Raw genomic sequence first — 66,465 nt, 5'->3', positions numbered from 1 at the left:
CCAGCTAGAGGGCCTCATAGAGGGCCTCATAGCGGGCCTCAGGCAGTCCTGTCCGGGGTCAGTACCCACCTCTGGGCCCTGCAACCTTTTGTTCCAGCTGAACTTGTCATATAAGAGCCTCCAGGAGGAAGCAGAGGCCCTCCAGGAGGAGGTGAAGGCCGTCCACGAGGGAGCCCAGGCCATCCAGGAGGGAGCCCAGGCCGATCCGGAGGAGGCCCAGGCTGTCCCGGAGGATGCCCGGGCCGTCCAGGGGGTGGCGCTGTCCCCGCTGCCCTGACAGCACCCCTGTGGCACGTGGGGAGCAAGGGCAGGCCTTCCCAGCCGCTCACTCAGCTCCCCTTGCCTGTAGCAACCCAGCTCCCAGGAGACAGCACTCGTCCTGCAACCTGGTGCTCCCGCCACCCACAGACACCAGCGTCAGCCCTGGCCAGGCCCGAGGCTGGAAACTGGTTGTCTCCTCGGGAAGATGTTCCAGCAGCTCCTCTGCAGGTCCCAGCAATAAACTTCTCCGAAGTTGAGCAGCCACTCCCCGCGTGTTTGTGGGCCCTGGGAATCAGGTAGGGTGGGAGGTCACCAGCTCCAAAATGAGCTTGGTCCCTGGGCCCCCTCTGAGACACCCCCCCCCGCCCTGGGGGCCCGGGGGCGGACTCCCATCACCCCGGAAAAGGTTCCAGGCCTGGTGGTGTCAGCCTCAAGGGCAATGTCCCCGTGATAAGCACTGGGGTGGGACTAGAAGCACCCCCCCCCCCCAAGGATGGAGGCCACAGGTCTAACTCCAAAGGGCAGAAAGAGACTAGGGAAGGGCTGGAAGAGCCACTACCCACCTTGCGACCTCGGATAAGTCTCTTCTCCTTTATAAGTCCAATCATGGGCAGGGGTGGGGGCTGGTAGTGGGAGCTCCACAGGGGTCCAACACCTGACACTCGTGAGACCTCTTGCCCTACACCCATGGGACTCTTCCTGCCCTGGCTGCGGCTGGCTGCCTTCCTGTATGACAGGAGCATGGTCCATTTGGTTTGGTGTTCAGACTCCTTAAAGAGGGGCGCCTGGGTGGCTCAGTCGGTTGATTTCAGCTCAAGTTCCTGGGATCGAGCCCGGAAGTCGGGCTCTGCGCTGGAAGTGCGGAGCCTGCCTGGGATGCTCTCTCCCTCTCTCTGCCCCTCCAGCGTGCTGTCAGTCTCTCTCAAAAATAAATAAACTTATTTAAAAAAAAGAGAAAAACAACTCCTTAAGGAGGAAGAGGACAGAGCCAGCAAGATTGATGAGGTTTTTGGGGTGACTGTGGGGCTCGTGGGGTCCGGAGCCGACGACCAAGAAAGACAGGACCCGTGGGCAGGAAGAGCTGCCCCGGGACCCTGAAGAGAGACTGGTTAAAGTCCAGGGGAAGTTTCCAGTGAGATTTTCATATGCTAAAGACTCAAAGGTTACCGGAGGCCTAGCTATTGTCAAGCTAAGGCGGTTTTCTCTCCAGCAAATCGTTAGCATTAAGACTGTAAGGAGTTTCTGGAGAAACGTTTTACTCTGCCTGCCTCAAGTATTTATTTGTCGATGGGCTGCTGGTTAGAAGGAAATTGAGTTCTAGCTGCCATTTCTTTCTGCCTTTGTTCCCCACCTCACTATGGAGGGGTGATGGAGACTTTTAGGTCCTTCGGGACTATGATCTCTATCAGTTAACCATCTGTTTTTCCCTTTCCTTTGTTCTCGGGCAGCCAGGAGTGCCCAAGGAATGTCACACAAGTCCCACCTTGGTGGGGGAGGGGGGTGTTTGCGGCCTGTCAGCTTGCCTCGTGCTCCCTGATCAAGATGATGAAACCAGTTTAAAGGAGGATACAAGAAATCGACACGTGTGTGTGTGTGTGTGTGTGGTCAATGGGAGAAACAGGAGGAATCCTGAAATAAGATTGCTATTGCTAAATTAGATCAATATTGGTCAATATCCTATAGAACAGTGTTTTTCAGGGGCACCCAGGGGGGTTCAGTCAGTTAGGCATCTGACTTCGGCTCAGGTCATGATCTCACAGTTTGTGAGTTCGAGCCCCGTGTCGGGCTCTGTGCCGACAGCCTGGAGCCTGCTTCTCATTCTGTGTGTGTCTCTCTCTCCCAAAAATAAATATTAAAAAAAAAAAAAAGAGCAATGTTTTTCAAAGCCCCATGAACCCTAAGGGTGATAAAACGTACTGGGCAGAAATTCTCTAGTATGACACGAAAGGACTGGGGCCGTCTTTCTGCCTCATACCCACTGCAGGGAACACTAACCAAGAGGATGGAAATTCAGGTTTGCGGCCCCTCTACAGACCTAGTTTGACTTACAGCAGCCCCGGTGGGATCACCCCCAGGCCAGTAACTCCCGACAGATTTGATTAGTGAAGGTTTGATTTGATCACAGCTGCAGGCAGAGCTGAGCTGAGCTCTGACCTAGCAGCCGCCTCCCCCAGGACTCCACCCTCAGGGCCTGGATGGTTCTAGGAGTCCCCGGCGCCCCCCGCCCCCCCCCCCTTCCTGACCTGTTCTTGAAGGCGGCCCAGCTGTTACAAAACAGCAATCCTGCCGTTTTCCTGAAGGGAATCATCTGATGCTCAGAGGGCTGTTGGACCGGAAGCATGGTCCCCTTTGAGCCTGCTTCCCCGAAAGCCTCCAGCATCTCAGCCTGGGAAAGCAAAGGTATGCGGCTACATGAACACTGCAGGAAATGGAGTCGGTCACAGAGCCCTCTGCCCATTTGTCTCCAAACCACAGAAGAGCTGACAGGTGCCCCGGAGGCCCCAGCATTGTCCTGCCCTGAGCTCCGTCCCTACAGCCGCTCCTGTTGACACAGCAAGGCAGCAAGGCAGGGAGGCCTTCCCAAGGAGGGGGTCCCACAGCACAGCCATGTGGGCCCCGGGACATTCCCAGGTCTTTTAACACACACACACACACACACACACACACACTACTGTGCCATTCACAAGCTGTGCCCCCCAATCGTCCAGCCCTCTCTGTCTTCAAGGCACTGAGGCTGAGTTGGCAAACCAGCCTCCTGCGTCCCCGTGATTCCGCCTTGTGAGGAGCAGAATGGGATGCCCCTCTCCGCCTGGAGCCTGAGAGGTGGTGTAGCTTTGGAGAGAAGAGGTCCTGCTCCGGGGTTCTAATCTCAGCTCCGCCACGTGCCAGCCCGTGTGGCCTCGACCGAGTAACCACACGTGCTTCTTTTATCTGCAACATGCCCACTTCAGAGGCCCCCGCGAGGACCGGTGACCCAGTGCGGGCTCGGGGAGTTGTTAGCATGCAGCAAGGGTTGGCAAGTACCCTACTTCCGGTGCATCTACCCACGCCTCCGACGTGGCTTCAGGGGCCCCGTGGAAGCAGGGTGGAGTGGGGTACCCCAGCAGGCTCCCAACTCCCACCCCACCTGAAGGGGCTGCTATTCCTGCCTGTGAGGGTGGCTCGATCCCGCGGCCCAGCAGCAGCACCCTCTGGAAACATCCCTCCCTGGAGGACTGTTAGATCCCACATCCCCGTCTCACGAGGGCACTTGTGTCATGCAGGCCCCCACCCGTGGCCACCTCAGCGATCCCACTGGGGCTCATTCAGATGGGGTCTGTTTCCCAGGGGTTCTGAGCCCACCTTTTGTATCCCTTGGGGTTGCCCCGGGCCCCCTGCGTTCTGCTCCTTAAATCCCAGATAGCTGGGCCATGAATGCCCAACGCCGAGGAGGTGCGCTGGTCCAAGGCGGCTTTCCATCCATTCGACAGGCATGTGCTGAGTGCCTCCTATGTACCAGGCTCTGTTCTGGGCTCCGGAGATTCAGCGAGGGTGATTCAGTGAGATTCAGTGAGGGCGAAGCTTCCATCCGGGAGCGGGGAAGGGTGAGCAGGCCAGGACCAGGAAAAGACCACGGGACTGCTGGGCAGTGCTGAGAGCCTGCCTGAGGTTTGGGCTCGTAAAGGTAAAGCAAGACCAGTGAGGTCACGTGATTCTGCAGGCCCATTCAGGGTCAAGGGTACAGGTGCAGAGCGGGCAGAGCGCCAGGTTTTTTTCCCCAGCGAATGTGACGAAAGCAGAAGAGGAGGCCAGTGGAGAGGCTTTGTAAGGGGCTGGGCGAGGCCAGGAGGGAGGAGAGGGAAAGTGGGAAGAGCTGGCACCAATTGATCGGGGCTCCTGGAGGGACAGGAGAACTCCTGCAGGCAGCAGGATCAACAAGTGAAGTGGGAAAATAAAAGAGAACGCAGTAGCTACCTTAAGTGGTTCCATCAACACCACAATCCAAAATGTTCAGGGAGGGGCCACACCAGCCACCGAGCCAAGATGGGGAAAGGAAAATTGGCCAGGTTTACATCCGGTGCAGAATGCGGCGTAGACACCAGCTGACTCCAACAGCCTGAGCTGGGGTTCTCAGATGGCACACAGAGATGTCACGCGCCCTTGTCCACGTGTCGCATCTGTAATTTCACAGGTTCAAGCGGCTAAATCCCTCCAGGAGGGGGTGGTGTGGGACCATGGGGCTGTTCCTCATGCCGTCGTCACCGTGTCTGTTCCTCAACTTATCAGCCGATCTTGACGTCCCTCCCACTGCCTGCCAGGTGGTGACAGTCCTCCTGGTCCTCAGGAATGTGTACGCTCCCCACACTAACAGGCTTCTGATAAGATCCAAGGTCATATCTGGCGTGCTGATAACCACCTTGCAAAAACTGTGGCTTCCTGGTGTGCCTCCCTGAACCACTGATCACACTAAACCCCCCCATAGCCCGCCCATGCTGTCCTCCTGACCAGTAGCACCAGGGGGGATGGACACAGGAGGGTGGGGGGCAGCTGGTGCCCACAAAACAGGGTTGTGAGCAGGAAGGGGGCTGCTCCGGGAGCGGGCTGTGAAATCACACACACACCAAGTCTACCCTGCCCGGCTCGCCCAGCTCTTGGGGCATCTGTGGGACAATCAATGGGCTGCAGCCTGGCTGGGGAGAGGCCCAAGGCAAGATAGGTCATGGGGGTAGGAGGAGTCACAGCTTGAGCCCCAGGGATCTTCCCACCCTGCCTAGCTCTCTGAGGCCCAGAAGGGGCCCAATCAACATTTGTAGTGAGAACTTGGTGTCTTCCTCTCCTTCTCAGCCTTTGCGCACGCTGGGCCATTTGCACGGATGGCCTGCACCTGCCTTCTCTGCCTGCTGAATGTCTTCTCATCCTTGGAAGATCCCCTCAAATGTTCCCTCTTAGAATTCCTCATTCTCCCCACTGGGAACACACTGGTCCTCCCTCTATAGGGGCACTTACAACATGGTTGAGCCCAAAGCCTGCCTGTCTCCCCTCTGGACCTGAAGTCTTGGGCACCTCTTCCTCCTCAGGCCCTAACACGGGTCTTGCACAGAGCTGGATGAATAGATACTTGCCGGTATAAGAGAAGGAGTGAATAAAGGAATGGATGGATGGGAGGGTGGGTGGATGCGTGGATAGAAAAATGGCTGGGTAAATGGGTTAGTGGGTAGATGGATGGATGGGTGGATGGATGGATGGGTGGATGGGTGGATGGGTGGATAGATGGATGGATGGATGGATGGATGGACGGATGGATGGAAGGATAGAAGGATAGAAGGATGGATGGATGGATGGTTGGATGGATGGATGGGTAGTTGGGTGGGTAGATGGATGGATGGATGGATGGATGGGTGGCTGGATGGGAGAATAGATGGGTGGGGGAATAGGAGGGCGGGTGGATAAATAGTGGATAGATGGATGGATGAACGGGTGAATGGATTCCAGAGAGGGCAGATACGGTTAGAGGATGGAGGAGGAAGTCACCTTGCAAAGGAAGAAATGGCTTCCCTTTCTAAGGGTTCCACTTCCTCACAGAAGCTGGGACCCCTGCAGGATACACACAGAGAATTCTTCTGGATCCCCTTTCTTCCTTTAGCCCCAGGTTTTGCATTTTACGGAGTCAGATGAGGCAGGAGTGGCTAAAATGTACTGAGCTCCCATGATGTCCCAGGCACTGGGCTAGATTTTTCTGCAGATGTGGTCTCGTTTAATGAAAACAGCACCAGTTTTGTGAAACAGATCTATTATCCCCGTTTGACGGCTTTAAAAAAACAAAACAAAACAAAACAGAGTCAGAGAAGCTAAACGAATTGCTCAGGGTCACACAGCTTACATCCGGCAAGGACGACATCTGAACTCAAAACCTGCTCAAGCAGGGGGGGCTGAATGCGCTGGAAATCAAAGGGCGCTGAGGAGACAGAGGTAGGGGTGGCTGGGGGCAGGCCCAGCCTTGCTCTGAACAGTGGCTCTGAGTTCCAGTTCTGGCTGAGACCTGGTCCCTCTCTGGGCCTCAGTGTGCCCATATGGACTTGACACCCTGGGGGTCGCTTCGGTGAATGAGGCAGATATGGAGGTGGATGGGAACAGCTCGCGGCCCTCCCTGCAGGATGCTCCCTGACTCTCCCCGCCAGCGGAGGGCCAAAGGGCAGGGCCACCCATGGGGTAATGGTTAACTAGACCTGACACCCATCTACAAGGAGTGACCCCAGCTGGCCAAGACTCCACAGGATGCAGTGGGTGAAGGTGCTTGGGGGGCTGGTGGGGGCCTCTGCCCTCTTGGGCCTGGGGATCATCCTGGGCCACTTCGCCATTCCCAAAGGGGCCGACGCACCAGCTCCCGGCGTCTCGGTCTCCCAGGACCTGGATCTGGAGATCCTTGAGACCGTCATGAAGCAGCTGGATGCCAGCAAGATCCGAGAGAACCTTAGGTGAGAGGGCTGTCTACCCTCCCCTCCTGTTCACCAGAGGCGCCTCCCTGACCCTGGGCCTGGCCCTTTGTCTCCCCGCAGAGAACTCTCCAGGGAGCCTCACCTGGCCTCCAGCCCCCGGGATGAGGCGCTGGCACAGCTCCTGCTGCAGCGCTGGCGGGACCCGGAGTCAGGCCTGGACGCGGCGGAGGCCCCCACGTACGAAGTGTTGCTGTCCTTCCCCAGCCGGGAGCGGCCCAACCGGGTGGCTGTCGGTGAGGTCCCTCCCACTCAGGTCTGGGGATGCCCGTGGGGCAGGACCTGCCGGGCCCAGCTCTGATGCTGCCCCTCCTCCACAGTGGGTCCCACTGGGACCATCCTCTTCTCCTGCCGCCAGAGTGAACAGAACCTGACTGGGGAGCAGGGGGGCCCCGATGTGGTGCCACCTTATGCCGCCTACGCTCCCCCCGGAACCCCGCAGGTGGGCCTGGGACACTCCCTCCCCTCTGCCGAGGCCCAGTCCCCTCTGGCTCCACCCCAAATTCTCCCTTCCTGACCCAGGGCCCTTCCCTCTAAACTCCACTGCCACACCTTTTGCCCATCGCCTAGCCATTTTACAAACGCTGATGGCCCCATGTTCAAGGTCAGGCCCACTACAGGGCACCTGGACCCAGAGGAAACGAGATGTGACTCCGTTCTTGGGAAGTTTACAAGCTCTGGGTGAGGCGGGGAAAACAGAATCAAAATCCTTCACTCTGCCACTCGGCCTCCCTCTCTCCTTTCCTCACCCCCTCTTTCCTGGGCCTGGCTCTGAGGATCACCTCCCCTTGGGACCAGGGCCTCCTCGTCTACGCCAACCGGGGAACGGAAGAAGACTTTATGGAGCTACAGACTCAGGGCATCAGACTGGAAGGCACCATCGCGCTGACCCGCTATGGGGGTACAGGGCGTGGGGCCAAGGTGAGCAGCAACCCCCAGTGCAGGAAACTGGTGTGTGTGTGTGTGTGTGTGTGTGTGTGTGTGTGTGTGTGTGTGATGGGGTGGTCAGCAGAGGACAGGAAGAAGAGAGGGGAAGAGGAAGGAGCAGGGTTGAGTGGCCTGCGGAGCCCTGGGCTGGGGCACAAGAGGTGAGCTATATTTGTGCTGTTACCACTCATGATGTGCTGTGTGACCCTGGATGCCTCCCCTAACCTCTCTGAGCCTTAGGAAATAAATAGATCAGGTAAACTTTGATATTCTGGGGGTCTAAGTTCTCCTGAATATTCAACTTAAGTCCCTCCTGTTGCCCTCCCTCCCAGCCTGCATCTTTTCAACTAAACATTTTGGCTGAGTAGTTCACATGTGTGTTTTTCAAAAATGCGGGATTTTTTTTTTTTAAACGTATAGAGTGAGAGAAGGGAATAGGGAGTTAGGGTTTAGCGAGCACAGAGTTTCAGATGTGCAAGACGAAGAATTCTGGAAGTGGGTGGGGGTGATGGTAGTGCAATAAAATGTGGATGTCCTCCCTGCCCCTGAACAGCAGGCTATAAAATGGTTAGGGTAGTAAATTTCATGTAGATTTCGGTTGGGGGAGTCAAGGGCTCAGGTCTTGATCTCACAGTTTGGGAGATTGAGCCCCTTGTCGGATAGCTCCCAGCCTGCTTGGGATTCTCTCTCTCTCTCTCTCTCTCTCTCTCTCTCCGCCCCCCCCCCCGCTCGCACACATGCTCTCTCTCAAAATAAATAAATAAACTTAGAAAAAAAAGAGAAGTGCCCGTAATAAGATCTGCAAAAGAGAAAAGAAAAGAGGAAGAGCCATAATGGAATTACACAGATTATAGAGTTTAGAGTGCAAAAGCTTTCCTATCATGCCATCCTCCAAAGAGGAATCTATCCACAGTTTCTTTTGGAAGAAATGCATATGAATATATATTTTTATTTCTCCCTCTTTTTGTATAAAAGCAGCATACTATACCCACCTTTTCAAGGTGTGCTTTTTTTCACCTTAATACATCCTGGAGATGATTCTCCATCGGCACATAAATTGTGTCCTTGTTTCTTTCTTTCTTTCTTTCTTTCTTTCTTTCTTTCTTTCTTTCTTTCTTTTATGTACTATTATGTTTTCATTGTGCTAAAATATACCAGTATAAACTGACCGTGTTAACCATCTCTAACGGTACAATGCAGATGCATTAAGTAGCTTCACAATGCTGTGCAAACCATCACCACCGTCCATTTCTAGGGCTCTCGATCATTCCAAACGAAACTCTGTGCCCATTAAACATAACGTCCCCTCTCTCCCTCCCCAGCTCCTGGTGACCTCTATTCTACCTTCCAGCTGTATGAGTTTGCCTATTCTAGAAACCTCATATAAGAGGAATCACACAATACTGACTTTTTGTGCCTGGCTTCTTCACTTAGCATAACGTTTTCAAGGCCCATCGATGTTGTATCAGAACTTCATTGCCTTTCAAGTCTGAGTAATTGCCTCTTGCATGCTGTATACCACACATTGGCTTATCCATTCATTCTGCCCATGGACACTTGGGCTGCTTCTGCCTTTTGGCTCCTGTGAGCGGTGGCCCTGCTCTCCTACGCGGCTGCCCAGGGTGCCCTTGTGCGATGCCTCCGATCACGTGACAGCCCTGCTGATGAGCATCGACCTATGTCCAGCGGTCTTTTGCTCCCTCGAGCAGGGCTGCAGTAAATGACTTGTGCGAGCATCATCTTGCCTGTGGGAAGACAGATCCATCCTGGCTGCCGCAGTGAGGGAGGGAGCGGAACAGGACATGACATCCCCTCTCCGTTCCCCTAAACACAGCCTCATCCCCCTCCCGCAGGCTGTCAATGCAGCCAAGCACGGGGTAGCTGGGGTGCTGGTGTACACGGACCCCGCAGACATCAACGATGGGCACAGCTCCGCCAGCCAGACCTTTCCGAACTCTTGGCACCTGCCTCCCTCAGGGGTGGAGCGAGGCTCCTACTATGAGTATTTTGGGGATCCTCTGACTCCCTACCTTCCGGCCAATCCTTCTTCCTTCCGCCTGAACCCTGATACTGTCCCTGGATTTCCTCCCATTCCCACTCAGCCCATTGGTTTTGAGGATGCAAAAATCCTTCTCTGGTAAGCTCTGGTGCCCCCCGGGGACCCCTGCCCGCAATCCAGTGGCCCCCAACCTCCAACCCCCACACCCTCCACCTCCTCAGTAACCTCCAGGGAACCTTGGCCCCAGCTGCCTGGCAGGGAGCACTGGGCTGTGACTACAAGTTGGGGCCTGGCTTCCGACCTGATGGAGACTTCCCAGCAGACAGGTGAGGTGGGGCTCCGCTTCCTCAAGGCTCCTCTCCTCTTCCCTTGTTATGCTTCTCTGCCCACGTCAAGGCCTGGCCTTTTCCTTTCTTCTCTCTCCCAACCTTCCCCTGACTCCAAAATATCTGTCTTGTCTTTGGGGAAGCCACAAGGCCCTGTGGGGTTCCACCCGCCCTTCATCTACACTCTCCACTCTCCAGTCACCCTCTCTCTCTCTTGAACTCATTCCCAAACCAAGGCCTCTGCACTTGCTTGCTGCTCCCTCTGCCTGAACACCATTCCCCACGCTCCTGCCACTCCTGGCCTGTCCTCCCCCCATCTGCCACCAGGTGTCCTCTTACAGGTCAACCTGTTAGTGTCCTCGCCACACCCCTTCACCGCCTGCAGGTGCTGTCTTCCTCGTGGTTTGTCTCGCTCAGGGGAGGGAGATCCCCCCCAAGGGCGGGGCTGTGTCTGTCTCAGGCCCTGCCCAGAGCCTAGTAGGGTGCAGGCATACACTAAGTATCCAATAAATACTCTCACCTGAGTAAGTCAGTCCGTGAAAAGAACTGACTCTAAAGAGCGGGGCTCTAGCCTTGCTGCCTCTCCAGGTACTTCTGGGCAAGTGACCTCGTGGTGTCGCTTTCTCGCTCTGGGTCCCAGTTTCCCCTGTATTGGGTTGTGAGGGGGAGTGGGCAGGGCCAAGACTCTGCTCGCCCCCTTGGCTCCCCAAGCCAGGTGAACGTGAGCGTCCACAACCGCCTGGAGCTGCGGAACTCCTCCAACGTCCTGGGGATCATCCGCGGGGCGGTGGAGCCTGGTGAGCGCCCCGTCGGGGCTCCCTGACCACGCCCCCTGCGCTCCGCCCGGCTGGCCCCGCCCGCCCTCCTTCTTCCCTGGTTTCGAGCCTCTGCTCCTCTCTCCAGACCGCTACGTGCTGTACGGAAACCACCGGGACAGCTGGGTACACGGGGCCGTGGACCCCAGCAGTGGCACTGCCGTCCTCCTGGAGCTCTCCCGAGTCCTGGGGACCCTGCTAAAGAAGGGTGAGGCAACCCCCGGTCCCGGTCTAGGGACTCTCCCAGCAGGAGGTCACCCGCAGCCCACTCCTCCCCCCACCGTTCCCCCCCCCCCCCCAGTCCTCTCCCACCTCCTCTCTCTGACTCTCCAGTGCCCACTTGTGCCAAGCCTGAGGGCCCTGTGGGACGACCTGCACGGACACCAGCCCTGGCCTTGCTCCGGTCGCCCAGTGGGACATGGGGAGCTCGTGCGGTGGCTGCTGAGAGCCTCCTGTGTCCCTCCAGTGGAGGGAAACCGGGTGCCACCATAAGGAAGCCAGTGCCCGGGCTCTGCCTTCAGCCTAGTTGAGGCAGGGATGACAGGCAGTCGTTAACTCAACAAACATGTCCCGTATGCCTACTATGTGCCAAGCCAGTTCTAGGCACAGCAGACCCCACAGTGAACACCTGAGTGGCTGTGTGTAAAGACAACCGTGGTCACAGTTTCTCCTGCTCCAAATGGGGAGGTTATGGGGAGTGAAGACCCTACATGGAGGGACCCGTCAGAGGCCTTGGCATCCTCAGGGCCAGGAGGGATAGTGGGCTTGGGCCAAGGTGGGGGCAATGGGAAGGAGGTCTGTGGGTTGTCACAGGTGCAGGAGAGGACGAGTGGAGGACTCCTGGCTCCCTGATTGCTGGTTTGAGCAACCTATATATGCAGTGCCATTTATGAAAAACAAATTGGGGTCAGAGGGCAGATCGAGGGGGAAGAACGTGAGGTTAGTTCTTTACATGTTGATTTTTTTTTTTTTTTAGCTTTTGTGTGTGTGTGGTAAAATATACGTGCCATACAATTTGCGCTTCTAACCAGTTTTAAGTGTACAACTATGCATTAAGTATATTCTGTGTTGTACACCCATCACCCCCATCCATCTCTGGAACTTTTTCATCTTCCATTACCTATAACATCCTAAAGTTATCACTCCATAATTTGAATGGATACCAAGTTAATCTCATAGGAAACTCTACTGCTATAAAGCGCTGTCTTTCCTCTTTACGTTACTGATGTCACAAATCACATCGTTATACATGCGTGCCCATTCACACATGGATTTTGAGGGGCCTAGGAGACATTCCCCCCGGGGAGAGGGCAAGCAGGCAGTTGAAAGTGCTGATCTCCAGGTCAGAATAGAGACTCCAGAGATAAACTGGGGAGTTGGTGGCATAAATGGCATGTGAAATCACAGGCGTGGTAGAGATCAACTGATAAGTGGAGGGGGGGCTGAGCTTGTGGCTTTATCCCCTTCGTTACAAGGGCAGGAATTTCTGTCTCTGTCGTTGCTGTTCAAGTGTTTTATTTTGAAATAATTTCTGGGGTGCCTGGGTGGCTCAGTCGGTTGAACATCCGACTTCGGGTCAGGTCATGATCTCTTGGTCTGTGAGTTCGAGCCCCGTGTCGGGCTCTGGGCTGATGGCTCAGATGCTGGAGCCTGCTTCGGATTCTGGGTCTCCTTCTCTCTCTGCCCCTCCCCTGCTCATGCTCTGTCTCTCTCTGTCTCAAAAATAAATAAAAACATTAAAAAATTAAAAAAAATAATAATTTCAAGCTTACGCAAAGACTTGCCAACATAGTACAAAGAAGCCGTAGACACCCTTCATCCAGATACTCCTGATATTAGGATTTTTACCTTGTTTTCTCTTTCTCTTTTTGTTTTCTGGAGTGTTTGAAAGTTGCAGAAATGCTGGACTTTTACCCATAAGCTGTGTATTTCCTAAAAACAAGAACATTTCCCTTCATGACCACCATACAATGACCAGAATCAGGAAATTAACAATGGTCCCAGTTGTTCTCATAATGACCTTTAGAGCAAAAGAAATTTCTGGTTCAAGGCCCAATCCAGGATCACACATTGCACGTGTGGTAGTGGTATGTGTCATCTGTGGAGGGTTAGGGGGTGTCTGGAGGAGGTAAGGGGCAAGCGAGGGCTGCTAAGGCTTCTGGGAGGCGGCTGGAGACTGCGGCAAGAGCGGTGTGGCATCGAGATTGGAGATGGAAACGCGGTCGCCAGAGGCAGTGAGAGGGAGTGTGGGCAGCTAGTGAAGCCCCTGGACTCTGGAGCCGGGCTGTGGATTTGAACCCTGGCTCTGCTTCCTACCAGCTGTGTAACCCAGAGCAAGTCATTTAACTTCTCTGTGGCTCGGTTTCAATTGCGAAAAGGAGATTGTAACAGTCCCTCCCTCAAGGCATTGAGGACTGGCTTAATATGAATAATGCCCTAAAGAGAACATCAGTGTCTTATTACCAAGTGGAGAAGGTTCCGGAAGAGTTTGGCATAGGATGCTTGAAGGAGACAGTTGGAGGGGCCGAGGGTCAGGATGTCTACCCAAAGCATGCCTATAAGGAAGGGGGAGGGAGGGCATCCTGGCAGAAGGGACCACCTGAGATTGGTATTGGGGGCAATTTTGTGGTGGGGTCATAGCACAGGCCGGGGGCTGGAAAAAGTAGGCCAGAGGGAGCCTGGGCCAGAAGGCTGGGCTGGAGACTAGCTGGGACCTACCTCCTGTCTCTGGCAGCCCCGCCCCGTCCAGCCCTTCCTCCTCTCCACGTTCTCAATATTTCCAAGCGACCCCAAGATCCGGGGACCCTGTCCTCCAGCCCTTTATCCCCCTCCCCAGGAACCTGGCGGCCCCGCAGATCAATAGTGTTTGCGAGCTGGGGGGCAGAGGAGTTTGGCCTCATTGGCTCCACAGAATTCACCGAGGTGAGTGAGCCCTGCAAGGCTGGCGGTCAAGGGGATTCCCGAGGCAGGGCACCGCTGAGCTGACGTCGGTCCTCCCACCCTCAGGAATTCTTCAGCAAGCTGCAAGAGCGCACCGTGGCCTACATCAACGTGGACATCTCCGTGTTTGGTACGGGGGGCAGCTGGGCTGGCTGGGGGAGGCGGGTAATGAGGGGCTGCGGCCTGAAGAGAGGCTTTTCTGATCTTCCCACAGCCAATGCCACCTTGAGGGCTCAGGGAACACCCCCGGTCCAGAGCGTCATCTTCTCCGCGGCCAAACAGGTGAAAGGGGGTGGGGCCGGGAGGAGGGCTGTCCCAGGCGGGGTGGGCGGGGCTGGAGCTGGTACTTATTAGAAGGTCCTGGCGTTGGGACTGAGGCTGGGGGCAGGCTTTGTAGGAGCCCCAGGGCTATGCATAGGAAGGAGACTCTAGTGGGCAGAGCGGAGGACGACGGCCTCTTGGGCCTTGGGGGAGGCCAGCCCCAGACTGGATTCCTCTCCGGGTCAGATCCCCGCACCGGGCCTCGACGGCCTCAGCATCTACGACAACTGGATCCGGTATTTCAACCGTAGCAGCACAGCATACGGCCTGGTTCCCAGGTGAGCCCAGGGCCAGGACAGGGACCCGGGAAGGGCGGGCTGGCCCAGCGGCCTCCAACCCGACCATCTTTCTTTCCACAGCCTGGGCTCTCTGGGTGCTGGCAGCGACTACGCACCCTTCATTCACTTCCTGGGCATCTCCTCCATGGACATCGCCTACACCTATGACCGGGTGAGCAGGCACTCCTGTCTCCCAGCTCCGTACCTTGCTCCACAATCCCCTTCCTCTTTTAGAGCTGCTCTAGTGCAGACTGAATCCGGCTCCACCACTCAGTAGCTGTGCTACCTCAGCCAAGTGTCTTAACCTCTCTGAACATGTTTATGCTCACCTGTCAATTTATCAAATTTAAGATACTACTGATTTTAAGATGCAATATGGTGATGTACACTATTCAGGGGGGAAAAAATGCAACACTGCCAGTTAGTTGTAGGGTGACATTGACTTAAGAAGCATCCTGGGGCAGGGCACCTGGGTGGCTCAGTCGGTTCAGCATCTGACTTCTGCTCAGGTCATGATTTCATGGTTTGTGAGTGCAAGCCCCACATTAGGCTCCCTGACAGCTCAGAGCCTGCTTCGAATCCTCTGTTCCTGACTTGTGCTCTCTCTCTCTCAAAAAAAAAAGCATCCTGGGCTCCTGGCTGGTTCAGTGGAGCATGCAACTCTTGATCTCAGGGTTGTAAGTTTGAGCCCCACATTGGGTGTAGACATTACTTTTAAAAATCAATTTAAGGGGCGCCTGGGTGGCGCAGTCGGTTGACCGTCCGACTTCAGCCAGGTCACGATCTCACGATCTCACGGTCCGTGAGTTCGAGCCCCGCGTCAGGCTCTGGGCTGATGGCTCGGAGCCTGGAGCCTGTTTCCGATTCTGTGTCTCCCTCTCTCTCTGCCCCTCCCCCGTTCATGCTCTGTCTCTCTCTGTCCCAAAAATAAATAAACGTTGAAAAAAAAAATTTTTAAAAACATTTGTTTAAATGTTCATTTATTGTTAAGAGAGAGTGCGAGCAGGGGAGGGGCAGAGAGAGAGGGAGACACAGAATCTGACGCAGGCTCCGGACCCCGAGATGTCAGCACAGATTCGGCTTGAACTCACGAACTGCGAGATCATGGCCTGAGCCAAAGTTGGACGCTTAACTGACTGAGCCACCCAGGCGCCCCAAGAAACAAATCTTACCACCAAAGAGGCATCCTGATTCCAGAGATCTTAAAATATGACAAAAGTGTTTACCCCAGAATAGACTAAGTAACAGTATAAAACAGGGGTGATTCATAGCACTGGTGTGAGGGTAAAATGGGATAAGGGATATGGAGTGCCCAGCTTGTGTCTCCCTGCTTGATGTTCCAAGAAGCCACTTCTCTCATCCACGGGTATACTGCTGCAGGGCAGTAGAGCTGGGATTTGAACCCCCTTGTCTGATTCCCAAGCCCTCTTCTTCACGTGAAATAGGAAACTGGCACCTGACCCGGTTCTGCTACTCTTAGCTGTTTGGAGTCAGGCAGGTGACTTTACTTCTTGAGCCTCAGTTTCCTCCTCTGTAAAGTAGGAATTCTGGAACCTACCTCATACCCGTGGCGATGACTCGAGATAATGTCCCTGTGTTGTAGCTCGCTGTTGATTCGCCTTCTCCCGCTTCTCCTCTCAAGCCTGTCGCTTGGCCTTGTTTCCCTAGAGCAAGACCTCGGCCAGGATCTACCCCACCTACCACACAGCCTTCGACACCTTTGGTTACGTGGACAAATTTGTGGACCCTGGTGAGGAAGGGGGCAGGGGGAATCCTGAGGCTGGAGGGCGGTGGGCTGAAGACTGAGCCGTGGCCTGATGGCATTCCTTGCAGGCTTCAGCAGCCATCAGGCTGTGGCCCGGACAGCAGGGAGCGTGCTGCTTAGGCTCAGTGACAGCCTCTTTCTGCCTCTTAATGTCAGTGACTACGGAGAGACCCTCCGAAATTTTCTGCAGGCTGCCCAGCGCGACCTTGGGGTCCTGTTGGAACAGCACAGCATCAGCCTGGGTATGGAGCCCCCTTAACATGGAGGTGTGGGGAGCCCTGCACCTCCAGGGCTAAGATGCTGGCTGTTGCCCACAGGGCCTCTGGTGACTGCAGTGGAGAAGTTTGAGGGGGCAGCCGCGGCCTTGGGCCAACACGTATCAGCGCTGCAGAAAGACACACCTGAGTGAGAAAGGGCAGCAAGCAGGTGTCTGGGAGGGTGGCCTCCGGGGCGGGATGCAGGCTGGCAGCTGGGCTGTTGGTTCCAGGGTGACAAGGTCCTGCCACTTCCAGCCCCCTGCAGGTCCGGATGCTCAACGACCAGCTGATGCTGCTGGAACGGACCTTCCTAAACCCGCGAGCCTTCCCAGAGGAACGATACTACAGGTGAGCCTGCTCAGGGCTCTTGGGAAGTGCTGTGCGGTGGGGGCCGGGCAAGGGGCACCCATCTGAGGGCGGAGAGATGTCAGAGTTCTGCTGGCCTTTAGAGCACAGCACAGCCCTTTGAAACAGGTGGGGAATCAGCCTCAAAGGAGGGGAGGCAAATCAATCAAGGTCACCTTGGGGCTATAAGGTACATCTCTCACCCCCACTGCGACGAGGGCCGCAGGTTTTAGAGGCGGCGGGGAGGCGCTTTTGTGCCTAGCTGTACAGAGAGGGCCCCCTCCAGGCTGAAGCTCCCTCCTCTCCTGGTCCCTGAGTGACTTTGCGTCTCCCCCATATCTGCTTGCAGCCATGTGCTCTGGGCACCCCGCACGGGCTCCGTAGCCACATTCCCAGGCCTGGCCAATGCCTGCTCCAGGGCCATGAACACGAGCCTAGGATCTGCAGCCTGGGCGGAAGTGCAGAGGCAGCTCAGCATCTTGGTGGTGGCCCTGGAGGGAGCGGCAGCCACCCTGCGGCCTGTGGCTGACCTCTGACCCCAGCCCTCATTCTCCAGCTCCCACCATCCTTTATCCTAACCTTCTCCCACCCGAGTTCTTTTTGGGTGTGCCCCAGTCGTCCTTGATGCCAACCTAAGGCACTATCACTGGACCCTCCAGAGCTTGAGACAACAGCTCAGGGTCCTGCCAGTTGTGGACACCTGAAGGGAGTGACAAGCCTTCCTCGTCCTGGATCTTGGTCGGCAGAGGGTGAAGATCCGGAGACCGGGATGGTGGGGAGTGTCAAAACCACCAGCTGGTGGGGGCGCCTGGGTGGCTCAGTTGGTTAAGCGTCCGACGTCAGCCCGGGTCACAATCTTGCAGTCCGTGAGTTCAAGCCCCGCGTCGGGCTCTGGGCTGATGGCTCAGAGCCTGGAGCCTGCTTCCGATTCTGTCTCCCTCTCTCTCTGCCCCTCCCCCGTTCATGCTCTGTCTCTGTCTCAAAAATAAATAAACGTTAAAAAAAAAAAATTAAAAAAAAAACAAACCACCAGCTGCTCTTGGTGGTACGTGGGCAAGGGAGGGATGCATAATGCCAACCAGCGACCACGAGACCCACCCCTCAGGGACCAGCAGGGAAACTGAGGCCCAAGATGGCTAGGGCCTTGCCCAGGCTCGGTTCCTCTCTCCCTACATACCTATCGTGTCTCAACAACCCCCTGCCCTCATAATCAATTATAAATCAATTATAGTTCTTGTCCCTACAAAACAAATTCCTTTTATTGTGTAGGAATGATGAGAAAAGAAACCTGAGTGCTTGGATCCATTCCTGGGCTCTGGGAGAGCGCACAGCTCCTCACGCAGGGGACTTCCGTCTAGCCACACCCTCATCTTCCTCCTCCGCCATGACCACCTCCTCCAGGGTGCGCCCTCCCAGTTTGCTCGCCACCAACACACTGCAGGTCCCCGCAGGTGGCAGCCCTTTCTCTGTGTAGCGACCCCTGAGAAACACAACTCTCTCCTGTCCGTCCAAGGGCAGTCCGTGGGCCTGGCACAGATCCCGTGCCTCTTCCGGCCCATCCAGGGCCAGCAGGTGGACCATGAAGCCCAGGGGCAAGGTCTGGCCTTTGGGGGTGCTCAGGGCACGAGCGAGGCGGGCCAGGGCTCCCCGGCGGGCACGGCCTATGTGGCACTGCACTGCGCAGCTTTGCAGATAGGGCAGGATCCGGAGCAGGCGGAATAGGCGGGCGGTGTTGCCTTCTCGAAAGGCCGAGTCCACAGCCAGGGCCCTGCGCAGGGCGGGGCAGGAACGCAGGGCGGCAGGTAGCTGCAGAACCTCATGAAGGGCCTCCACGGAGCCTGTGAGGGCGGAAGCCGGGGGACAGCTCAATGTGTTTCTCTGATCAGGTCCACGTTCCGTGGGGCCTCCGGTTAGGCCTCTCCCCCACCCTAGCCTGCCACCTGCTGAGGTCCTCAGCCACGCCCACCCCCTCTGGCCTACCACCAAGCCCTTCTCCGACCTTGGGCCGCCCACCTTCCGCTCTGGCCACGCCCCTCCCCTGGGCCAAGCTTACTTTCCCTCCCCCTTTCTCCATCAGCCCGTTCCTGAGCCTTATTGGAATGAGGTGCAGAGAGAGCCCCTTCAAACAGTCTGGATCCTCTTAGCAGAGTGAAGCATTGTTTTCGGATGAGGGAGACAGGCCCAGATGATTTCACGACTTGGCCTGAGGCTGTCCTTGAGTTCGTACGTAGAATTTGACACACACACACACACACACACACACACACACACACACACACACACACAAATCTGTTTTCTGGCTTCAAACTCAGCTCTTTCTCCACTGCCCTAGCTGTGATACAGACGAGGAAGCTCGTTCTGCCACACCTTCCCTGTCTACCTGGTGAGGCCTTTTCTTCAAAGAGCTTCTGCCCCTGCTTCCCTTCCAGGATAATCACAGACAATGGAACCTCGGGCCTCTTTTGTGAACTAAGGCTTCTGACCCATTAGTGGGTTGTGAAATCAAGAGCATTTTATTACAATTAAATAGGATAGTATTAGAACGCACCATCCACCCACAGGGAGGATCTAATGTCTTGAAACTTCTGTGTCAGAAGTCTCATGGGCATATATTCATGGCTGCTTTGCAACACTGAACTGCAGGTTTAAAAAAGTTTGAAAATCACTTAGGTGAATTTTCCCGTTCCAACCTTGTCCTCTCCACTTTTATTACAAAAACACCCGAGACCCAAATATGGGAATGGACAGTCCGGAAGGCCCACGTCGGGGCTCGGCGGATCTTGCGCATTGACTCGACAGACATCTAGAAGGCAGGGATGGGGAGGGAGCTAATGGTGAGATTGTAGAGCTTCCCGTTCCTTCCCTGGCCTCCACCGTCCGTCTACAGGGAGGCACCCTTCCCACGCCCCGCCCCCGCCCCCTGCCCTTCCGCCGGGACCCGGACTCACCCAGGTTGTAGAGCAGAAAGAGGCCCTGGAAGACGGCCTCGCGGGGATGCGGCCCCGCGCCCTGAGCGTAGCAGCGCCGCAGAGAACCGAAGCCCTCCTGCACCTGGGCCTGCAGCAGCACCGGGTCCGCTGGCCCGCGCACGGCGTCGGGCCCCAGCCGCGCCACCACGGCCAGCAGCACTGCCAGCGCCGCCTCCAGCACCCCCGCCGCCTCGGCGTCGCCCGCGCCCTGCAGGGCCAGGTCCAGCCGCACGGCGCGCAGCCGGTCCGCCACGAAGCTGGCCACCTCGGCGCTGGATGCGTCGGCGCGCTCGGCCACCTCGCCGGCCAGGTAGCGCACGGTGGCCAGCAGCACGGACGGCGGACGCAGCTGGCTCGGCGGGGGCCGGGCCTTGCCGGCGGCCGGCCGCCTGTACTCCTTCACCGCGCGCTGCGGGTCCGCGCGGGGCCGGTCGCCGCGGCACCCCGGCGCCACCTCGAAGCGGTGCAGGCGGCGCTCCTTCTCGCGCTGAGCGCGCTCGGCGGCCGGGCACATGTCCGGGCACGTGCCCACCGGCAGCTTGCAGCCGGACATGGGTGGGCTGAGGGGAAAGGACAGGCTCTCAGCATCCCGGGGACCGCGGCGGCCAACCGCTCCATTCTACGCGAGGGCTGGCGGGGACTCTGGCGGCGGAGCTGGCTGATTGTGGCGGGGCCCCGCCTCCCCGCCCGGGGCCTGGCGTTCCCACCGCCCAACTGGCAAGCGCCGTCCTCTCACCGAATCTTGTCCCCTCCCACAAGGCCTCCAGCAGGACTCCCGAGACGCCCCGCGTTGTAGTTCAGCGCCACCATCTCGGGCTCAGGCGTCCCTGAAGCCTCCATGATGCACCGCGCACAGCCCCGCCCACTCGCATGACACACCAGTTTGTAGTCCCTTCCGCAACCAACCGCTTTGCAGGAGGGGCGGGGAAGCAATAGAGCCACGCCTTCCCAGGTTTCTGCCTGCCAAACCCTCGCTCTTCGCCTCTGGGCACCTCCCAAAATGGCTAACGCTAATTTGGGTTCCTCTTCATCATCCTTTTCACCCAATAACCTGGTTCAGTCGGTCCTGCTATCATTCTCTACTCTTGTTTCCCTGCAGACTATTCTCCCTATTTTCTAGATCAGGGGTCAGCAAACTTTTTCTGCAAAGGGCAGATAGTAAATGCTTTGGGATTTGCGGATTGGAATTAGTCGACTCTGCCACTATTCACCTCAGCTGGTGTAGTGGGAAAGCAGCCACAGACAATATTAAACGAATGAGCCTGATTGTGTTCCACATTTTATTCTTAGATACTTAAATTTCATGTAATTTTCACCTGTCACAGAATACTATTGATTTTTTTTTTTCAACTATTAAAAAATGTAAAAACCTTTCTAGCTCATGGGCCTTACAGAAAAAGGCACTTAGGCAAAATGTGGCTGCTGGCCGTAGTTTGCAGAACCCTGCTCTAGATGGGTAAACAGCTAGTTTAGGACCAGAGATGCTGCTCACACAAGATAGGATCACAAGTAGGAGTCCCTGATTCCAAGGTGGCAGATGTGGTCAAGGAGCTTCAAATTCATTATTTGTCTCATTCTTGGTCCAGTTACATACAGAAATCACCCCTAGAGTTACAAGACCAGGATACAGGGCCAGGCCCCAGGGACAGTAAAAGGGAGTAGCTGGCAGTGCTGGAGCTAGTCCTGGGTAGGGGTTCATGTCCTCTCACGGGGGGAGTTGGGACAGATGCAGGTGCAAAATTTCTTCTGCCCGCTTTAGATATTCAGCTGCCTTCTTCTTCACACCCTCCCGGCGGGCAGGTGATGGGTCACCTATGGACAGAGAATGGTTCAGCTGAGACACCTGGGTTCAGAACCCCTGGTCCAGCCCCTTACAGTTCACAGAGCATCAACGTGCATCTTCCCCCCTCCCCACCTGCCCCGCTGCTCCCCCGCTCCCTGGGAATCAGATCTATTCTCCCCATTTTACAAATAAGAAAATTGAGGCCACAAGCGGTAAAGAAACTGCCCAAGGTTATATACCTGGTCAGGGACAACGCTTCTCCCCCTGGACTTGCTTGTTTTGCACCTTCCCTTCCCTTCGCTGCACCACCTGAGACTCTGGGCCTGACCTTCCACCTTCCAGGCCTACTCACCGGGAACCCCCTGTAGCAGGATGTGCACGCCGTCCCGATAGCCCTGCAGGGCTGCAGGGTAGGCACCTGCCTTCTCATCTCGCAGAGCCTGGGTGATGAGCTCTGTGGCTTGGCTCAGATATGCAGGGACGGGCCGTTCTTCCTCCTCCTCTTCCTCCTCCTGCCCTCCAGGCTCCCAGGGTTCCTGGTCCAGCCTTTCAGACTCCGCCTCCATTGCTGCCAGCTCACCCAGGTGGGTTGGACTGGGGCCCGCACCTTCTACGATCAGATATGGAGGACTCAGGCCAGACTGGCCCTCTTTTCCCAGGGCCTGCTGCCCATCCCCAGAACTCTCTTGCCCATCAAGGTACCAACCTGTTCCACGTGGAGGGAAGCAGTGCCTGAGCAACTCAAGAGCCGTTTGTGCATAGCAAACTAGCCATGACCTATTTAATTGATGCAGTCCTTTGCTTTTGTAAAAACAAAAACAATGACCTTCCTAATTCTTTCCTTGGGTACGCACTCACATTAGTTTGTGAGGTTTGGGTCACTGGGCCTACTCCTCTCCTGACTATAGTTGATCTACAAACGTAAGAATTCTCTCCACAAAGTTTAACGGAAGGATGCCAGAGCAACCATACCAGGCCAAGGATAGAAAGGCTCCAAACCTTGGAACGTCAGAATAACGGATTCAGAGAATCTCAGGTCTTACAACTTCAGTTGAGAACCCCCTCCATGGGGGGCCTTCCCCCTTCCATGGGGGCGGGGGGTCTTGTGGTGCCTCCACCCGCCAGCAGCTGCTGCAGGGCCTCCCGTGCTGCTCTCTGAGCCCAAGCCTCACCCCTCCCCGATCAACAGGCCTCTCCTGCCTTCAAGATCTGCAGCGTGACCCCGAGCCAGCCGGGAAACCCCCACCTTGGGCTTCCAATGGAAGGAACTCAAACCCTCCGAAGACAGGGTGACCCCTGCCTGTTCCAAAGCTTTCTCAGGGAGGAGGAGATCCCACGGTGGGAGGTGGCTCATTTCCTTCCTCTGTGGTTGCCCACTGTCCAGGGGCCTCCAGCTTATGCGCCCTGGCACAGGGCAGGGGGGAGTATGGGGGGTGGGGACCTGCTTCCGATTCTCACTAAGGCTGCGGGCTGCCCGAAGGGGGGCTCCTTTCTAGGATTCACACAGGCACGACACGAGCTAGTTGGTGGCTCTGCCTACTCTCTTGCCCCCACATCAGCCCCCCTCTGCTTGTCCCAGCTTGTTACCTTCCCTGGAGAAGGGGTCGAAGAGGGCAAGCTCAGCCTCTGTGAGGGGGCCTCGGGCAGGGGAACCGGATGCCTCCTCGGTGCTCCCACAGTTAAAGAGGAGATCCAGGGCCTCCTGGGCAGGGCTGGATGGTGGGGGATCCGCTGAGGAATAGATCATTGGTGACATTTCATGCCTGTCCTTATCATTTCCCAGCTTTCAAAATGGAATTGCCTCTCATTAAATCCTTGTGGCACCCAAGGGCACAGATAAGCCCACGTTTAGGGTTTGTACCCCTTTTACAGATTAAGAAACTATAGCCCAGAGAAGGAAAATGGCCTGGCTAGAGCTCCTCAGCAGGTTAATGGTAGAGGGGCTGGAACACACCCCAGAATTTTTACTGGGGAAAATCTTCACTGGGGAGGAAGTGTGTGCCCCCCCCCCCCCCCCCCAGACCCTCCAGCCGGGCCGCCCTCCCCACCCCCCATGTACCTGGCACCTCCAGTTCCTCAAGGCCTCTCCTCTCTGCAGGGAGCGGCTGGGGCAACCAGGGTTCCTCAGGGGGCGGTGTGGGGATCAGAGGGGGTGGCAGGATGTGTAGGTCCCTGGACATGTCAGAGGGCCGGGTTACCTCCCCACCCTGCGGGAGAGAAAGACAGAGATGGGGAAATCTCCAGCGCGGCCTCGAGGGCAGGTAGGTTTCCCAGGTACCCGGGAAGAGGGACAGCAGGTACACGCACCCGGAAGAACTCCTTGAGCTGGGGGCTGTTGTTGAGTGCAGGGATGTGCACCGTGAAGCGAAGCAGGTCCTCGGCCCCCTTCCGCCGCTCCTCAATCACTGAGGCCTCGAACCGGCCTGCAGCCGCCCCAAGGCAAGGGGTGGGGAGAGAGGCAGTGATCCACAGGGGTCACTCTCCTGGTTCAGCCAGAGAGGATCCCAGCAGCCTGCTGCCGTCCTCCCCATAATCTTCCCTGGCTCCTCCCAGGGAGGTGGGGTGAGGGTGCTTGCAAGCAGGGACCGAGCTCCCTAGTCATCCATTTGCCACATGTTTATCGAGCACCTACTAATGCGCTAGATTGGTGTTGAGAAGGCGAAAGAGAGAAAAGCAAGGCCTCCGCTCTCATGGACATCACATCCTAGACAGGCGGGGCAGGCAGCCAGCAAGAAACAAAATAGTTTCAGACGGGTTTGATGTAACGGAGAGGAAAGTAAGGCTCAGAGAGAGAAGTGACTCGGCCAAGGTCACACAGCAGGTAGCTCTGTGTTTACGGTTGCCCTGCTCTGTTCTAGATGTCCTGCGGAGTCACCTAGCTCTGACCTCGTCATCATGCTGCCAGGGGAGCAGCTGGCTGCGCTGCCCACAGCCTGGCATGACCTGCCAGCAGCAAGCCTTCTTCTTGCTGTGAAAGGGCAGCTCATGTGAGTCTACAGACGCAAGTAACAGATCAGTCCCGGCCACCCAGAAATACATCGTGAGTGGCATACGTAATTTGTCATTTTCTAGTCACCATGTTAAAAAAAAAAAAAAAGTAAAAAGAAACAGGTTAACTCGGTGTTAATAATATATTCCATTTGGGGCGCCTGGGTGGGCTCAGTTGGTTAAGCGTCCGACTCTTGGTTTCCGCTCAGGTCACGATCTCAAGGTTCGTGGGTTCGAGCCCTGTGTCAGCCATCAGCGTGGCGCCTGCTTGGGATTCTCTCTCTCCTTCTCTTGCCTCTCCTGTACACACACACACACACACACACTCTCTCTCTCTCTCTCTCTCTCTCTCTCTCTCTCAAAATAAATAAATAAGAGATTCTCTCTACAAAATATATAAATAAATACATAAATATAAATATATAAATAAATATCTTTATATTGAGTTAAGTGAAATGCTTTATATATATGTTTCACTTCACCCAAGCAACCAAAATAATCTCCTTTGGACACGGGATCCATAGATAAGCTATGAGGATAATTTACATTCTATTTCAGTGTGCATTCAACCCACAGGCACACCTCAGCTCAGACTCACCACGTCTGGCTCACAGCTGCCGCTTTTGGACAGCGAGGGTCTGGAGGAAACACCGGCTTGTGGGGAGGCATTCTGGTTCTAGCCATTTACAGGCCAAGCCCCTTCATGACCCTGCGTCCCAGCGGCCTTGTCTTGAAAATGGGGCTAACGAAGACGGAATATTAAAGGGCCTGAGACGCACACTAAAGGCTAGGCTGCTCTGAGCCTCAGTTTCCCCCTGTGTGGAAGGAGGTTGTCTCTAAGGGCCCTTCAGCTCCCCAAAAGTGTCTCTGCTGGTGGTCTGGGTTCCCCTCATCCAGCCCCCGCCAGCAGGGGGTCCCCTTTGCCCACCTGTCCCTCCATCTGCGGCCTGAATGCCAGGATGAACACTCACCAAACACTTGGGCACGGGGGAAGGCCGGGAACTCCTCCAGGCGGCGGAAGAGGTTGCGGTGGGTGTAGGCCAGGTCTCCATGCAGCTTGCGGAAGTCGCTGTACCGCTTCCAGACCACCACCTAAGGGGGACACAAGACTTGACCCAGGCCGGCAACGGTGGAAAGAGGCTTCCCTGCAACCCCCCCCCCCCCCCACCGCCTGGCCCCAGCGTGGGTGTGCAGATTGGGGCGTAGCACCCCCTCTTCCCAGGGCTGCAGAGTGATCAGTTGTTCCTTTACTGCTCCTGCATCTGGAATCGGGGAATGGTCCCCCTTCCTCCCAGGAGCCTCACCTCTTTGACATCCTCTGGGTCCCTCTTTGAGATGAACTGAGGAAGAAAGGCAAGAACCAGGTGAGTCCAGAGACTGACATCTGACACCCCATCACCCAGTAAAATCCAGGGAGGCCCCAGGTACCTCCCAGCCCCCTCTCAAAAGGGCAGTGGCCTTTGGCTGTTGACCACGGCTGTCAAGGTGTCCTGGCTTCGAGGCTTTGTGTGGCTTGGAGCAGTTTTTCGACCATACGCCAGTTTCGTCATCTGCCCAACGCGAGGGTCCCTAAGGACCCATCCACACCCCTTGGTCCTCGGCCCAACTTTTATCTCAGTTCCTTTGTGAATTACATGCCATCCTTCTGCAGCGGCCACACTAACCTTCTCTGCGTCGTTCCAACTGTAGCTTACGTACCACCTAAGTGAGCACAATTTCAGTTCCTTCAAAGGGCCAAGTCCCTGAATTTCATACTGAAACCAAAGAACCTCAAGTTCTCCAAAGAATCAGGTTCCGTCCCAGGAGCTCCTCCTTCCCTAAGTGAGGGAGATGCTGTGGGCAAACACTCCTGAACACAGAAGAACCATCACCGGGGTTGTGACCTCCTGGAAGGGCAGACTGGGGTCTGAGGTGGAAAGAAGACCTTGTATTCTCTATGTTACATTTTTTTTTTTTTTTTTTTTAATTAAAAAAAATTTTTTTTACATTTTTATTTCTTTTTGAGAGACAGAGAGAGACAGAGTGCGAGTGGGGCAGGGGCAGAGAGAGAGGGAGACACAGACTCCGAAGCAGGCTCCAGGCTCCAGGCGGTCAGCACAGAGCCTGACGTGGGGCTCGAACTCACAAATTGTGAGATCATGACCTGAGCCGAAGTCAAACGCTCAACCAACTGAGCCACTCAGGAGCCCCCCCCCCACCTTTTTTTTTTAATTTTTTTAATGTTTATTTATTTTTGAGAGAGACAGACAGAATGCGAGTGGGTTACGGGCAGAAAGAGAGGGAGACCCAGAATCCGGAGCAGGCTCCAGGCTCTAAGCTGTCAGCCCCGACGCAGGGCTTGAACTCATGAGCTGTGAGATCATGACCTGAGCTGAAGTCGGAAGCTCAATCGACTGAGCCACCCAGGCACCCCCACTATATTATATTTCTTTTTTTTTTTTAAATTTTTTTTTTAACATTTATTCATTTTTGAGAGACAGAGGCAGAGTGGGAGTGGGGGAGGGGCAGAGAGAGGGGGAGACACAGAATCTGAAACAGGCTCCAGGCTCCGAGGCATCAGCACAGGGCCCGACGCGGGGCTCGAAGTCACGAACTGCGAGATCATGACCTGAGCTGAAGTCGGACGCTTAACAGACTGAGCCACCCAGGTGCCCCAATACTGCAATAATTTTCTATGGCGACAGATGGTCAACTACACTTATCGTGGTCAACATTTCATAAGCGTCGAATCACTATGTGGTACACCTGAAAATAACATAATACCGTCTGTCAACTAAACTTCAGTTAAAAATAAAAATTCTTTAAAAATCACACAGCAAGCAAGAGGGACAGCTAGGACCAAAACCTTGGCTTTTGCTTTTCACAACAAACTTGCCTGAAATATGTTGGGTAAAAGAAACTAGATTTATTTATTTATTTATTTATTTATTAAAAAAAAATTTTTTTTTAACATTTTATTTATTTTTGAGACAGAGAGAGACAGAGCATGAACGGGGGAGGGGCAGAGAGAGAGGGAGACACAGAATCGGAAGCAGGCTCCAGGCTCTGAGCCATCAGCCCAGAGCCCGACGCGGGGCTCGAACTCACGGACCGCGAGATCGTGACCTGAGCCGAAGTCGGACGCTCAACCGACTGAGCCACCCAGGCGCCCCAAGAAACTAGATTTAAAAACTGTTGAGGAATATACATACCTGACAAAAAAAAAAACCCTCATATCCGGAATATATAAAGAACTCCTACAGATCAATACTAAAAAGATAACTCAACTTTTAAAATTGGGCAAAATAGGGGCGCCTGGGTGGCTCAGTCGGTTAAGCGTCTGATTTTGGCTCGGGTCATGATCTCACAGTCTGTGAGTTCGAGCCCCACGTCAGGCTCTGTGCCACCAGCTCAGAGCCTGGAGCCTGCTTCAGATTCTGTCTCCCTCTCTCTCTGCCCCTCCCCCACTTGTGCTCTGTCTCTCTCTAAACAAAATAAAACAAAACACACACACACTAAAAAAAATTAAAATTGGGCAAAATATTTGAGCAGGCACCTTCCACAAAAGAAGGTGTTTGAATGGCCAATAAGATTATGAAAATATGCTCAACATCATTAGTCATCAGAGAAATGCAAATTATACTGCAATCAGATGTTACACATCCACCAGCCTAGAATGCTGAAAATTAAAGATGCTCATGATATCAAGTGCTGGTGAGAATAGGAGTATAAAACAGTATAACCACTTTTAAAAACCGGTGATTTCTTTCTCTTTTCTCTTCCTTCTCTTCTCTTCAGATTAAAAAAAAATTTTTTTTTAGTGTTTATTTTTGAGACAGAGGCAGAGCACAAGCAAGGGAGGGGCAGACAGAGGGAGACACAGAATCTGAAACAGGCTCCACGCTCTGAGCTGTCAGCACAGAACGCGATGCAGGGCTCGAACCTACGAACCGTGAGATCATGACCTGAGCCCAAGTTGGACGCTCAACCGACTGAGCCACCCAGGCGTCCCTCTTCAGATTTTATTTTTAAGTAATCTCTACACCCAACATGGGGCTCAAACTCACAACCCCAAGCTCTACTGAAAGAGCCAGGCAGGTGCCCGAAAATTGGTAATTTCTAAAGTCTATTTATTTTGAGAGAGAGTGTGGGCGAGCACAAGCCGGGTAGGGGCAGAGAGGGAGAGAGAGAGGGAAGGAGAGACTGAAAAACCCAAGCAGGCTCTGCGTTGGCAGCACGGAGCCCTACTCAGGGCTCGAACTCACCAACCATCGGGAGATAATGACCTGAGCCGAAACCAAGAGTCAGATGCTTAACCGACTGAGCCACCCAGGTGCCCCCCAAACTGGTAATTTCTAGAACAACTACACAGGTACCTATCAAATGACCCACTAATTCCACTCCTAAGTACATACCAAGAAGAAATGGGTGCACATGCCCATAAAAAGACTTGTACATGTGTTCATACAACTCTACTTGTAGCAACTAAAACACTTTTTAGATACAACCCAAATGTCCAGTAACAGCAGAATGAATAAAGAAATGGTGGTGTATTTATACAAGGGACTAATACCACATGGCAATGAAAAAAGAAAACTTATACATGTAACAACACAGATGAATTCCAAAAACACCATATAGACAGTGACGAAGGCCAGACACAAAAGAGTACTTGCTGTGGATGATTCCATTTGTATGAGGTTCAAGAACAGACAAAACTAATCTGTGGCAAGAGAAGTCAGGTCAGTGGTTACCTCTGTGGGAGTAGGACTATAGATTGGGAAGGACAAAAAAAGACTGTCTATATCCTGGTCTGAGCGCTGCCTGCACAGACGTATACATACGTAATGTAAAAATTACTGGGCTATACACTTGAGATTTGGGCATATGTATGTAAATTATGTGTCAGTTTTTAAAAATTTACAAGGGGAAATAACAAAAAAAAAAAAAAAAAAAAAAAAAAAGGAAGAATACCGGCAAGTGACTTGTAGAACGTCACTGTGTGTCAGTAATAAAATGGATACACATATCTGCTTTTTTAAATAATCTTTTTAAAAATTTTTATTATTATTTTTTTAAACGTTTATTTATTTTTGAGACGGAGAGAGACACAGCATGAACGGGGAAGGGGCAGAGAGAGAGGGAAACACAGAATCGGAAGCAGGCTCCAGGGTCCGAGCCATCAGCCCAGAGCCCGACGCGGGGCTTGAACTCGCGGACCGCGAGATTGTGACCTGAGCCGAAGTCAGACGCTCAACCGACTGAGCCACCCAGGCGCCCCGAAAATTTTTTTTTTATTATTTTTTGGTTTGTCAGGTGATTATCTTTTTTTTCTTTTGTAAGTTTTCATTTAAATTCAACATAAAGTTAATATAGAGTGTAATATTAGTTTCAGTAGAATTTTGTGACATACCTAATTTTTTTAAAGTTTGTTTATTTTGAGAGAGAGAATGCAGGGTGGAGGCAGAGAGAGAGAGAGAGAGAACAGGGTAGAGGCAGAGGTGGTCGGGGCAGGGGGGAATCCCAAGGAGGCTCTGAGCTGTCAGTGTAGAGCCTGACTCAGGACTTGATCCCATGAACCTCGGGAGTAGATCCATGGCCTGAGCCTAAATCAAGAGCCGGAGGCTTAACGGATTGAGCCACCCAGGCGCCTCTGACATATTTGCTTTTAAATATAGGGTTTATCTGCAAGGATAAATAAGAAACTAGCTGCATTGGCTCTCACAAAAATGGCAGACAGATGGGGATGGTAAGGGAGGGAAAATTATTTATCTTTAAAAGTTACAAAAAATATATCAAAACAATGCATTTACTTGTTTAAAAGTGCTTCAACAGAAAGACTTCTAGGAAAAGGCTACAGCTCCTTGCCACACCCTTCCCACCCCCCTCCGTCTCATCTTTCTAAGGGCAATCTTTTTGTGTTTTTAGGCCAAAGTTAAGGCATAAAGGATATGGGGAAAGCTCATTTTAAACATCTAGGATTCTGCACTTAAATCACTTTGGAAGTATCTTTGAGTTTCTGCATCCTTTTAACAGTTACTAATGCACCAGTTTAATAGTTGCCTAGTTCAAAATTCTAAAGGTACAAAACAATTTATAGCGAAGTTTTCCCCAACCAATTCTTGTCTGTCATTCTACAGATACTCTTTTATTTTTTTTTTTTTATTTTTTATTTTTTCAACGTTTATTTATTTTTGGGACAGAGAGAGACAGAGCATGAACGGGGGAGGGGCAGAGAGAGAGGGAGACACAGAATCGGAAACAGGCTCCAGGCTCTGAGCCATCAGCCCAGAGCCCGACGCGGGGCTCGAACTCACGGACCCCGAGATGGTGACCTGGCTGAAGTCGGACGCTTAACCGACTGCGCCACCCAGGCGCCCCCAGATACTCTTTTATACTGCTTCCATTTTTTAGTTTTTCTCTTGGTTTCCCCCAAGTAGCTATAAACGGTGCTTATAAACGTTCTTACTGCTACACACGTCCACTTTCGTCTTTATCTACTGACCTCCTGCTAGGACTGTGAAGATAGAGACTTACTCTTCAGATTCTTTTGAAACTGTATGAATTTTTAAAGCCATAGAGCGGTGTTTTCTGAAGAATTAAAAATGAAAGTCTTTTAAAAAGGAACTTTTATGTAAACATCAAACAAACCAGTTAACAAAACTTAACTCCAAGAGACTGGAGAACTGATATTTGGATGGAACAGAGCTTTCCTCTTAATTTAGAGAAATTCACAGCCTGAAGTGAAGACACCACACGTCTGGCGTGGGAACCCACCCCTCCCACTCCGGGAACTGCCGTCCACGCCCTTTTAAAAGGACAGCGCCCTCCCAGGGCCTCGCCCCCTGAAGGCTAAAGAAGTAAACGAAGGCTCTTACCGCAGCCTCCCCTTAAAGGGGAAATCCATTTCTGTCGTCTAAAAAGGGAGCTTCCAGCTGCTCCTTGCCTTAAGGTAAAACCCGGCCCCCCTCTAGTTAAAAGGGTAAAGGTCCCCGCCGGGCCCCACCTCACCTGCGCGGTCACTTTATATTCGGTGTAGCCTTTGGGGTGGGTCCGGGGATCGGAGACGGTGTAGTGCCGCAGAAAGTCGTCCTTCGCCTGGCGGGACATGGCAGCCGAGCTGGAGCGGAGCTGACCGCCGGCCTCTGCCTCCTCCACGCCGCCCCCGCCCCTCCGGGTCAGTCTCCGCCAGCCACCGCCTCAGCCCGGCTTGCGCCCTCCTTCCTTGGGCCTAGGGAGCAGTCGCAAGTGACGGCGCAGTTCTCGGCCCAGGCGGGCGGCCAGGGAGCGTCTAAAAAGTACACGGTTGTTGGTAAAGCGTGAACTGGGGGATTGAAGCTGGGGAGGTTGGATCGTTCAGCTGTGACCGGAGGTCAAACCCGCCCCATCAAGCATCGCCAGCTTCTCCTCTGCTTCCCAATTCCCTGCTTTCATCTATCCATCCAACTTTCACTGTGTCCAAAGTGTGCCAGTTGTAGCCAAATCATTTCCCTGTCTCCCTCCATAGGATTCGATAATTCATGTTTTCAGGAAAGGTAGGGGAAGCAAAAGAGAATTCCAGAGAGGCAGGATGGCTTCACAAGTTCTGAAGTCACACTTTTTTTCTTCTTTTTTCTTTTTTTTTTATAGCATTTTCTTTAATCAATTAATTTGTTTATAGTTTAATTTACATCCAAGTTAGCACGTGGTGCAATAATGATTTCAGGAGTAGATTCCTTAATGCCCCTGACCTATTTAGACCACCCCTCCTCCCGCAACCCCTATCTGGCAATCCTCTGTTTGTTCTCCATATTTGAGAGTCTCTTACGTTTTGTCCCGCTCCCTGTTTTTATATTATTTTTCCTTCCCTTCCCTTCTGTTCATCTGTTTAGTATCTTAAATTCATCATGTGAGCAAAGTCATATGATATTTGTCTTTCTCTGACCAATTTCACTTAGCATAATACCCTCCAGTTCCATCCACATAGTTGCAAATGACTTTTTTTTTTTTTAATGTTTATTTATTTTTGAGAGAAAGAGAGTGTGAGCAGGGGAGGGGCAGAAAGAGAGGGAGACCCAGAATGTAAAGCATGCTGCAGGCTCCGAGCTGTCCGCACAGAGCCTGTTGGGGCTCTTGAGCTCAAGAATGACTGAGCCACCCAGGCACCCCGGAGGTCACACTTCTTACCAGCTGTATGGGTTTCCTTTAATTACTGGAGCCTAAATCTCTCATCTCTAGGTTTATAATAGAGGGTGTTTTATAATAGAATCTCCTGCAGTGGATATTTCTTTTTTTCTCTTCTTGGCCTGTCCAGCATTCACCCCCTTCTCTCCGTTAGCACCGTATCTTTGTTTGAAGATAGTTCTCTATATGTGTAGCCCTTCAGCTCCTGGGTCGGGGTGGGGGACTCTCTCCTGAAGCCTGGGTACTTTGAGTGAGGGACCGAGGGCACAATGTCTGGCAAGGGGACCAATTTGTTCCTGGTGTGCAGTGTTGGCCGCAGATTTAGCCGCCCAGCCCCTGGGCACTCCTGACGTCTGGCATCCTGAGACCTCCGTCGGGGAGACCGTGAGTTCCGGGTATCCTTCCAAGAACCATCCAGTTGGCTGGGGGCAGTTGTGATCAGTATCTGGGGCGGGCTGATGAGAACCCTGACTGATAACCACCGCCGCCAGGGTGTGAAGCTTAAAAGCAGTAGTGTGAGTGAGGCCCTCAAGTGCTCATGGCCACTCCTGGTGCTGGAACTCAGATGTGTGGGCACCGTACTGCCAGTCTCCAGACAGAGGTGAAGGAAACTCCCAAATAAGACTTGTGGAGGCTCAGGCAGAGGGTAGATAACCAGGAGGTGTTGGGGAGGGCGCTGAGATGGGATATCCCCTTGAACGGTACACACCTCTGCAGACCCATTTGCTTTGTTTATTTCTAAGTGTTTATTTATTTATTTTTGAGAGAGAGGAGAGAGAGAGAGCACAGGCGGGGGAGGAGCAGAGAGAGAGGGAGACACAGAATCCGAAGCAGGCTCCAGGCTCTAAGCTGGGCACAGAGCCTCTGCGAGAGGGTAGCGGCCGCCAGGGTCTACACGTAGCCTTTATTTCATGTTCCATTAGATATAAACATCAAAGAGCCTCAAAGTATGAAAGGGAGCACAAAGGGTCTTAAACATTAACGAGACCCACATCTGGTGTTTATGTGCAAGCACGCAGGGAGCGCGTGCAGTTTCACGGACTGCCAGGCAATTACAGTGGGTCTGTTTCTTAACTGCCTTCTGGGGGAGCACGGGGCTCTGTACCTCGTGATGCTGTCGCGTTCGACAGCCTTGAGACCAGAACACTGCGGATGTTTCAGCTGTTGCCCCCTTCACCCTCCGGGGCTTACAATACATTTTCTAGAAATAACTCCACAAAGCCCCGTTCCTATCTAGATCAGTTTCCCCCCGCCCCCGGCCTTCAGACTCCACCTCCACCACTTCCATCGGCGGGAGGAGCACCACCATTTCCATCAGCGGGAGGAGCAGAGGGAGGCAAGTTGCAGATCCCCGCTGCCAGCAGGGCTCCCCACGTTCCCACTGGGCTGAGTGCAGGATGTAGGCTTTCTGCCACAGCTCACACTCCCCATCTGCAAGCCTTGGTAATGAGAATGGCCTTGTTATTTTCTTCTTTTTCTCCACCCATGCATAATTCATGCTTTAACTCAAGGATGCTGCTTACTACTAGGGGCGCCCCGGGAGGACTTGAACGCTGTGATGACTCATCTGGATCAGTGGATGGCTGAATTCACATCCACTGGATCTGCTTGAGCTCTTACTGGTTCAAATAGTGATAATTATAGCTAACACTGTGCAGTGCTTGTGACACACAAGACACCCACCCATTTGGTCCTTGTCCCAAACTTAGCAGGTCGGTGCCATGGATCTCTCCCCCAGACGGGGACACTGTGGCACAGACAGGTTAGGCAACTTGCTCAGCATCATCCGGTGAGTGGCAGAGCTGGGGTTTGGCTCTGGAGCCTGGGTGTGCTCACGCACCATAGGGCTTGGGAGCGCGGGGACCACAGTGTCTCACACAGAGGACAGGGCAGGTCGTTTTAATCTTCTACACGGTAGGACAGGTTATGTTCTGAGTTTGTCTACCTAACGCCAATTTCCCCTCGTCCACCCTAACAGAGCCCGGATTTTGCACATTCCCTCTCCAGGAAGGAATCCTAACACCAGTTTAGGAGCAAATCTCTGTATCTTTCTCGCCTTTAACGTCACTCCCTCTGGGGAGCCTGCCTGGACTCTTCCAAGTGGGATTCGTTGCCGCCCTGTCCTGTGCTCCTCTAATTCTTTGTCTGTCCCTGTGACACTGCCGCGGTTAACCCTCTGATTGAAATGACCCGTTCCTTTCTGTGCCCTGCTGCGCCCTGGGCTCCGGGTGGGGGTCTTAAAGCTGCTGGATCAACGCATGACTCTACCAGGAAGTGGGGCAGGGAACGGTTTATTCTCACAGCTGAGCAAAGGATGAGGCCCACAGCCTTGGTAGCAGCAGAGGCGGCCCCCTCCCAGCCCCAGCCCTCTCCTCCGCAGGCGGGCCGGGTCAGGAGCCAGGGTGACAGCCAGGGAAGCAGCCCTCCGGCCACGGGAGCCGGCCGCCGAGAAGCAGTGGGTAGTGTTAGCAGCAGCAGGTTACGGAGTGGGGTGGGGGGGTGTTAGTCAGCCTGGCCGACTGCCATCCCCCCCCCCCCCGTGGATGGTGCCTGATGAGGGCCGGGGGAGGGGGCTGGACTGTGAGGTGTGGGGGTGAGGGGGGGGGGGAAACGTCTGGAGTGGTTCAGTCGGCCGTGAAGACGCGGCTGGAAATGTCATCCAGGAGCCAGTCGATGCCAGGTAGGAGGTTCTCCCCGGTGACGGCGCTGCAGCCCTGGATGCACCAGTGGTGGCTGTGGATGGAGTCCAGCTCCAGGGCCTGGGAGGGGGGAAGATGACGGTGGGCCCTGGGGACCACAGGCCCTGCCCACTCACCGCCTCTTCCCTCTCCTGGCCCACGGGAAATTCATGCCTCCCTTTAGGGCCTGCTCTCAGGAGCCTCTCCTGGCCCCTGGGGAAGATCTGTCAGCCCCTCAGCGCACCTGGGCTCTCGGCACCCAACCCCACCGGTGCTACCCCTCAGTAACTGAACAGGGACGCAGGCTCCTGAGCTTCTGCTAGGATCCAGGCATTGTGCTACGAGCCCCACAAACGTCCTCCCATCCACTCTTCCCAAGGCCCAAGGAGCCGGGGATTGTTGGGCATTTTACTTAGAATACCTCAGAGAGCTTAAGCAACCTGCCTCAGGTCACACAGCTAGTAAGTGATAGAACCAAGATTCTAACCCTACTCTTTCTCACGCTGCTGCTTCAAGCCCTAGAATCAGAAGTAGGACCGATACAATTTGGGGACACAGAGGCCTGTGTTTAAATCCGGGCTTGTCTGCTCCCTGGCTGTGTGACCCTGGGTGAGTCGCCTAGCTTCTCTAAACCTGCTTCGCCATCTATAGAGTGATAGTAACAGTTCCTAGTCCGTGAGGCTGGGGTGAGGACTGAATGTCAAGATAATCCACGCAGAGAGCCTGGCATGGGAGCACTCACTACTGGCTGGCTGCTATTGTCCTGCAGGATCATGTTCGCAGGCCTGCCCTCCCCCAGGCTGTGGGGCACAACCGTGTCTCATTAATCACTGACTCTCCAGTGGCCTGCATAGGCCCTGCCACACAGGAGAGGCTACTAAATGCTTGTCGAACAAGTTAACAAAGAAAACGTGTGCTTCTTTTCCTCCACGAACCTGTGCCAAGGCCCGGACTCACCTCACAGATGGCGTTAGAGGACAGCGCTCCGGGTAGGTCCTGCTTATTGGCAAAGATGAGGAGGGTCGCTCCAGCCAGGCGCTGGGGGAAAAAAACGGGGGGGGGGAGGGGGTTGGGAGTGGGGGCTCAGAGGGCAGCCCGGCCCCTCCCCTCATCACCCAGAGCAGGTGGGGTCAGAGATCTACCTGGAAGATCAAGGCAAGGCCCTGGGGTGGTAGGAGAGGCCCAAGTGGGGTAGCACCATGGCCATGGTCTGTGAGTCCAGCCATACTTGGAGCGGGTTGGGAGGGGGGGTGGTGCAGAGCCCTAGGCTGGGGCCCAGTGGGCACCTCTCCCCTCTATGCCTCAGTTTCCTCCACCATAAATGGGGAGGGGGTGACGGGCATGATCCCCAAGCCCTCTGGTTCTAAACGGCTCCCATATCCCATGACCTGATATGGGCAATGAATGCAACTGTCCTGGAGACCACGGGGTCTGCTGGAAGTGACCTTTCCCTCTTCCCAAGTTCATGTTGCCCTTTAACTGTGCACTACCCTCACAGGCCTCACTCTTGGCCTCTGCTTCCAGTTAGTTCTACGTGTGTATTTCCGCCAGGAGTCCCTCCACATAAGCAGGTGGATCTAGCCCTGACAAATGGCCTCGAGGTGCCAGGCCAGGGCTCAGCACTGACATCCATGATCTCACTGAACCTGCTTGACACCCCTTGGAGGTGGCTCCTGCTACCCCAGGTGACCTGTCCCTGTGTGCCCAGAACAGTCCTGTTGCTGTCTGTTGTCCCTGCGTAAGTATTAACAACTTCCTCTTTCATTCTTAAAAGTGTCCTTGTTTTCAACTAAATGCAGTGTCATACCCTGGACGAATCCTGCAGCAGAAAAAGGAGATTGGTGGAAAAACTGGTGAAATCCAAGTAAAATTTCTAGTTAAGAGTGACTTACTAATGTTACTTTCTAAGTTTTGACAAATGCAGGGTGGTTGCATAAGATGTTAACAGGGGAAGCGGAGTGAAAAGTATTTGTTTCTTAGCTATCTTCGCAACTTTTCTGTAAAACTAAAATTTTACTTAAAGCGTTTTGGCCCAGCTAATAAGTTAGCAGAGCACCCTAATTATAATGCCCAGCTCAGAAACGAGGAAGTGGAGGTTCAGAGAGGTTAAGTGCCTTGCCTGAGGTCACACAGCGGAGAGGCCGACTCCCGAGCCAGGCTCCGCTGCTTCCCAAAGCTCCACCCACTGGCCTCAGATGAGCCTCCCGAGAGCCCCATTCACTGTGCAGAAACTGAAGTTCAGGGTGGTGGGGCGGTGACATCACAGGGACGTGAACCCAGGTCCCAGTTCACAGCATGCCCTGCCCACGGCACTGTGGGTTTCCCTGGACCAAATGTACAGGTTGTCTCTGCCTCCCCAAGGGTGGGCACCTGGTGAGGTCTCAGTGAAGGAACAGAGCCCTCCCCCCCCCCAGGTGTTCCTTTGGGGTCACGGACCCCTCAGGGAATCTGCTCACACATCCGCGTATGTGCACAAAGTGTGGGGGCCTGGATGGAAGCCTGGCTCCCCCCCCTGCTTGGCCAGCCACCCTGCCCACCTCCTCCACCAACAGGCTCTGGAGCTCCCGCTGGCAGTCCTTCATGCGCTGCCGGTCGGCGCTGTCCACCACCCAGATGAGGCCGTCGGTGCTCTCAAAGTAGTTCCGCCAGTAGGACCGCAGGGACTTCTGGCCGCCCACATCCCAGATGTTCAGCTTGAATCTGGGCGGGAATGGGGTGGCCAGAGGGTCAGCCTGGCCCCTCACCCGCCCTCCCTGCCCTACTCTGGGCCAGCCCGCTGTAGGGCCCCCACTCACCCCCGGTGTTCCAGGGTCTTAATGTTGAAGCCCAGTGTCGGGGAGATGGTGTCGATGTCTTCCCCGTTGAACTTCTTGAGGATGGTTGTTTTGCCAGCATTGTCCAGGCCTCTGGGGCACACCAGGTTAAGGAGAAGTCCCCGTGCTCTGCCCAGGGTGGTGACATCACCGCCGTGCCCCTCTTTTAGGGGACCAATGGTTTCCCGCCACGTATCAAATGAGTTGAGCACGTGCCTGAGCCCCAAGTTATCGGCCCGTGAGAAATGGGGAAGTATCAAGAAATAAAGATTTTATCATCTCGTCCTGACCGAAGATTCCTTCATTCGCTCTACAATATTTATTGAATACTGACTATGTGCCGGGCCCTCCTCTGGTGCTGGGGGTGGGTACCCCAGAGTCAAAGTCCCCACCCTGTGCACCTTCTAGTCCGGTGTAGAGACAGGCGACAGAGTGCAAACAAATGAGACTCAAGGTACCGTCAGCTCCTGGTGAGTAAGGAATACAGCTAAGAGGCTTTCAGGGAGGGCCTTTGCAGGAGCTTCCTTTAGCTCAGGCACCCCTCTCGGGGTCTTGGGCTGAGGCCCAAACGATAAGAAGCCAGCTTTCCAAAGGGCTAAGGGAAGAGCATTCTAGGTAGAGGGAACAGCAGGAGCAAATATCTGGGGGTAGCCAGCCTCACCTTTCTGTTTCTGGAATATTCCAAACCCTCCGCTGCTGAGTGCGCAAACAAATGGGAACCACCCTCCTCTGTCCTTCCAACGTTCGAGGGGGCTTGCAGCTGGGAGCGGGCCCAGGCGACTCAAACCAGTGGAATGAGGGGGAACCAAGAAGCTCTCCTGAGACCCAGCCTTCACCTCTGATTATCCAACTCCAACTCCATCATCCACTGGATCATTCCCATCAGCAGACAAGCTGGTGTCTCTCCCACCTTAGGAGAAGCAAACGTCACCCTCTCTTGATCCCTTCTCCCTCTTATTCCTTTACTTCCTTCCCTTGACAGCAAATCTTCTCAAAACCATTGTTCGTAAGCACCCTCTCTCCAATTTCTGCCTTCCTGCTCGTTCTTGAGGCTTTTGCTGCCACTGCTTCCCTGAAACAGCTCTTACTAAGGTACCTAAAGACCTCGTGTTCTTCTCCTTCTGGGCAGTAACCAGGCCTCGTCTTCCCGCACCATCAGCAGCACCTGACACAGTGGCCTGCCCCCTCCTCCACTGCCTCACCTGGTTCTCATCGCCCTGACCTCTTATCTAGGTAAGCTCGGTCCTTTCCTCTGTCCACACTCATCCCTTAGAGCTCTCACCCAGGACCATGGCTTCAGATACCATCTGGTTTTTTTTTCTTTTTTAAGCTTATTTTATTTTAATTTTAAGAGCACATGCCAAAAAAAAAAAAAAAAAAAAAGCACATGCACAAGCAGGGAAGGGACAGAGAGAGAGAGGGAGAGAATCCCAAGCAGGCTCTGTACTGCCAGTGCAGAGCCTGATGTGGGGCTCGAACCCAGGAACCAAGAGATCGTGACCTGAGCCCAAATCGAGAGCCGGAAGCTCAATCAACTGAGCCACCCAGGTGCCCCGCAAATACCACCTTTATGCTAATGACTCCTAAAAGTACACATCCCACCCAGCTGCTCCCCTGGACTCAGTCCCTCTCTTCAGCTGCCCATCTGGCACTTAGAGGATGTCTCAGAGGCATCTTCTGTGGCTAAACCTGAGATCTCCTCTTTCTGAACCTGCTCCTTGCCCCCCTTCCCCATCTCAGCAAGTGGTTCCTTATTCTTCGAACCGCTCTGGCCAGAAACCTCAGAGTCAGGCTTGACTTGGCTCTCCCTCTCACTTTGTGCCCAATCCAGGAGCGATTCCTGCTGGGCCTGTAGGCAAAATGTTCCCCATCTTCCATCACCTCCCTGCTTCCACCCTGATCCAAGCCACCATCCTATCTCGCCTGTGGCGGGGCAATGGCACACCTAACCTGAGATCATGCTTCCTCTCCACACTTCTCATCGAAAGGAAAAGCCAAAAACCAAAAGGCTCTTCAGTCCCCTCTGTCTTCATCTCGTAATCTAGTAATCACTCTCTCCAGCCACACTGCCCTCCTCGACATTCTTTTGAACACACCCGTTGAGTTCCTCCTTCCAGACCTTTGCATCAACAAATTTCCCTAGATATCCACGTGATTCAGTCCTCGCCGCCTCACCTTTACTCCACTGTCAATTTCTCCATTGTGGCCTTCATTGACCACTTTATTTAAACTGCATTTTTCCCCCCATACGTCCTATACAGCTTACCTATTTGCTTTCTCCCCACAGCATTACGGACCGTCCAAGACGGTGGGGTTTGGTTTTGCTGTTTTACCCCAGCCTCTAGGAGAGTGCCTAGTACGTAGTAGGCACTCAGTAAATATTTAATTGGATGGGTGGATTCTCGGCGCCTTTCTAAAAGAGAGCTTTTTAAAAGAGACATGATGTGACTATTATAGTTATTTGTACACTTAAATGTCTTTTCTCCCCTGCTAGGGGAGCTCTGGGTGAAATCCGCCCAGCTCCGGGATAGCGGAGTCCCGACGCGGCCAGGATAAGAGGGGGCAGAAGGCGTGCAGGCGCCTGTTAACGGGACTCGGAAGGTCAGCGGGGCCCTCGGGCCTACACGCAGTCAGCCTGGGGAGGGGACGGGAGATAACGACCGACCGCGGAGCCACACAGACGGGCAGTTGGACACAGGGGTGAAAACAACCCGAGGCGTCTACACCGGCCTCCCCCCCCCCCCCCCAACCAAAGCGAGGGCGGGGCCCGCACGCCCCCGGGATTCCGACCTTGAGGGCGGGGCCGGGGTCTGGCACCCTCGGACAGGGGAGGAAGGTCAGAGCCAGGGAGGACAGCGGCCTCACGCTCGGGCCAGACCGACGGGTGGTGGCATCCGAGTCGCCTCCGGTCCTCCTCCCCGCCCCCTGCATAGGGATATCTAGTCTAGCCGCTGCGCCTGTAGGCCCTCACCTTTGGCCTTGGTAACGGAGACCCCCCCGCCCCGAGCCGGTGGTACGACCTCCTCACGCCCCCCCACCCCGCTAGAGCGATTGGTAGGGCCCACGTGCGTGACGCACAATGGGCAGTTGGTACGCGCCGGCCGCGCACCCCGCGCCCGGTAGGGGGCGCCTGGCACCGCCCGCCCGGCGGGGCCCCCGCTACCCTCGCGGCTCCGGCGTCCAGGAGGATACAGCATGAGCAGTCGCAGCTCCCGCTCTTTCTGCTTCATCTTCTTCAGAATGGTCAGAAGCCCCATGGTCCCAGTAGCCCCCTCCCGGCCGCCGTTTCTTCCTAGTCCCGGGACCCCTCTCCCTGCTCCTATTGGCTATCACGCCCACCGACAGCGCAACCTATTGGTCGGCCTGTCGCTGGGTCCCGCCCTCGCTCCCACGTGACCGCGAAGCCGCCTGGCGGTGGGGCCGAGATGGTCCCTCTAGCGGTGCTAGGGGCTTCTGCGGGGCCACCTGCGTTAACCCTTCGCTTCCCGAGGGCTTGGGGGACGAGGGCACCGCCATTCCTTCTTCCCCAGGAACCCAGACTCGGCCAGGAACGGAAACCTGGATTGTATCTTGGCTGCACAGGGGGTAGGAGTTGTGACTCAGGAGTCGGAATCGACAGCCCCAAGGATGTTGACAAGCTCGTCCGGGGGCCAGTGTAAGGCCCTGTTCCCCGGAAACATGATCCAGGTCCTGCTCATCTTAGGTCTCGGCATCATTCTAAACCTGCCAGTTACAGGGCCTCCCCTTTTCCCCGTCTCCTGGACTCGTAGAGGGTGGGCCGGGGATTCTTCGTCGCGGGCGAAAATGCCCCCTAGGGGCCGTTTCGAAATGTGCTGGAGCATTTTGGGCTTGTCCCAATTACAAGATATAGTTCCTGTTGTTTAGATGACACAAAGAGTTGTTCTGCCTAGGATGCCCATCATTTCTCGTTTGAGAAGCACTGGTCTTCATTTTGCCAGTGAGAATATTGAGACGCACACGATGGTTAGCACAATGACTGACGTATGGTAGTTAATAAATATTTGTTAGTGAATGAATGACTGTCCCAAGAGTTTAGTTCTTTACCTTAGCGTTCAAGTCCTGAAGAAGTGAAGAAAATGAGGCCAGGGCCAGGCAAACTGTAAAGTCAGAAGGGTGAGCTAAGCTTATGGTCTTATTTTGAGCCCTTGCCCCATCCCACTGCAGGGTAAATGTGAGTGGGTAACAGAGTAGGCTCTGACTGGTGCTGGGGAGAGAACAGTCAGGCACAAGCTGAAAATAATGGCTGATTTCTGTGTGATTTGTTTATAAAGCTCGTCACCTTTTCTACTTCACTCTCCTGGCAACCCCGAGAGGTTTCTTTTTTGTAGATAGTGATAGTGAAGTCCAGAGAACTTAAGGAGCTGGGGCAGCACTTTAGCATTTTTTTAATATATATATTTTTAACGTTTATTCACTTTTTGAGAGACCGAGACAGAGTGTGAGCAGGACAGGGACAGAGAGAGAGGGAGACACAGAATCCAAAGCAGGCTCCAGACTCTGAGCTGTCAGCACAGAGCCCGACTCGGGCTCGAACTCACAAACCCTGAGATCTCGACCTGAGCCGAAGTCGGATGCTTAACCGGCTGAGCCAACTTGGGCAGCGCTTTAAACTCAGATCCGGGGGCACCGGGGTGGCTCAGTCGGTTGAGCGGCTAACTTCGGCCCAGGTCATGATCTCGCTGTCTGTGAGTTCGAGCCCCATGTGGGGCTCTGTGCTGACAGCTCGGAGCCTGGAGCCTGCTTCGGATTCTGTGTCTCCCTCTCTCTCTGCCCCTCCCCCACTCATGCTCTGTCTCTCTGTCAAAAATAAATAAACTTTAAAAAATATATATGAAAAAAATAAACTCAGATCCGGTTGACATTAAAATGCACTGTTTTTCAGGGTCTCTCCATAGTGTTTGTCTAGAGAGGGAGAGGTCTGGAGCAAGCCTGAGCTTCCAGTCCTGCAGAAGAAGGTTGTGGACAGATGAGGGCTGGACAGAACAGGGTCCCTGGCTGAGTCTCCTTGGTCAGTACTGTTTTATCCTCCACCAAGCACACACAGGGGGAAAGAAGTGAGCCTAACTCCCCATTCAAAGGCTTTGAGACACAGCAACATTTATGACGAGAAAGTTCACCGTGGTGGTTTGAAACAACAAGAAATTGGAAAACATCCAAGTGCCTTCAGTGGGGATCCGTAACCTAAGCTGGGTGGTGGATCCCATGAAGCCTTTGAGAAGGGTGAGGTAGAGGGATAGTGTATCTGCAAGGAAAGATCTCATGCCATATGAAGTGAAATAAAAACAAACAAACAAACAAACACGTTTTCAATCTCATTTTAATTTTAAAAATAACAACCCACTAAACAGTGTTTCCCGGGTACGTGGGTGGCTCAGTTAAGAGTCTGACTCTTGATTTCGGCTCAGGTCGTGATCGTGAGACTGAGCCCCACATCCAGCTCCACACTACAGCAGGGAGCCTTCTTGGGATTCTCTGTCTCCCTCTCTCTCTCTGCCCCTTTCCTGCTCGCCTGCACATGCACTTTCTCCCTCAAAATGAATAAATACACTTAGAAACAAATAAAGTGCTTTCCTACGGGATGCAGCCCATTAAGTAGATTGTGAAATGATTGTAGTGTCACAAATTAGTCGAACCATATGAAGTCACCTGTATTTGACCATTTTGACTACGAAGTTGTCTGTTTCATGTGGTTCAACCTAGCAGCATTAGCAAAGATGCGGAATGAACAGATTAAACGATACCACTGCCTTTGCCTTCCGTGAAGTAAAGGAAAGTAATGGTTTTTTTTTTATTTTTTTTAATGTCTATTTATTTTTGAGAGAGAGCGTGAGTGGGGGAGGAGCAGAGAGAGAGGGAGACACAGAATCCGAAGCAGGCTCCAGGCTCTGAGCTGTCAGCACAGAGCCCCACGCAGGGCTTGAACTCACCAACTGCGAGATCATGACCTGAGCCGAAGTCGGACGTCTACCAACGGAGCCCCCCGGGCGCCCCAAGGTAAGTCATGTTTGTTGAAAAATCAGATATCTATATGTACGTGTGTGCGTCTTACTCAGAGTCCCAGTCATGAAAATCACTGTTTGAAAATCACTGCAATGCAACTGCTAACTCGAGTGGGTGTTTTTTTGGGGGGGTGGGGGTTGGTATTTTTATTTAATTTATTTTTTAAAATTTACATCCAAGTTAGTGAGCATATAGTGCAACAGTGATTTCAGGAGTAAGATTCCTTAATGCCCCTGACCCATTTAGCCCACCCCCCCCACAACCCCTCCAGCAACCCTCTGTTTGTTCTCCATATTTAAGAGTCTCTAATGTTTTGTCCCCCTCCCTGTTTTTATATTATTTTTGTTTCCCTTCCCTTATGCTCATCTGTTTTGTCTCTTAAAGTCTTCATAGGAGTGAAGTCATATAATATTTGTTTTTCTCTAATTTCACTTAGCATAATACCCCCCAGTTCCATCCACGTAGTTGCAAATGGCAAGATTTCATTCTTTTTGATTGCTGAGTAATACTCCATTGCATATATATATCCCACATCTTCTTTATCCATTCATCCATGGATGGACATTTGGGCTCTTTCCATACTTTGGCTGTTGTCGATCGTGCTGCTATGAACATGGGGGTACACGTGTCCCTTCGAAACAGCACACCTGTATCCCTTGGATAAATACTTAGCAGTGCCATTGCTGGGTCGTAGGCTAGTTCTATTTTTAGTTTTTCGAGGAACCTCCACACTGTTTTCCAGAGCGGCTGCACCAGTTCACCTTCCCATGGAGTGGGTTTGAAAGAAACTTAAAATGATTACCTTAAGCACGTCTGGATTGTTTCACTTTACTACCGCCACTAGTACTGAAATCCTTGTTTAAATGTCAGGATGGAAGTCCTGCCCTGTCCAAACTGGTCTAGCTTCCCAGGGGCCACAGGGTAGGATTACAATCAATATCAATTAAGTAAAAGAAAAACAACAACGACCTGGGAAGGAAGTAACTGTGTTTAAGTTTCAGATAACAATTGTCTGGAGCTACAAATCTGGAGTGGAGGGTGGGGAGGAGAAGTTGGGGGCTTTTAAAGACACGTGGAAGGGTCTAGCAGGTGACAGGCAGTATTTTCATTTGCCTCACTGAAAGGAGGAAAGGGTGCTCTTAAGGAAGTGAAATCTTTAGGGAATACCTTTGGAAGAAAACTGGGAAAGATCTATAGAGCTGTAGTTATATATAGCTATGAATATATATATTCACGAGAAAGAATCATGGGATTGAAATACCAAATCTTGGCAGCTGTGAAACCTGCTTTTGAAGGGAGAGTTTCTGAGGCTAAGCTACGTAAGTGGATTCTAAGTTGAGGATAGAATTATAGATGCCTTTTAAAAAGACGTGTGCTATATAAAAGTATGTATATTAAAAAGGCATGTATGTTTACCCAATGTCGGGAGGAAATTTTGGCACTATAATTTTAATTTTACGAGGTATAGCTTTTTTTAGAAGTAATCGCTATACCTCACATGGGGCTCGAACTCCTGACCCAGAGATCGGGCGTCACATGCTCTCCTGACTGAGCCAGCCAGGTGCCCCTTAAGAGGTATAGCCTTTTTTATTCATCTGTACCTTTCACGTATCACCTTTATAATCATAAAAGGAAAGTCACAAAACTCTTTATTTTGGAACAACAGCAAGCAGGGGAAAAGACCCCGCTTTAATTAAATCGCTGGTCACTAGGCATTAGCAAGACTATACCTAAGTATTTTATTGATTTGTGTATATAAGTATTTATTTTTAAGCTTACTGTAGATAATTTTTTTTAATTTTTTTTTCCGTTTCATTTATTTTATTTTTAAGTTTATTTATTTTTGAGAGAGAGACCGAGAAAGACAGGCAGAGAGGGGGGCAGGGGCAGAGGGCCCAAAGCGGGCTCTGTGCTGACGGCAGAAAGCCCAATGTGGGGCCCAGTCCCATGACCCTGGGATCATGACCTGAGCCAAAACCAAGAGTTGGTCGCCCACCTGACTGAGCCACCCAGCACCCCTAGATGAATTTTCTATTTGACTCCTCAAAACTATAATCTACATCGAGGTTGTTTAACATAACGTTATAGTTTTGATAAGGGAAATCCTGCCTTTCTCCCCGGCGAGACACATCTGTGATGCAAGTTTTATTTTTTGGAGCACATGCACAGGCCAGAAGCAGCAACTGGCACTTGGGGGCAGCATACCCCAGGGCAGGCTTTGTCCTACCAATCAGTAAACAAAGAATTGGAAGGTGGAGGGCGCGACCTCATCCCCGAAGTGGCCACTGCCTAGAGACCACAGTTCCGCCCTGGCCTGCTCCAGTAGGCCCACCCCTCATCTTCCTGTAGGCCTGAAGTATCCAGGAAAGGCCCTGTCCCCGGTGGTGTGTACAAGGTGCAGGCCACAGCCACAGCTGAATGCCTCAAATGGCGAGCCAGAGTGTTCAGGCGTCCTCATTACGGTCTCAGTCCAGCTGCCTCACGTGGGAAACAGCGGTGTCCTCTCCGACTTACGACTTACGGATGACGCCGCGAGCTGTTTACTCACACCTTTGTCATTCACCTAAGGGCACAGGACATTCTCCGGCTTTTCCAGAAACTTAGGAGTGGGGAAGGACTCGAAAATCTGAGTCTCTTCCAAGAAACGTCGGTGTCCCCTCACCTGTGCCTGTGGTATCCTCAAGGGCAAGGCTGAGCCGGTCTCCACAGGGCCCCGGGTGGGCGAACGTTTCACCTTCACTCCTCAACCGGAGAGGCAGGTCCGGCTCTTCTCTGCACTTGACAGATGAGCCAGGGGCTCCACTCGCCTAATCACTGCAGCAGCCTCTCCACCCACCGTTCTCCCCAAGGCAGAGGGACATTTTTATCCTGTGCTCAAAGCCTTCCCCTGTCTGCTGGGTGCGCCCTGTATCTTCCAGAGTTAGAGCCCAAGATCTTCGGGGGCCTACAAGGCCTGCATGAATGGCCCACGAGGCTCTCTGCCCCCATCACCTCCTCCTCCCCTGCCCTTACCAATCCCCTGATACACCAGCACATTCCTACAGCCCCGAACCCATACTTTCCTGTCCCCTCCCTCTCTTCAATTCTTGGCTCAAATTTCCAATCTCAAAAAAAAAAATTGTTTTTGTTCGAATGTCTCATTGAGGCCCACCCTGACCACCCTGTTTATTGTTTATTTTTCTTTTTTAAATGTTTATTTATTTTGGGAGAGAGAAAGAGTGTGGGTGGGGGAAAGGGGCAGAAAGAGAGAGGGAGAGAGAGAATCCCAAGCACGCTCCATGCTGTCAGCGAAAAGCGTCTCAGGGCTCCATCTCATAAACTGCGAGATGACGACCTGACCCGAAATCAAGAGTCGGACGCTTAATGGACTGAGCCACCCAGGCGCCCCTGGACCACCCTGTTTAAATCTGAAGCCCCATAATCTGCCACCCACATTCCCCAAATCCTTGACTGTGCTCCGTATCCCCCATGACACTGAAACCCTTCTACCAGGCTACATAATTCCTTTAAGTTGGTACATTTATTCTCTCCCACCCCTCCGTCCACCCTACAACCTCCACAAGGCCAGGGATCTGGATTTTTTTCCACAGTGTCACTGCAAAATAATTGATATGTGTCACCGTGTAAGTTGAAGGTCTACAGCTAAATGATTTCTGCAGTAGGTTTAGCTAATATCCATCTTCTTACACAAACAGAAACAAAAGAAGAAGAAAAGGAGAAAGGAAACAAAATTCTCCTTGTGATGAGAACCCTTGGGATTTTTTTCTCTTCACTTTCCCATACAGCCTGCAGCACCGGTAGCTTTGGGCATGGCTTTGCACACCACACCCCCAGTACTGTGTTATCTCGTAACTGGAAGTTTGTCTCTTTTGACCACCTTCCTCCATTGCCCCCTCCCCTGATTATTCACCTCTGTTATTGGATCCGTTTTATTTTTTGGTTTTTGTAGGGTTTGATTTTTGTTTTTTACTTAGAGAGGGAGGGAGAGAGAGAGCACGCGCGCGTGCGTGCAAGCAGGGACGGGGGCAGAGGGAGACAGAAAGAGGATCCCAAGCAGGCTCCGTGCTCGGCGAGGAGCCCAACACGGGGCTCGATCCCACGACCCTGGGATCATGACCTGAGCCGAAATCAAGTCTGATGCTCAACCTACCGAGCCACCCAGGTGCCCCATGTCTGTTTGTTTACATTTTTTTTTAAATTTTTTAACGTTTATTCATTTTTGAGAGATGGAGAGAGGCAGAGCACGAGTGGGGGAGGGGCAGAGAGAGAGGGAGACACGAAATCCGAAGCAGGCTCCAGGCTCTGAGCTGTCAACACAGAGGCCGACGTGGGGCTCGAACTCACAGGCAGTGAGATCATGAGCTAAGCTGAAGTCGGACGCTTAACCAACTGAGCCGCCCAGGCACCCCTGTTTGTTTTAAACAGGTGTCTCCCAGCAGGGAGAACAGAGCCTGCCACGTACTAGATGCTCAGTAAATATCTGTTGAGTAAAAGGGACAGGAGTAGGGGGTCCTGTTAACTGCTTCCCAGCTGTTCACTCGGCCAGAAAGCAGCAGAGCTCTGGGAGCCTTGCTCTGAACCGCCAGGCTTGTCGGCCTCCAGACCAAGGCAGATCTGGCCCCGACCTTGGCCACTGAGATCCTACAGACGCCAGTTCCCAGAGCAGACCCATACGGAACAGGGCGTCCCTTGGGCACCCCTTCCCCGCCGTTGTGCAGCGGGAGAGCTGAGGCCTGGATTGGGGGGCAGGCAGGTGGCATTGCCGGGAGAGGGACCCAGGCCTCCTGTGCCCAGGTACCTGCCCTCAGTTCAGTGTCTCCTTGTCTGGTAGAAAGTGCCCTCGGTTGTCTCCATGGCACAGACCCCTGAGGCTCCCAGGTGTCTATCTCCCAGAAGGCCTCAGGCTGGCCGCAGGCTCCAGCCACACCAAGAGGGGCCCCAGCAGGCCCATTGTCACATTCTTTCCTTTTACAAATGAGAAAGCCCCACAGAGGGCACGAGTCTGCCCAGGCCTCACGGCTGGCAGCACACGCTGCCAGTGAATCCAGTTTTCCTGGGACCCTTTCCTGGCCTTTCATCTGGAGAGGGGCCGTTTTCAGCTTCAGGAACCCCGGCCCAGGACCTGCAGGGGTCAGCCATCGTTCCCCTGCGGGCCCACAGCAGGTTTCCTCCCCAGGTACGGTGTTCCCTGTCCTCCCGAGGGTGCTGTGAGTCCTCATTATTTCCACGCCAGGGCCAGAGGCCATGAGCTGGATCAAGAGGAGAATGGTGGGAAGAACATGCTGGGACTGGGGCTGGGGCGGGGCCTGTCGGCCTGACTCGGCCGCGTGCTTGCTCTTGGTCAAGTCCCCTCCTCTCACTGAACCTTACTTTTCCCACCTATAAAGCAAGGAGACCGGATGGACAATCTCTAGACTCTTCTGATCGTGAGCTAATGCCAACCTGCCTCGCCCAAGCTCTTGGCACCTTTGGTACAGTGCTTGGGGTGGGTTGGCCAAGGCAAGCACTCTCTTGTCTCTTGCTTGGGAGACGCTGGCCACACTCAGTTGGGCTTTTTTTTTTTTTTTTTTTTATTTGAGAGAGAGAGAGAGAGAAAGAGAGAGAGCACAAGTAGGGGAGAGGAAGAGGGAAGAGGGGCTGAGAGGGAAAGAAGGTTGGAAGCCGGCTCTGCCCTGACAGCAGAGAGCCCGATGCAGGGCGAGATCATGACCTGAGTCGTAAGTCAGACACTTAACCAGCTGAATCACCCAGGTGCCCCTGGGCTTTTATATCCCACCCCTTTCCAGCCCTCCAGGCTCTTGCCCGTGACCCTGGCTGGCTGTTTCCCTCTACCAGCCTCCGAGTAAGAGGGACAAAAAGGGAGAAAGACCTTCCTGCCTCTCAGGGCTCTTGTGGGAGCCAACACAGAAGACCAACTAAGAAGAGAAAGCCACTCGAGGAGTGGAAAGGCTCCCTCAAAGGCCAAGGTGACAGTCCCTTTTCTCCAGTGCCCAGGATCTTAGCAGGGCGCCCAGCCTGGGCTACTCTGCCATCTACAGTGGACTCTGGAGATGTGAAACAAGGGAAACCCACCCATGGGCACTGGGGCAAGAGGGAACTTGCTGGTGACTGCTTTCCGTATGTGGTTTCAGTCGTCATGACCGGGCTGACAAAGCAAGGGTACTATCCCCATTTTACAGACAAGGAAACCGAGGCCCAGAGACACAAACCGTGGGCCATGTCTGAAGTCACGCAGCTAGAAGGGGCAGAGCAGGGATTTGAACCCAAGCTGGTCTGGAAAATCCAGGAGCTGTGCTCACCGGTGCCACATCCTGTAAAGCCCTGGAAGGTTTGCTGTCACTTTAGCACTCAGCTGTTCTCTTATTTATACTCCCTGCTTTTACTTCCAAGAGTTTGAGTCCGTTTCCCGACCTGGAAAGATGTGTACATTAAAAGAATAGCAGACCCTCAGAAGCACAAAGCTCTGGAGGCAGCAGAGGGCCTGGCAGGACTGGGGGGGTGGGGACACGCGCCAGCTCCCAGTGACTCTGTGATGGTGTCACAGAGCCCTGGTGGAGTCACCCAGTTCGTGGGAGGCCTGGCTGTTTGCAGATTCCAGCTTTGATGTGTGCTCACAGGGTGCTGTGCTGAAGTGAAAGTCAGTCCTCTCCTCCCTACGGGCTGGGGAGTCCCCACGATGTCGCTGCCCCAGTCCTTGTGCAGCATTCAGGTCATCTGGAATCTTCCCCTTAGCAAGCCTCCACTTTCCCGCCCACGGGTCCCTGGGAAGCAACGGAAAGAGAGTGCAGGCTTGGTGTCCGGGACGTGTGGGGCACTGTGTCCATCCCACCTGGGGATGTGATTCTGCCAAGGGATGTGCCGCGAGCGGCAGCCTCCTCATATCTGAATCTGAGCCACGGTGGTGGATCAGCCCAGCATCCGTTAACCCTTCTCCCGCTAACAGCTCTCTGGGAGTTGCCCTTCCCTCACCCCTAGTCCCTAGAGTTAAGGTGGGGTTGACCCTTTCCCCTGGCTCCAGGATGGTCCTCGGAGCCCAGCCTTGTCTACCTTATCCTGGCCACAGTGACTCATGTCAGCAATAGCCACACCACCCAAGCCAAACCGAGGCCTGGCCCTTTGTTGAAACTTCTGGGAAAGTGGCGGGGTGGGCGGGTGGAGGGATGCCCCCCCCCCCCCCAGGGCAGCTGAGCTGGTATTTCTGTTTTAGTAAGGAAACAGCTAGGGTGAGACACTGGCTCCTGATGGCATTGTTTGGGCAGCATGATCCAGCTGTGCCTGAAGCTGGCACACTATAGACTTGTCAGTAACTTAAGCTTGAGTTAGATCATTTAGAAAACTGAATCCAGAGAGTGCCAGTTTCCCACCTTTTATGATGCTCCCTTGTAAGCATGAGAAATTTTGAGCAATTTACCTCAAATATTAAATGCTGCTTCTTACACGTGGACACAAACATTAACTTCTTTTCACTAAAAACGTATTATGTAAAAAAAATCTTTTAAAAAATATTTACTTATTTTTGACAGAGAGAGAGAGCGCAGAGGAGGAGCAGAGAGAGAGAGAGGGAGAGAGAGAGAATCCTAAGCAGGTTCCATGCTGTCAGTACACCGCCCAATATGGGACTCGAACCCATGAACCGTTAGGTAATGACCCAAGTTGAAATCAGTTGAATGCTTCAGGTGCCCCAGGAAAAAAATCTTATCCCTCGTGTATTCCACCATTTTTTTCTTAAAATAAAGAGTAATCGTGGAACAAAATACAAGCCTTTGGTCATGCCAACAGAAATTTATCAGATAGTTATCAAGTGCCTTTGCTCAAAGTTTAACGGATGTTTATGTGACTTGCTGTGTGCCGGGCACTGTTCTTTTTTTTTTTTTTTTTTAAGGTTTTTTATTTTTTGAGAAAGAAAAGGACAGAGCATGAACGGGGCGGGGGGAGGGGGGGGCGGTCAGAGAGAGGGAGACACAGAATCCGAAACAGGCTCCAGGCTCTGAGCTGTCAGCACAGAGCCCGATGCGGGGCTCGAACTCACAGACTGCGAGATCATGACCCGAGCTGAAGTCGGACGCTTAACGGACTGAGCCACCCAGGTGCCCCTGCCGGGCACTGTTCTAAGCCCTTTACGTATATTACTTCCTCAAATCGTTATGTGATTATGCCCATGTTACAGAAGAGGCACGAAGGGTTAGGTAACTTGTCCAAGATCAAGTTCCAGGTCCCCGGATGGAGCCCTGCCCATCCTTCCATGTCCTTGGTAAAGAGCTTCTTCTTGGAAAGTCTGCCCTGATTCCCTCAGTAAGGAAGTGCCCTCTGCTGCCACAGACCACACCCTGCCCTGTTGGCTGATGTGCTGGGCGTGTGTCACACACCCGGGCGCCTTGTGAGTTTGTGCCAGCTGAGGTGCAGCTCCCGCACAGGCCCATCCACGCTTGCAGGTGGGCAGTCGATAGCCAGCCTCAGCCCCACCAGCAGCCACTTGGCTTCTTTCTCTGCTACCCGTCATCTGACGCTCCCTCGAGGTGCCCTGAGGAGGTCAGCCCTCAAATGAGGGGTGCACAGGGTGGGGAGACCTGGAAAGAGGGTCCTCATCCCTGGAAAACTGGAGACCCCTAGCATCTGTCCAACCTGGAAGGTGTGGGAAGGAACTGGGAGAGAGCATCAGTGCGTCCTAGCTTCTCCCAAACCAGCCGAGGATACCAGGATTGTATCCTCCCTGTCCCTCTGTTTCCTCACTGGTCAAATGAGGAGGTTGGGTTGAGGACAGTCCCCCAGGAACCCAGGGCAGGTCCCGTGGGAATGAGTAAAGCAGCAGCTTTGTTACTCGTCCGGAAAACTTTTGGGGTTTCTGGCAAGCTGTCTGCTGGGCTTTCATTGGTTTATTCATTCATTGAACACCCATCATGCGGAGACAGTGTTGAGGGGATATACCTCAGAGTAAGACAGGCAACGATCCTGTTGCCCAAGAGCTCCCTCGGTAGCTCTGGTTTGGGGAGGCCTCCCAGCCTTCACCCACGGGGACTGCAGGCTTTGAACCAGAGGCTCAGGGTGTGGAGAAGGACTGAGGGCTTGGAGGAGAGACGCGTGTCCTCTGCCCCCTGCCTCTGGGCCACCTGGCCTCTCGGGGCATTCGTTTCCTCATCTTCTAAGTGAGAGGCTGGACTGCATGGCCCTGAAGCCTGCCCTGCCAGCCTGGGAAGGCAACCACCTCTTTGGAGAAGCCACACACACGGCCATTCAGGGTTAAACATTACCCACCCTGTGTCCCTCATCCCTGCCACTCCTCAGGGAGAGCAAGCCATAAACGCTGCCTCCTTCAGACTTCCTCCAGGGCTGTGGCCTCCTGGGAGGGGCCGCAGGCACCCTTGCTGACTGCCTCTCTTCCACCCAAAGCCAGGGTCTGGAGCGGGAAAGACTGGCGGTCCCGGTCTGGGGCTGGGGGCTGAGGTGGGGAGCAGTTGGGCCCTAGCTACTGCCCTCCGGCCCCACAGATGTGTTTTTCCTTGGTTACATCATGCGTGTGGCTTCCCCAGATCCTTCCCTGTGGAACTCCTGGACTGGCTTAATGAGCCCCTTAGGTGCCCGCCGCAGGCAAGGTGACCTGGCCCTCTTGGTTTTTCAGAAACAAAAACAATCCAGAGCAATCGAGGCAGCCTCACTGCATGGGGTGCCCCATTTCAGCCTCTGTCCCCAGACCCCTTACAAGCAGGGAGGGCCGGGCCCAGCCGTCATGCCCAATCCCACCCACCTGGGCATTTGAAATCATGAGCCTTCATTAATCCCGTGTTCCCGCAAATCTCAATGCAAAGAGCTTTCTCCTCGGCTCCTTCTTCTCCATCCTCAAAACAGCTTTGTAAAATAGATACGATTTCTCTGTCATCTGTCGCGTACATAGGACAGCACTGAGGCTCCAGGCTTCAGACCTTGTAAGTGCAGGGTGTGAGGGTCAAGTCTAACTCTAAAGCCCAGATTGGTTTCATGCCCAGTTTTAGGCAGAGCAGGGGAGGGGAGATGGTCACTCTCCAGGCCCTGCTCGTGACAGACATCACTAATCGACCATGGCATGGTCGATACAGCGAATCATTTGCAGTGCTCTTTTCTGAAAAGCTCAGAGGCAGCTGTGAAGTCCCCAACACAGCACTCCAGGACACCATTACCTATCAGAAGATCACGTCTACACTATTTGCCATTCCTGTGGTCCCACACCATCAGCCTGGAACCCTCAGGACTCAGGCACAATCCCCAGAGGCTCTAGTCACCAGAGCAAGGGACCCTCTGTGCTCCACATCAGTTGCTATGCTGCTCTCGGGAGGGGCTTCCTGGCTCCTCTGGGTTCCCCCAGACAGATGTCCCTTTCAAGCATGTCCCTCCAACCATCCAGGTTTGCCTCAGGCTCCAGGGCTAGCTAGGTCTTTAATAGAAGTTTTTATTATGAAACATTTCAGGTATATGTGTGGAGAACAATATCATCACAGAGTTTAGGCAACAAAACACCACAGACACAACTGAAATCCCCGTGTGGCCCCCCCCCCCCCCCCGTCAGCGCACCGCCCCCCAGGCCACCGCTCTCTGAATTTTGTGTTTCTCGTTCACAGGCACATTTCAGGACTTTTATTGCGTGTTTGCATACCCCTATCAGCAAACCCCACAGAAGTGATGTGGTTCAGACTTTCTTGCAGCTGTGGCCTTCAGGCAATTGGATGTTACAGACTTTCAGGCGCAGGCGCGATGATACGATACGTGCAGCCTCCATCGTCCACCAGGTCGTAAGTGCAAATATTTGTTAAACTGTTACTCCGCGCCGGGCGTGGTCGCAGGCGCCTTGCCTTCCTGAACTCGTTTGCTGCTCACGACAGAATTATTTTGATCCCCGCTTTATAGATTTGGGGGGGGGGAAGGCACAGAACGATGAAATTATGTACCCAAGTCACATAGCTTGGAAGCTGTTCCCCTAACTGCTAGACATCCCTCCCTCTACTGCTGCGTGGTCTGTTGAATGAAAACACAGTAATTTATCCATCTGTGCTCCTATTTAAAGGCCATCGCTTATTTTTGCACACTCGCCTCAACATTGGTGTCAGAGGGTTCGGGGGTGGTTGTATTACCTCGCTTAGTGCCTACATGAAGCCTGTGAGCGGGTATTTGTATCATCCCCCCGCCGCCCCGTGCCCTTTTAGGGATGAAGAAACTAAGGCTCGGAGAGGGTGAATCGATTTCTCAAAGCTGCACAGCTCCAGGGTGCCAGAGGTGGGCCGTGAACCTGGACTCATGCCATTCCAGAGCCCAGAGGCTCTCCCCATGTCCCGGATGAGCCCTATGTCCCCTACTGGCTTCTCCTCTTGGTTCCGTGCCTGGCAGCCTGCCCTCCCTCCCCCAGGACACCCTCCCCGTAACCGGCTTTTGGTCTCCCCCCTCCTCTGGCCACCCTCTGTCATTCTCTTTCCAGAGAAGGGGCCCAACCGGAAGGCCAGTTCATGTTAGGAAATTCCAGCCACGTGAGCCAACCGGAGCCAGGGATTCTGAGCAGCCCGTGGCTTTAGAAGAAACTGAAACTTGTCTTGCCGGGGGCGGAGTGGTCACCGGGGATTTAAAGAGCTGCCACTTCCTAGGGCCCCCAGAGGGCACCAGGAGGTCACAGTAGCAGAGGGACACCTCTGCCCGCCCCTTGCCTAAGCCATGCACCTCTGCGAGGGCAATGCGCTGCTGACGAGGACGGTGAGTACGGGGAACCAGGGACAGGGGATGGGGAATATGCTTGAGGGTCCCCAGTTCCCGGGCAGGGAGGGATGTGGTCAGGGCTGTGTGACCAAGGGATCCATACACCTCCTCCTGGGGGGCTTCAGGTCCCCCAGGTGATTGAAATGAGGGCTTTGGGGCTCTGCTATTTCAGAGCCAGCCTCCAGTTTAGAGCGTGGCCTCTGAGCAACCTGTCCCCTAACCCACTCTCCCTTCATTGCCTTGATGGGAACATTCTTTTCCCTCCCCAAATTCTCAGACTTGGCTCACCTTGGAGGCCCTGCCCCTCCCCCAGGACCCAAGTACCGAAATCCTACCCCTTTCTGTCCACTGCTGGTCTCTCCCCCAGGCTCCAGTGTCTTGGCACCCCCAGCACCTGGAGTGGGCCTGTCGTGACCTTGAACCGAGCAGCAGAGCGTCCTCAGCAGGGAGGCCAGGGTCCTGCCTGAGCTCCCTACACTCAGAACATATGTCCAGAGTGACCTAGGGGAGGGGGACTGGAGCTGTGGGGTCTCCAACATTCCCTCTCACCTGACCTTCCAAAGCTCTGGGCATTTGGGTTAAAATATTTTGTCTACATTTTCTCGACGCCCTAATGTGGGGACCAGGGCAGGGGGAGGGGTCCCGCTGTGAACCTTTTGAGTCCACTCACGCGTCCCTGCCGGGTTGCTGCCACACTGGAATGTGAGCCACTTGGGGGCAGGGGTTTTTGCCTGGTTCGTCTGCGGCTCTGTTCCCCTAGCTCAGTGGCTGGAGCGCAGTAGGTGCTCGATAAATATTTGTCGAGTGACTGAACATCAGCTTCGGGTCTGAGCTGGGCAGGGGCTCACAGAGCCCAATCGGACCCTGGCCCTGCCCTTGCAGGTGAAGCCCACACCTGTTTTATGGCCTGTGAGGAAGGCAGTGGTGGCTCCGTTGTACAGCTGAGGCGGTTGGGCTCAGAGAAGGGAGTGATTTGCCCAGAGCCAGATGGCTGGTAAGGAGAGTGTGGGTGTGGAGTCCGTTCTCTCCGGGTTCGAATTGAAGCTCTGGGCTTCTCTGTTTGTCCTCCCCCATCGCAGGCCGTAAGCAGGACGTGTGGGTGAGGCCGGCGTTCCAACATGGTGGGCCGTGCGAGGAGGGATGCTGTGCGCGTGCGCGCCCCCAGGGAGACAGAGGAAGGAGCCCCCTGGGGAATTGAACTGGGGAAGGTGTGGCTTTACAGATGGCCTGGACAGAGGGTGCAAGCCCCTGCTGGGACCCCTGACCCCTCCGCCTCACACCCTGCAGGATCCCGAGGAGCATCAGAGGCTGAAGAAGAAACACAAGAACCGCGCGGCCGCCCAGCGCAGCCGGCAGAAGCACACGGACAAAGCGGACGCCCTGCACCAGGTGGGGTTGCCTTCCCTTCCCCGTCCTGACTCCACTCGCCTGGCCCGGCCACCTCGTCTCCATCCGCCTATGGGCAGCTCCCCTTATACACCGCGTGCTTCCGGGTCACCTGAGTTTGAGAGAGGTGCTGAGACACACGCGGGGGCTCGGGGGACACAAAAAGTGCATTTGCAACCCAGCCCTGCCCTTAAGGCGCCCCGATCTAAAGAGAGGAGACAAGAGGTAGAAGCAAACAGAAGAACTCAGCACTCACGCTATGAGAAACTCTGGTTTAGGGTTAAGGTGGGCAGGCTTTAGGGTCCCAGCTGCGGCACTCCTAGCTACAAGGCACTTCCTTCACCTTCACTGTCCTCATCCAAAAAAATGGGGACAATAATCCCTGTCCCCTGGCAGGACCCCTGTGGAGATCAAAGGAGGCAAAGGAGCCTTGGAGGTGGGGGGGGGGCAGGAGAGGGTTCCACTGTACTTGCCTCTTGACCTTGGATGGTAACTTGACCTTGGATCGTGACCTGACCCTTAGAGCTTTTCTTCTTTCTCTGTGCAGAGAGCAAGGATACTACCAGTTCCATCCCAGGGAAAGGATTAAGACCTGGGCTCAGGACCTGGCCCTTGGGAAGGCCGCATACCCCTTAGTCCTTATAGCGATGAGTGAAATTCACAGCCCTCCATGCCAAAGGCCCTACGCTCTCCGTGACCCCCACCCCTACCCCTCCGCCCCCCTCTCCTAACATCCCACGCCCTGTTCTCCCTGTTCTTTCACTGGCCGAGCACATCCAACCTCAGGGGCCCTGTGTAGACCGTTCCCCTCTGTTCTCAGAGAACAGCCCAGCTAGACCTTCCCTTCTTTCCAGTTGTTTGGTTTATTTCTTATTTATTTTAATTAAAAAAATTTTTTTTAAGTTTTATTTATTTATTTTTGAGAGAGAGAGACAGAGAGAGCGAGTGGGGGAGGGGCAGAGAGAGGGAGAGAGAGAGAATCCCAAGCAGGCTCTGTGCTGTCAGCACGGAGCCCGACGCGGGGCTCGAACTCACACGCTGTGAGATCGTGACCTGAGTCGAAACCAAGAGTCGGACTCTTAACCGACTGAGCCACCCAGGCGCCCCTCAGTTGTTTGGTTTAAATGCTACCTCCTCAGAAGGACTTTTCTAAGCCATCTGATCTAAAGAGACGTCTACTTGTGACTCCGCTTTATTTTTCTTGTTAGCCCTGAACTTCAGTTACATATTCAGATATTTATTGCTTGTCTCCCTCACCAGACTGTAAGCGCCACGAAGGCAGGGAACGATTCTGTTCCTTGCTATTTGCCCATCACCTGGAACAGTGCCTGACAAACAGAGGGAACTCAGTAATGCCCTGTGAAGCGAATGACAGAGTCAGAATAGAGCGCTCTAGGAACACACCGGGGGCGGGGGGGGGGGGGCGGGTAACACACGGGTAGCAGCAGTAGGATGATACCAGAGATGAAGTCTGAGCTGGTCTTGAAGGATGAATCGTTTTCCAAATGGATGGAGGTAAGAAAAGGCATTGCAGGCAAATGAAGGAGCCCGGGCTTAGGTGTGAGGGAGCAGCACCCTGTAGATTGTCCCGAGTGAGGACCGATGTCCAGTAGGCTGTCCTCTGGCCGGGATAGGGGGCTTCATGCATTCATGTATTCATTCCTCCCAGAAATGCCTATCGAGTGTCTCCTGGGTGACAGGTGTAAGTCTTAAGCATTGGAGATACAGCTGTGAACACAGCAGACAGAAGCCCACCCCACACTCTCCGGGGCTCGTATTTTCATGGGGGAGCCAGCCGGACAAATAAATTGTCCGTGAGGCATCTGGGATGTCAGCTGGTGATAAGCGCTATGGGGAAAAATACAGGCCGCCGCGCCCCCCCCCCCCCGCCCGATGGCAACCTAACTAGGGAAGCCTTCCCTGAGGAGGTAACATGTGAGTAGCCTGGAGGTGGCCAATGAACGAACGAATGAACCAATGAGTGACTCAATTTCTGGAGTTGAATGGAAGCCTTTGGAGAATATATATATATATATATTTTTTTTTTTAGATTTTTAATATTTGTTTTTGGGAGACAGAGATGTGGCACGAGTGGGGGAGGGGCAGAGAGAGAGGGAGACACAGAATCGGAAGCAGGTTCCGGGCTCCGAGCTGTCAGCACAGAGCCCGACGCGGGGCTCGAACTCACGAGCTGTGAGATCGTGACCTGAGCCGAGGTCGGACGCTCAGCCGACGGAGCCGCCCAGGCGCCCCATAAGCCTCTGGAGAATTTAAGCGACAGGTGATCTGATCACATGTTTTCAAAACGTTATTCCATGGGCAGAGACCAGCCTGGAAGCAGGGCCTTTGATTCCGTTAGAATTTTGAGTTCATGCCCGAAGCGACATTTTTATGTAAAACATCCTTGCCTCCTCTTTTAAGAATTGTCCACGAAAGAGATGAGGTTGGGGAGGGGACCAGAGGAAGTCACTCAGCCTTGGGACCCGTGGAAAGAAAGTTCTTTTGTTGCTGTCGCTGTGAATGGTTGTTTAGAACTGCGTGCTATCAAGGGGGGGTCTCAGGACCCAGCGTCCAGCAGAACAGACCCTAACAGACGCTGACTCAGGGGTGCTGGATAGAACATAGTCGCCCTGTGAACCACTACCCTGGGCTCCTCCCACAGTGCCTCAGTGGGTGAGTCCTGGGCCCTGGGGAGGTCTGGCAGTGACACGAAGCAGCCCAGAGGTGCGTACGACAGAATGACCTCTCGGTTGTCATGAGAAGGCCGCATCGGGATCGGCCCGGGAGAGGAGGTTGCTGGAAGGCTGCCAGGGAGAGGAGACAGGAAGTGTGGCAGAAAGCAGAGTCCGTTGGAGGGACAGGAAGTGAAGGGGAGCGGGAGGTGTGAGCCAGGCCCGCCGTGCACGGGGAGGTGTGGGAGCCTTTAACGTCCGGTTGATGATGCAATTGCCGGATGGCTCCTCTGGGCCGAGAGAACAGAGTGGTTTGAGGGGCGCCCCGGTCGGTAGAGCTCCCAGGTGAGTGGAGGTGACAGGCTGGTGGAGCACGGCTGGCTCGGGGAACTGGTGGCGGGGATGGAGAGCAGCCCAATCTACCCCCGTAGGAGTAGAAGGGGCAAGACGTGGCGGGCGGTGGCGAAGAGCGGGCCAGAGAGGAGGAGCCAAGGGGCCCTTAGCTTAGACATTCAGATGGTAGTAGTATCTTCCCTCCTAAGTTAAGGAGCCTGGGGGCAGGGTACGGGGCTCGTGCTGGGACCCTAATGCCGCCTGACACCCCCTTCCCCACCCTTCTGCTTCTGCCCCCAGCAGCACGAGACGCTGGAGAAACACAACCGCTTGCTGCGGAAGGAGATCCAGACTCTGCAAGCTGAGCTGGGGTGGTGGAGCCGGACCCTGCATGCGCACGAGCGGCTGTGCCTGATGGACTGTGCCAACCGCTTGGCTCCGGTGCCCCCTGGCTGCTGGGGCCAGACTGAGCAGCCCCCGGACCCCATGCCCTGTGGACAATATGGCTTCCAGGAACAGCCGGGCCTGTTCCAGACCCCCGTCTCTTCTCCCTCGGCCCACCAGCTCTCTTCACACCTGCGGCCTCATAGTTCCCCTGGCCTCCTCCTGTCCCCTCTGCCTTCTCTGTCCCTTGGCTCCACCGCGGCCCCTGCACCCCCTCCCCAGCTGTCCCCCAGCCCTGTCCAGTCAGCCTCGCCCACTGGCTCCAGCCTGCTAAGGCCTTCCTCCAGGCTCGACGCCCTCCTGCCCAACCCCCCAGCCCAACCTGCCCCTCTACAGCCCCTTGGGGTGGAGCACCCCACCAGGGGGAAGCTGGGGTCCCCACCTGACAGCGCCACACCTGCTCTGGGGCTGGCCGGCCTGCAGGGTAGGGAGCACAAGCCTGTGTCGGCAGCAGCAGCAGACCGGCAAGGGCTGGGTGTGGATCCCAGTCCCCACCCACTCCTGGCCTTCCCCCTGCTCTCCTCTGCTCAAGTTCACTTCTAAACCACCCCCTGGAGCTGAGCCAGCCCCTTCCTGGGGCTGAAGGAGCAGCCATAGCACACAGGGACCTCCTCCATCACCCCTGGAGGTTGCCTTTCTTGGCTGACCCGCTGGCCCAGCATTTCACCAAGAAAAGAGAGTCATTCCTGCTGCCCACCACTCTGCCGGGCCCTGTCACTGCTATTATCTTATGTCGAGTCTGTGGTCATTGCGCAAAATCCGGATCGTCGCTCCCCTTTTTTAGATCAGGAGATAGAGGCCAGAGAAGCCGTGTGATGTGCCCAAGGTCACGTGGCCTTTTTTGGGATCTGAAACCCCACCATCTGCTCCTCCTTTTCTTGGTGGGATCCTGGCCCGGGCACCCTAGGAACTGACGTCCTAGAAAGCGGGGGCTGGCGTGAAGAGGTTGAAGTGCCGGGAGCAAGGAGGAGACCTTTCTTCTGGTCTGTGCCTCCCAGGGCCACAGATCCCTGCAGTCCTTGAAACCTCGCCCTACTGGGGCTGGTCCAGAGTCCAGGCCTAGATGGGGAGAGGCCAGCCAAGCAGGAGCCCGGAAGTGGACTCTTTCTTCCCTAGCCGTGCTTTCAGTGCCAAGGAACCGCACCTGTAAGTTGCAGTTGGGGAGAAGCCTAGAACAGTCTCCCCGGGGATGTCTGCTGGAGGGGCACCTATAGACATGCCAAGACCTCTAGGAGAGTCTCCAGGGTCAGCTCTCCAGGCTTTTCCCAAACAGCTCCCTGACTTTCCCAGGCAGGAGCTCAGCTGTAGTATCGGCTGGGATTGGGGGTGGGGGTCCTCACTCAGACTCAGCCCAAGCTCCGTAAGGGGCCTGAGCCGAGAAACCCCAATCCTCCACCTGGATTTTCACACAGACACTATGCAAGTATTTGACACGCTCCAAGATGCTGAGCACGTCTTGGCGTACGTGTTGTGGTAAATACATTAAAGTGTTTTCCAATTCTTTTTGCTTTGGCTAGTTTTTTTAAGCTCTGATTGTACTCTACATGATTGGAACTGAAGGGCCTTTGAAAGAGGAGGGAATAGTCTAGGGGCTTAGAGGTAGGCATCCCTCATGGGCCTCCCAATCTGACCCCCTCCCCATATTGCGGATGAGGAAGCTGAGGCCCAGAGATGGGATGTACTTGTCCGGGGCCACGCAGCTAGACCAAGGGTGATGGTTTCAGGATTGTGGGTGGTGCCGGGGGTGGGGGTCTGAACCACAGGTTCACGGAGAGCAGACTGGTGGGAGGAAAGCCAAGATACTTTTCACTGGAGGTCAGCGGGAGTCTGGGACAAGAGTTGATATCATGCGCCATGGACTGAGACTTAACGAGGGGCAGGCCCTGTGTGTGAGGACACTGTGGTCTGGCTTGTGTCCGTATGACCTAAAATTTGTCAGGTACTGTGCTGTGTTTCACCTGGGTTAACCCCCGGGTTGTGCCTCTAATAACTCTGTGAGGTAGGTACGGTTGTTATTCCCACTGTTCAGAAAGGGAAACTGAGGCCTGGGGGTGTTAAGTAACAAGCAAAGGACACATAGCCAGGAAGTGTTGTAGGCTTGATGCAGCATGAGAAACACTTAAACATAGGTGATCCTGCCTTCTCCCTACCCCATACCCCCTACTCCCTCTCCCCACAAGCCCTGCTTGAAGGGGCCAGCATGCGCCGATAGACGTGAACCGAAGACTTAAAACCCCATCTTGAGCTCAAAACATGAGAGAGGGAAGTGACTAAATTAATGTTGGTGCACTCATCAAATGGGCTGCTGGAGAGGCGCGAGGAATAAATAATGCTTCGAAGTACAGTTAATGAGATGAGAAAATGCTCCTAACACATTAAGCTGGGGGAAAAAAAAAAGAATGTGTAACTGTCACTATAGTTTGATATTCTGTTTCTTTAAAAATATAAAAAGGAGTGGGAGGAGATGTTGTAGATTCTCCCCAGAAGGGATATGAGCTAATATCTGTGAATCCTCGAATTTGTCAACATAGCTACGGTTATAGCCTGAGCCTTCCACGTGGTTGAGTAGAGCCTAGAAATTTATATCTGGGTGTATCTATCGCTGTACGACAAATGGCTCCAAAACTTAGCGGCTTCACGATGAGTGTTTATCATCAGCGATGAGTGTTTATCATCTCACAGATTCTGTGGGCACAGCGTAGCTGGGGGCCTGGGGCTCAGGGTCTCCCACAGGCCCCAATCAAAGCGTTAGCTGAGGCTGCAACATGGGAAGGTTCAGCTGGGGGTGGAGGAGATCAGGTTCGAAGCTCATTCCTGTGGCTTGTCTGCCGGCCTGGGAAGGTCCACTTCCAAGCTTGCTCACAAGGTTGTTGGCGGGCTTTAGTTCTCTGAGGGCTGCTGGACCTCAGGTTCTTGTAGGCTGTTGGCTAGAGATATCAGTTCCTCGCCACATGGGCCTCCCACAGGGCGGCTTGATATGGAAGCTGGCTTCCCTAGAAGCAAGGAAGCTAGGGAGTGAGGAAAGGTGAGCAGTACAGAAGCCACAGTCTTTTGTGACCTAATTTCGGAAATAACATCCTGACATTCTTACTGTATTGTATTTAGTAGAGGGAAGTCACTAGATCCAGGCCATACTTGAGGGGGAGGGGACGACATGTAGACATAAAAACCAGGAGGGGAGACCATTGAGGGAACATTCATCTTAGAGGCTGCCTACCATCCTTGGACCCCTTCTTTTTCCTTTCTTTTTTTTTTTAATTTTTAAATTTATTTTTGAGAGAGAGGGAGAGAAAGAGAGAGAGAGAGAGCAGGGGAGGGGCAGAGAGGGAAACATAGAATATGAAGCAGGCTGCAGGCTCCAGGCTCACAGCTGTCAGCACTAGAGCCTGACGCGGGGCTCAAACTCTTGAACCACGACATCATGACCTGATGCCAAGTCAGATACTTAACCAACTGAGCCACCCAGGCACCCTTCTTTTTCCTTTCACTATCTGCATAGCAGGTGACTCTCTTTGGAAAGGTCATTTTCTAGAAAGAAACTATTTTGGCCCCTTAATCGTAGTGGCAATACCCGCCCCTCCCCCTCCCCAGTAAGGAGCAGAGAGGATCTGGTGGGTTTGGGGTTGCAGCAATGCCCCTGGTTAGACTCATAGCCCCGAATTAGCCTTGCAGCGAGCACAATGCAGACACTCCCTCCTCACAATGACCTTTGGAGTGATGCGTGGACAGTCAGTGCTGAAATAGCAAGCATGTGCAGGGCAGGAGTCTTCTATGCTTTGAAAAGGGATCGCTCACCGGAGGACTAAAGTTTAAACTCAGTTTACACTCTTTCAGCTTTTTTTTTTTTTCTTTTGAGTTTCACCTCTGCACTGGGTTGTATAGTACCTTTTGGCTCCCTAAAAGGTATGTCCACCCAGGAGCTATGCATGTGACCTTATCTGGAAAAAAGATCTTTGCAGATGTAATTAAGTGAAGGGTCTTAAGATGAGATCATCGTGGATCATCCAGGTTGGCCCTAAAAAAATAAGAGGAAGTCACCAATAATAGGGAGAGGAGATGCAGGGAAGAAGGCCATGTGAAGACAGAGTAGAGATTGGAGTTAGGAAGTCCCACGCCAATGAACACCTGGAGCCACCAGAAGCTGAAAGAGGCAAAGTAGGCTTCTCCTTGTGGCCTTCGGGAAGAACACGGAAACAGGAAGGCAGGGAGGATGTTGTTGCAGTTGTCCAGGTGAGCGATGGTGACAGTCGTGACCAGAGGGGTCGCGGGGAGGTGGTAAGGAGAGACCAGATTCAGGATGTGCTTTGTAGCTACAGCTGAGGGGGAGTGCTCATGGGTTGGGTATGGGAAAGGAAGGAAGGAAGGATGATGTTGTGGTCTGGAGCCTGAGTAATTAGTGGCTGGTAGTTCCTAAGAGCAAGAAAGATTGGAAGAGGAGCAGTTTGGAGTGAGTGTGAGTGGACAGGGTTGGGAGCCCTGTCTTGGCAATGTTAAATTTGAAATGCAGATTTGTCACCCAACTAAAAAGAAAAGAGTTTGGAGATCAGAGGGATGGTCAAGACTGGCTATATAAATTTGGAATCCAGCAATGCAAAAATGGGTGAGTGGACAATGGTGACTGGACAAGGTGATCTCTGAGGGCCCTTGTGGCTACGATTATATGAGGACTTACTCTTCCTGTGCCCTCAGACTCCCTCAGCCTGGCACTCCTTCCCTTCACCCTGGCATGCCCAGAAGCTTCCCCCATCTTTCCTCTTTAGATGCTTTTTCCTTTAGGAAGCCTCCTGTGATCTTCCAGGATACAAATGACCCCTTTTTCCTTAGACTTCTTGTCACACCCATGTGCCTTACCAATATTCATCATTTTCCTTCTAGAGTGACTGTGCATTCCTCTCTTTTTTTATTTCCCTCAGTGGCAGCAACCAGTCTGGCACATCATGAGTACCTCTAAATGGCCTGTGTGCCAGGAGGCAGTAAAACATGACGGAGAGCTTGAGCTCCAATGCCAGACAGGATGGGATTTGCAGCCCAGCTCCACTACTTTCTGGCTCAACTTCTTCAAGCCTCAGTTTTCTCATCTGAAAATGGGAATTTAAAAACCTACTGCAGTCCACCTGATGTATGTGTGTGTATGTGTATACATACTCCTCTATACATGTGTATCTAATATCTTATATGTTATAGAAAAGCATATGTTCACCAAAAGATATGAACAAGAATGTTTATATCAGCAATATTCATAATGGCAGAAAACTGGAAACAACTCAAATACCCCGTCAGCAGCGGAACGAATAAATTGCATAACGTCTTACACAAGGTAATGCTACATGACAACAAGAATGAACAAACTACAACTATCTAGAATATGAATAAACTTCCCAAGCATAATAGAAGCCAGACACAAAAGAGAAAACAATTTGTATGACCCATTTATGTAAACTGCAAAAGTAGGAAAAAACTAATCTCATAACGTTCTGTTTCTAGATCTTTGTTTTGGTTACATGAATATATTCGCTGTATGAAAATTCATTGTGTTGTATGTTTATGATCTGTGCTCTTTTTCCTTATGTCTGGAAGACCACAATAAAAAGAGGCTGAATGTAAGGACATCACAGTCCCTGGGGCATAATAAGTGCTCAGTGTATATTAGTTATCGTGAAGGAACGAAAGAACCCATGTCTTGCCCTCAAGTGAAATACATTAACAATCAGAACCATGGACAGATCAGAGTCTGCTCTCAAGGGAAGCGGAAGGGAAAGAAATTGATCTCAGGTCTGATCCTGGGACCGGAAGAAGGAGAGAATCTGAGACCTTTCC

At 53.5% G+C, this 66,465-nt stretch overlaps 6 protein-coding genes, 1 long non-coding RNA gene and 1 other non-coding gene across 11 annotated transcripts in view; 3 read left to right on the top strand and 5 right to left on the bottom strand.

The window, feature by feature from the left end:
- The window catches only part of CDCA5 (cell division cycle associated 5), a 12,344-nt gene extending 11,826 nt beyond the window's left edge, over window positions 1-518 (top strand). Inside the window, exon 10 of the mRNA XM_040465587.1 lies at window positions 98-518. Coding sequence (XP_040321521.1) covers window positions 98-277 — 180 coding nt within the window. The 3' untranslated portion in view covers window positions 278-518. The remainder of the gene's footprint in view (window positions 1-97) is intronic.
- Window positions 519-6,345: 5,827 nt separating this feature from the next.
- NAALADL1 (N-acetylated alpha-linked acidic dipeptidase like 1) lies at window positions 6,346-17,580 on the top strand. 3 transcript variants are annotated; one of them, XM_040465822.1, is made up of 18 exons: window positions 6,502-6,716; window positions 6,798-6,970; window positions 7,055-7,176; window positions 7,533-7,655; window positions 9,515-9,798; window positions 9,882-9,986; window positions 10,698-10,783; window positions 10,890-11,009; window positions 13,638-13,723; window positions 13,808-13,871; window positions 13,956-14,023; window positions 14,249-14,340; window positions 14,422-14,512; window positions 16,009-16,090; window positions 16,174-16,347; window positions 16,423-16,510; window positions 16,618-16,710; window positions 17,057-17,580. In XM_040465822.1, exons 1-18 carry the CDS (start codon window positions 6,517-6,519, stop codon window positions 17,241-17,243), a joined length of 2,238 nt encoding a protein of 745 aa, XP_040321756.1. In that variant the 5' UTR covers window positions 6,502-6,516; the 3' UTR covers window positions 17,244-17,580. The 3 variants fall into 3 exon arrangements, 2 of the variants coding, with proteins under 2 accessions (XP_040321757.1, XP_040321756.1); XR_005787492.1 differs by lacking the exon at window positions 17,057-17,580 and having other exon boundaries at window positions 6,347-6,716; window positions 15,983-16,090; XM_040465823.1 differs by lacking the exons at window positions 16,618-16,710; window positions 17,057-17,580 and having other exon boundaries at window positions 6,346-6,716; window positions 15,983-16,090; window positions 16,423-16,533.
- Window positions 17,581-17,941: 361 nt separating this feature from the next.
- Window positions 17,942-20,640, bottom strand: SAC3D1 (SAC3 domain containing 1). Its single transcript, XM_040465596.1, has 3 exons — window positions 20,413-20,640; window positions 19,656-20,236; window positions 17,942-18,545 (listed from the first exon to the last, which is right to left on the bottom strand). Exons 1-3 carry the CDS (start codon window positions 20,514-20,516, stop codon window positions 18,043-18,045), a joined length of 1,188 nt encoding a protein of 395 aa, XP_040321530.1. The 5' UTR covers window positions 20,517-20,640; the 3' UTR covers window positions 17,942-18,042.
- A 302-nt stretch (window positions 20,641-20,942) lies between these two features.
- SNX15 (sorting nexin 15) lies at window positions 20,943-31,646 on the bottom strand. Its single transcript, XM_040465597.1, has 8 exons — window positions 31,438-31,646; window positions 25,752-25,787; window positions 25,419-25,539; window positions 23,767-23,882; window positions 23,519-23,666; window positions 23,047-23,190; window positions 21,812-22,069; window positions 20,943-21,488 (listed from the first exon to the last, which is right to left on the bottom strand). The coding sequence occupies exons 1-8, from the start codon at window positions 31,534-31,536 to the stop codon at window positions 21,382-21,384; spliced, it is 1,029 nt and encodes a 342-aa protein (XP_040321531.1). The 5' UTR covers window positions 31,537-31,646; the 3' UTR covers window positions 20,943-21,381.
- On the bottom strand, window positions 26,052-26,160 carry LOC121024002 (U6 spliceosomal RNA). Its single transcript, XR_005787570.1, has one exon. It is a non-coding gene; the product is annotated as a U6 spliceosomal RNA (small nuclear RNA).
- Window positions 31,647-34,864: 3,218 nt separating the features above from the next.
- Window positions 34,865-41,405, bottom strand: ARL2 (ARF like GTPase 2). Its single transcript, XM_040465569.1, has 5 exons — window positions 41,273-41,405; window positions 38,063-38,173; window positions 37,805-37,967; window positions 36,225-36,305; window positions 34,865-35,348 (listed from the first exon to the last, which is right to left on the bottom strand). The coding sequence occupies exons 1-5, from the start codon at window positions 41,335-41,337 to the stop codon at window positions 35,214-35,216; spliced, it is 555 nt and encodes a 184-aa protein (XP_040321503.1). The 5' UTR covers window positions 41,338-41,405; the 3' UTR covers window positions 34,865-35,213.
- On the bottom strand, window positions 38,183-40,864 carry LOC121023625 (uncharacterized). Its single transcript, XR_005787459.1, has 3 exons — window positions 40,347-40,864; window positions 38,742-38,990; window positions 38,183-38,296 (listed from the first exon to the last, which is right to left on the bottom strand). It is a non-coding gene; the product is annotated as an uncharacterized LOC121023625 (long non-coding RNA).
- Window positions 41,406-54,702: 13,297 nt separating the features above from the next.
- On the top strand, window positions 54,703-62,151 carry BATF2 (basic leucine zipper ATF-like transcription factor 2). Of its 2 annotated transcripts, none has more exons than XM_040465964.1 (4): window positions 54,703-54,861; window positions 55,542-55,810; window positions 57,101-57,202; window positions 60,508-62,151. In XM_040465964.1, exons 2-4 carry the CDS (start codon window positions 55,772-55,774, stop codon window positions 61,189-61,191), a joined length of 825 nt encoding a protein of 274 aa, XP_040321898.1. In that variant the 5' UTR covers window positions 54,703-54,861; window positions 55,542-55,771; the 3' UTR covers window positions 61,192-62,151. The 2 variants fall into 2 exon arrangements, with proteins under 2 accessions (XP_040321898.1, XP_040321897.1); XM_040465963.1 differs by having other exon boundaries at window positions 60,505-62,151.
- Window positions 62,152-66,465: the final 4,314 nt, after the last annotated feature.

This window comes from Herpailurus yagouaroundi, unplaced genomic scaffold (assembly GCF_014898765.1).
Source record: "Herpailurus yagouaroundi ecotype Mexico unplaced genomic scaffold, PumYag 569, whole genome shotgun sequence".
Classification (NCBI taxonomy): Eukaryota; Metazoa; Chordata; class Mammalia; order Carnivora; family Felidae; genus Herpailurus; species Herpailurus yagouaroundi.
Note: the sequence above shows the minus strand (reverse complement) of the source record. Positions and strands in the feature narration are given on the sequence as shown.

What these genes read in the sequence shown, in the direction of transcription:
- NAALADL1 (XM_040465822.1), top strand. Translation starts at nt 6,517, where the DNA reads ATGCAGTGGGTGAAGGTGCTTGGGGGGCTGGTGGGGGCCTCTGCCCTC. An exon ending in CCGCGGGGCGGTGGAGCCTG is followed by an intron (nt 10,784 to 10,889) that starts GTGAGCGCCCCG and finishes TCCTCTCTCCAG; the next exon opens with ACCGCTACGTGCTGTACGGA. An exon ending in ACAGCACAGCATCAGCCTGG is followed by an intron (nt 16,348 to 16,422) that starts GTATGGAGCCCC and finishes TGTTGCCCACAG; the next exon opens with GGCCTCTGGTGACTGCAGTG.
- SAC3D1 (XM_040465596.1), bottom strand. Translation starts at nt 20,516, where the DNA reads ATGGAGGCTTCAGGGACGCCTGAGCCCGAGATGGTGGCGCTGAACTAC. An exon ending in GTGGGAGGGGACAAGATTCG is followed by an intron (nt 20,237 to 20,412) that starts GTGAGAGGACGG and finishes CTTTCCCCTCAG; the next exon opens with CCCACCCATGTCCGGCTGCA. An exon ending in CTTTCTGCTCTACAACCTGG is followed by an intron (nt 18,546 to 19,655) that starts GTGAGTCCGGGT and finishes CCGCCCTCACAG; the next exon opens with GCTCCGTGGAGGCCCTTCAT.
- SNX15 (XM_040465597.1), bottom strand. Translation starts at nt 31,536, where the DNA reads ATGTCCCGCCAGGCGAAGGACGACTTTCTGCGGCACTACACCGTCTCC. An exon ending in CCCCCGTGCCCAAGTGTTTG is followed by an intron (nt 23,883 to 25,418) that starts GTGAGTGTTCAT and finishes GGGCGGCTGCAG; the next exon opens with GCCGGTTCGAGGCCTCAGTG. An exon ending in AGCTCAAGGAGTTCTTCCGG is followed by an intron (nt 23,667 to 23,766) that starts GTGCGTGTACCT and finishes TCTCTCCCGCAG; the next exon opens with GGTGGGGAGGTAACCCGGCC.
- ARL2 (XM_040465569.1), bottom strand. Translation starts at nt 41,337, where the DNA reads ATGGGGCTTCTGACCATTCTGAAGAAGATGAAGCAGAAAGAGCGGGAG. An exon ending in AAGACCCTGGAACACCGGGG is followed by an intron (nt 37,968 to 38,062) that starts GTGAGTGGGGGC and finishes ATTCCCGCCCAG; the next exon opens with ATTCAAGCTGAACATCTGGG. An exon ending in AGAGCCTGTTGGTGGAGGAG is followed by an intron (nt 36,306 to 37,804) that starts GTGGGCAGGGTG and finishes TTTTTCCCCCAG; the next exon opens with CGCCTGGCTGGAGCGACCCT.
- BATF2 (XM_040465963.1), top strand. Translation starts at nt 55,772, where the DNA reads ATGCACCTCTGCGAGGGCAATGCGCTGCTGACGAGGACG. An exon ending in ATGCGCTGCTGACGAGGACG is followed by an intron (nt 55,811 to 57,100) that starts GTGAGTACGGGG and finishes CACACCCTGCAG; the next exon opens with GATCCCGAGGAGCATCAGAG. An exon ending in AAGCGGACGCCCTGCACCAG is followed by an intron (nt 57,203 to 60,504) that starts GTGGGGTTGCCT and finishes TTCTGCCCCCAG; the next exon opens with CAGCACGAGACGCTGGAGAA.